Genomic DNA, 72,089 nt, shown 5'->3' with positions numbered 1-72,089 from the left:
TTCATTTTTCCCAGGATCTAACGCCATTGCTGCCCTGAACATAGAAGAGCGAACATAGAAATCTGCAGCACATTACAGGCCCTTCGGCCAATAATGTTGTGCCGACCATGTAACCTACTCTAGAAACTGCCTGGAATTTCTCTGTTGCATAACCCTCTATTTTTCAATACTCCATGTACAGATTCTAAAACGATCCTGCAGAATCCGCCTCTACCACCGTCGCTGGCAGTACAACGCTCTATATGAAAAACCTACCTCTGACATCCCCCTTGTACCGATTTCCAAGCACCTTAAAACTACGCCCCCTTCCTGTTAACTATTTCGGCCCTGTGAAAAACCCTCTGGCTATCAACACGATCAATCCCTCTCATCATTGTATACACCTTTATCAGACGGGTCTCATCCTCCGTCACTCCAAGGAGAAAAGGCCAAATTCACTCAACCAATTCTCATAAGGCGCTCCCTCCAATCTACGCAACATCCTTGCAAATCTCGTCTACACTCTATCAATAATATGCACGTCCTTCAGTTGTGAGGTGACCAGAAATGAATGCAATACTCCAAGTGGGGTCTAAACCAAGGACTTATACAGCCGTAATATTCTAATGGAAGTACCACCATTTTGGTCTCTGTGCATCGATCTTCCAATGTTGCCCACTTCATTACCCTCTCCAAGCTCCCATCAGCTCGTGAGACTGGCACACCCATGGTTCAACATGTGCTCAAGCTGCACGCTATTCCTCAAGACATCTTGTCTGATCGTGGACTACGGTTCAATTCCCGCCTTTGGAGGGCTTTCTGCTTTCTTGCAGGAGCCAGGGCCAGCCCCTCGTTTGCTTTCCACGCCACTCCAGTGGCCAGACTGGGAGAGAGAACCAGGAGTTGGAGACAACCCTGCACTGCCTTGTCTCTTTCAACCCCACGTCCCGGAGCCCCGAATTGATTTGGGCAGAGATCCCGCACAATAACCTCCAGTCGTCCGCCACGGGTATATCTCCCTTTGAATGTCAGAAGGGATTCCAGCCCCCCCGCCCTTTCCTGATCAGGAGATTGATGTAGCAGTTCCTGGTGCTGAACAACTGATCCGGCGCTACAAGTACACCTGGAGATGAGCCAGGGCTTCTCTGCTGCGCACCCAGAAACAACAAGACCAGCAGGCCGATCGGTTCCGCCGATAGGTAAGGCCATTCAAGCCAGGAGAGGAGGTTTGGTTTGCAGCGAGGAATCTTTCCCTGAAAGTCGAGAAGCGAAAACTGGCACCGCACTACTTGGGGCAGTGTGTAGGGAAAACGTCTGTAAACAAGGTGTCGTATAGATTGCGTCTACAAGCATCACTAAAGATCCACTCAGTAGTTCCACGTTTCCCATCGCAAGCCGGTTACTACCTCTCCCCTGTCCACGGTCACCCCACCTCCGCCTCCTTCCCGCTTGGTAGATGTTTCCTGCTCTATATGGTGCGGCACCTCCTGGCATCTCGCCGGGTGCGTGGTAAAGTCCAGTACCTTGTGGACTGGGAAGAGTATGGCCCAGAAAACGTTCTTGGATCCCAGCGAAGGACATCTTGACTCGGTCGCTCATCCGGTATTTCCAGCGGACACAGGTCTGTTGCGCCCCAGGGGCTGTGCCAAGTGTAGGGACCCAGTTAAAACGACGAATACGACAGCATAGCAGATACGGAAAATGTGCTTGTGAATATGCAGGTGTCAGTTAATTATTATTTCATTGTAATTGTAGTTAACTCCATTCTTTTCATCGTAGCGCTTGTCGACACTTGAGTAAAGCACAGTAACGTTTCGCTGCCTCCTTGCATTCGGCCTTGCCTGAGAAATTGGACTGTCGAGTCAACTGACACTGAAGTCTATCGGTATTCATTTTAGATTTAGTTATTCCACTCAGCCGCAGGGTTGGCTTCGTTTTCCATTTGATAGTTTTAGATAACTACCCGGTTTGGCCTAGAGATTGCTGTATTCTTTTCCCTCTAACTCTCTTCGTCTGTGAACTGTCGACCCGCTTTAGTGTCTCTCGCTCCACACTTGGTCCATATCCGAATGCAGTGACACCATTCCTACCCTGAGACATACAAGTCTCCGGAACAATAGTCACAGCGTCATAGTTCCACATACTGATCCACCTCTAAGTTCATCCGCCTTGCTTATGATACTCCTTGCCTTAGAATAGATACATCTCAAACCATTATCTGAGTACATCTTTGCTCTATCATCTGCGTATCCTTCCTCCCAAACTGCCTTCAAGTTGTCTCGAGTTTAACCCTCCTCAATACCATTAACAAACATTCCCCCCAGGATATTGGTTCCGTTCCAGTTCAGGTGCAACTCATCCTATTTGTACAGGTCACCCGTTCCCCTGAAAAGGTTCCAATGATCCAAGAACTTGACCTGCTACAAGCACAATCTCTTCAGCCACTGGTTCATATGCGCTATCTTCCTGTTCTGACCCTCTCTAGCTCGTTCCACCGGGAGCAATTCGGAGATTACCACCTTGGAGGTCCTGCTCTTCAACCTCCTTCCTTCGCATAAAGTAGAGACGCTGTTGGGCTTTCTTGGCTATGGAGGTGGTATTGATGGACTAGGTGAGATTCTCCGGCAAGTGAACGCCAAGAAACTTGGTGCTCTTAACGATCTGAACGGAGGAGCCGTCAATGTTCAGCGCAGAGTGGTCGCTCCGTGCTCTCTTCAAGTCAACAACCATCTCTTTTGTTTTGTTCACATTCAGAGACAGGTTGTTGGCTCTGCACCAGTCCGTTAGACGCTGCACCTCCTCTCTGTATGCTGACTCGTCGTTCTTGCTGATGAGACCCACTTCAGAATGTTTATATGGCAGTGCAGTGACAGGGTAATAGAGGGAGCCTGGGAGCTGACTGTAATGGTTGATCAGATTGATTGCCTGGGGAAAGAAACCTTTTAAGTTGCGTTAAGTTTTTTGCTTTAATAGTCTATAGCGCTTTCCAGAAGGGAACTTTTGGAAAAGACAGTATGCTGAATGGGTAAAGTCAACAATGATTTTTCCTGCCTGCTTTATTGTCCTGGACACATTCAAGTCATACAGTGATGGTAGACTGCAACTTCTGACCTTTTCGGTTGAACGGGCAGTCTGTTGTGATTTTCGTATTTATGAGGGGATGCACCGCCAAACCAGAGAGTAATGGTTACCAGACAGTAATGGCTTATGTGAAGGTTCTCTTCTCTGGGGAAGATGTAATTTTACCAACTGACGTAAGCACCTCTATTTCCGAGCCGTAAAACCATCAGTCACCGGAGAGAAGTGGGCCGTTAAGCCCATCGAAGCTACCCCGACATTCAATTATTACTTACTTATTATCCCTCCTAAATCCATCCTTCCACCTTCTCCCGGTAACCCTTAACGCACTTATTTATCAATAATCTATATACCTTCATAGTCATACTTTATTGATCCCGAGGGAAATTGGGTTTCGTTACAGTTGCACCAACCAAGAATGGAGTATCAATATAGCAATATAAAACCATTAATAATTAAATAATAATTTTTAAATATTAGACTTCGCTTTAAATATACCCAATGACTTGGTCTCTACAGCCACCTATGGCAAGGAACTCCATCGATTCGCTACCATCTGGCTAATGCAATTCCTCTGCATCTCTGTTCGAAAGCTAACTTCCTCTATTCTGAGGCTGTGCCAACTGATCCTGGATTTGTCTACTGCAGGAAACATCCTCTCTGTGTCCACTCTCTCTAGATCATTCAATTTTCCTCGGTATTCACTAAGGAGAAGGATATTGAATTGTGTAAGATAAGGGAAACAGGTAGGGAAGTTATTGAGGGAAGTTAGTGTGGAAATACCAGGGGCACTGACAGAAATATTTCAAATGTCATTAGAAACGGGGATGGTGCCGGAGGATTGCCATATGGCTCATGTTGTTCCATTGTTTAAAAAGCGTTCTAAGAGTAAACCTAGCAATTATCGGCCTGTGAGTTTGACATCAGTGGTGGGTAAATTGATGGAATGTATTCTTGGAGATGCTATATATAATTATCTGGATAGACAGGGTCTGATTAGGAACAGTCAACATGTATTTGTGTGTGGAAGGTCATGCTTGACAAACCTTATTGAACTTTTTGAAGAGGTTACTGGGAAAGTTGACGAGGGTAAAGCGGTGGATGTTGTCTATATGGACTTCAGTAAGGCCTTTGACAATGTTCCACACGGAAGATTAGTTAGGAAGGTTCAATCGTTAGGTATTAATATTGAAGTAGTGAAATGGATTCAGCAGTGTCTGGATGGGAGACGCCAGAGAGTAGTGGTGGATAACTGTTTGTCAGATTGGAGGCCGCTGACTAGTGGTCTGCCTCAGGGATCTGTACTGGGTCCAACGTTGTTTGTCATATACATTAATGATCTGGATAATGGGGTGTTAAATTGGATGAGTAAATATGCAGATGATACTAAGATAGGTGGAGTTGTGGATAATGATATAGGTTTTCAAAGTTTGCAGAGACATTTAGGCCAGTTAGAAGAGTGGGCTGAAAGATGGCAGATGGAGATTATTGCTGATAAATGTGAGGTGCTACATTTTGGTATAACTAATCAAAATAGGACATGGATGGTAAATGGTAGGGCATTGAAGAATGCAGTAGAACAGAGGGATCTAAGAATAATGTTGCATAGTTCCTTGAAGATGGAATCTCATGTGGATAGGATGGTGAAGAAAGCTTTTGGTATGCTGGCCTATATAAATCAGAGCATTGAGTATAGGAGTTGGAATGTAATGTTGAAATTGCACAAGACAATGGTGAGGCCAAATTTGGAGTATTGTGTACAGTTTTGGTCACCAAATTATAGGAAAGGTGTCAACAAAATAGAGAGAGTACAGAGAAGATTTACTGGAATGTTACCTGGGTTTCATCACCTAAGTTACAGAGAAATGTTGAACAAGTTGGACCTTTATTCTTTGGAATGTAGAATGTTGAGGGGGGACTTGATAGAGGTATTTAAAATTATGAGGGGATAGATGGAGTTGACGTGGATAGGCTTTTTCCGTCTAGAGTGGGGGAGATTGAAACAAGAGGACATGAGTTGAGAGTTAAAGGGCCAAAGTTTAGGGGTAACATGAAGGGGAACTTCTTTACTCAGAGAGTGGTAGCTGTGTGGAACGAGCTCCCAGCAGAAGTGGTTGAGGCAGGTTCGATGTTGTCGTTTAAAGTTAAATTGGACTGCTATATGGACAGGAAAGGAATAGAGGGTTATGGGCTGAGTGCAGGTCGGTGGGACTAGGTGAGAGTTAGAGCTCGGCACGGACCAGAAGGGCCGAGATGGCCTGTTTCCGTGCTGTAATTGTTATATGGTTATTTGGTTATAATATTTGATATACTTCAGTAAGATCGCCCCGTCCTTCATTCTTCTAAACTTCAGCGAGCGTGGGTACTGAGCCATTAAAATCTCCTCAAATACTAGCACGTTCATTCTCGGATCATTCTCCTGAGCCTTTTCTAGACACTCATCAATAGATAAGGGGTGCAGACACTCCTTAAATGTTATCAGCGACCTTGCTTTAACTACTTTATCAGGCAGTGCATTCTAGTTATTCCTCACACTCTGGGGGGCGAAAGTCCGCTTTACAGATCACTTGCCTCGGTTTTCAGCATGGGACTTCCATGGGGACAATTGCTGCAATATAATTGTTGAACACCCTTCCAAAACCCATATGCACTCATTTACTGCTCTATCGTCACCAGTTAATTTTATCATTTCATCAAAGACTTCAATCAGGCTAGTGAGACATGACCTGGCCATCACAAAGCCATGCTGACTATTTCTATTCAAACTATGCTCTCCATATGCTTGTAAATTGTGTTCCTAATAATCCTCTCCAATAATTTTCCACCACTGAAGTAGGAGTCGCTTCTCTGATTCCCAGGATTAACCCTATTACCTTTCGTGAACTAAGGAATAAAGTTTACCATCGTCCAATCGCCTAGTACTTCTCCTAGATCATCACTATACGACACAAAGATCATCACCACAGCGGCCGAAATCTCATCGACACTTACAGCAGTAACACGGGGTATGTCTCGTCCAGCCCTGGAACATCTATCGTTTTTTTTTTACAGAAGTTCCAACACTTCCTCTTTCTTCATCCAGACATGTCCCAGCATATCAGCGATTTTACGATGTCTTCATAATCGCGAAGATCCAACTCGCTGCTGAATAATGAAGCAAGATTTTCACCAAATACCTCCCCTACCTCTTCCGACTCCAGGCACTTGTTTCCTCTTTCACCCTTGATAGGTCAAACCTTTACTCTAGTCACACTTCTGTTCTTCACATATGTGTAGAATAATTTTGAGTTTACCTTAATCTAACAGGTCAAGGACTGCTCATGCACCTCCCCCCCCCCACCCCCACCTCCAGCTCTCCCAAGTCCCTTCGAAAGCTCTATTCTGTCTACCTTGTAGCTCTTACGAGCCCTGAAAAAATCTTTGCTTCTTAAACCTTAAGTATACTCCCTTGTTCTTCTTGACTGAATGTCTTGCTGGATCTTTTATCAACCGTGGCTCTTTCACCGTACCAATCTTTCTCTGCCTCAATGGAAAAACATTTCCAAGCCCTCATTCAACTACTCACTGCTCTAAACTACCTGCACTTCACTGCAATGCATTTCGCTGGAACATCCATTCGAATTCCGATCCCAATTTCCTTTTCAATTGCATCACCAATTCTCCCTCCCCAATTAAATACTTTCTCATATCGTTTGTTCCAATCCCTTGTCCAAGACTGTAGTAAAGGTCAAGGTCAAGGAAACGGTAGAAACCATAGAAACTACAGCACAGAAACAGGCCTTTTGGCCCTTCTTGGCTGTGCCGAACCATTTTCTGCCTAGTCCCACTGACCTGCACACGGGTCATAGCCCTCCATACACCTCCCATCCATGTATCTGTCCAATTTATTCTTAAATGTTAAAAAAGAACCCGCATTTACCACCTCGTCTGGCAGCTCATTCCACACTCCCATCACTCTCTCTGTGAAGAAGCCCCCCTCCCCACCAAATGTTCCCTTTAAACTTTTCCCCCCTCACCCTTAACCCATGACCTCTGGTTCTTTTTTCTCCCCTTGCCTCAGTGGGAAAAGCCTGCTTGCATTCACTCTATCTATACCCATCATAACTTTATATACCTCTATCAAATCTCCCCTCATTCTTATACGCTCCAGGGAATAAAGTCCCAACCTATTCAACCTTTCTCTGTAACTGAGTTTCTCAAGTCCCGGCAACATCCTTGTAAACTTTCTCTGCACTCTTTCAACCATATTAAGATCCTTCCTGTAATTTGGTGACCAAAACTGAACACACTACTCCAGATTCGGCCTCACCAATGCCTTGTACAAGGAGTTTGTCATTGTCTCTGAAATGCTCACCCACCGAGAGATCTGTCATCTGATCGGGTTCTTTGCCAAGTATCAGATCCACTGTAGCCTCTTCTGTGGTCGGTCAGTCCACATATTGTGTAGAAAATCCTTCTGGGCCACTGACCAAGTCCTGCCCCGACCGAACTTTGAGCTACGGACAGCTTATGCATTCATACTAGTCACACCTTTTCTGTTTCAGGAAGGCGAATCCGCCTGGGGCCATTCTTTCATTTTCTGACACATCTTCTATCAACTTTGTTGACTCTAGGTGAAGTTGTTGTCCTTATAAGAACAATGAGAGCGAATTTCCATACAATACTTCTAGCAGACCTACTCCCAGTGTAGCCAGCGCTAGCTGCAAGAAATCTGGACTCAATCCAGATTTGATTCTTTTTAAACCAACCCAGCAGTTGGCTGTGGAAGTCTGGTGGAAATCTGTATAAGACGAAGAACTATTATTGATCGCTGAAAAATAAGAACAATGAGGAAGCGGTAAATTGTTTCGGATTAAAGGAGTATGTGGCAGGTCGGGTTGTTCCGTTGAGATGCGATAGGCACGTGAAATTCAGTTTCGAATTTAGTAATAAAAATCTCCCTGTAGGATCGGAGGAGTCACTGTGCTATTTTCCGTGGCTCGTACTCGGGTTAGCTTGAGCCAATTAAAAGATCATGAAGATTTTGATGATGTTGACGGTGAAATGTTCAAAACAGACAGAGAGTCATTGGCCAGAGTACTCGAAATTACGGGCATTTAATGTAAAACTAGAAGCAGGGACACTGAGTTTTGGACACGAATCTTCTGCCAGTCAGCGGTTAGGGAATGAATTCGGAATAATTGCAAAATGATAGCAGAGCAAAACTGAGAAATTGAATCTTTACAGAGCGATGGTAGCGATCGAAGAAACGGGGCTGACACAGGAAGAGCAGCTGATTAGACATCTGCCCTGTGTAGTCTGTATGGTGCGTGACCATATGTACTGTTGTGCATGCTGGCCCCAGAGGAAAGTTGTTTCGTTTAGCAGTATAAATTTGTGTGGTTTCTTGACAATTAAACAAACTTAAGGTTGAAACTTAAACTTAAGTGTATTTTTGGATTTCCCGATATCTGTGTTTCGCTACAAGGAGAGGGTTTAATCCCCCGCACCTCATTGCTCATGTGAATGTGACAGTCGTCCGCTATCGCTGAAGTCCACCTGCTGAAAAGAACCTCACAATAATTTTCGGGAAGAGCATCTTCATTATGAAAAGCCTTCCAGGTCTTCAATTCTGTCAAGTTCCTTTCCTCCCTGCTTGCCCCATGGGCAAAAAGCTAATTCTTGTATTAAACTCCGCAACTGAAATCCTTCTGAAAAACCTCCATCAAATTTCTGGGACCTTCGCATCCTTCTGTGCGCATGGCGACCGAGACGGATAATGCTTCTCGACGTGAGATAAATTTGAGAAAAGAGACAAGAAACTGCAGATGCTGTAACCTGCAGCTCCAAACAATCTACGTGGGACCTCATTCTCTCTCGCTCTCTCTCTCGCGCTCTCGCTTTCTGTCTCTCTGTCTCTCCGTCTCTCTCTCTGTCTCGCTGACGCGCTCTCGCTTGCTGTCTCTCTCTCCTCTACTCCCCCCCCCCCACCCCCGTGGGGTCACATTTCAATGTATATACCGCAGAGCCTCTACTTTCCTCCGTAGTTTCGGCGTTCCTCGGCGTTCCATCTAAAATTTTAACGAGCTTCTACAGATGAGTGGTGGAGTGTGTATTAAATCATAGTATCACGTTTTTGTACGTAAAAGCCTACTAGCAGTTGTGGTTACAGCCCAGTATATCACGGGTACAGCCGTCCCTTCCACCGAGCATATCTACACGGAACGCCGTCGCAGGAAAACAGCATCCAGCAAAAAAGAACCGCATCATCCAAATCATGGTCTCCTCGCTGCTTCCACCAGGTTCAGGAAAAGTTATTACCCCTCAAGCATCAGAGCCTTGAACCAGGGGGGATAATTTCACTCAGCTTCATTCCCCCATCACTGAGCTGTTTCCATTGAACTAAGCTCGCTTTTATGGACTCTTCATCTCACATCCTCGATATTTATTGTTTACTAATTTATTCATTATTATAATTAATTATTTTTCTCTTTGCTTTTGTATTTGCAGTTTTTATTTTACATTGTTGTTACCCGCCCTGCTGGGTGCAGTCTTGCATTGATTCTATTCTGCTTCTTGTATTTATTGTGATTGTCCGCAAGAAAAGGAATCTCGGGATTGAAAACGGTGACGGTTGTGTACTTTGATAATGACTTTTCCACATCCAGGTCCCTGACCACTCTATTTTATACCGTTTCTACTGATGAAATGCTGAAGAATGTGGGCCATCTCAAACCATCGAATCGAACCAGTCACCATTTGCCATCACTCTTCACGACTCCCACTTTTGTGTTCACCACGTTCGCACGGAATGGCATTCCCATGGTGTAGTCCCACAGTACTAATCAAAGCTCCTACAGCCATTTCTGTTACGTTCAAGGCTACTGTCGTGATAAGACATACGATAAGCAAAAACATTAACCCTTTACAATACAGAAACCATTTAATAGTCTTATCACAGTGGGATAGAAGCTGCTCCTAGGCCCAGTCGTACGTGCTTTCCGGCTTTTATAATTTCTGCCCGATGGAAGGGGGAAAACAGACAAAGTCCGGAGTAGGTGGGAACTTCGATTATGCTGGTCGCTTTATTGAATCGGCGGGAAGTATAGGCAGGGTCCATGGAGATGAGTCTTGTATCCGTGATGAGTTGAGCTGTGCCTACAACTCTCTGCAGTTTCTTGCGGCAAGTGTATTGGCTTGTTTCAAATTGTCCACTCAAAAGTAATAGAAAGTCTTGTGGTAAACGTATGAACGTTCTTTGATATATCTGCAGCAACATTTCCACAATGTTATTTCTTCCGGCACAGGATTGCTCTGATTTACCTGCTGGGACTGACGTGCCTGTCTGGAATATTGCCCGTTTTTCATGCTGCAAGTGAGTTCACCATCTCGTCAGCCCTCTGTAACGCCCGCGTTCACAACTTCCGCCAGCGAGTGGTAGGTACTGATACAGCCCCAGGAATCTCTCTCACAAGCAATGAAGGAGCGCGAAACTAACACTGCGCGGCAAAAAAAAACAAATCAGGTAACGATCTGAACGTCGGGTAGGGGTAACTAGAGTCATAGAGACATAGGACAATACAGCGCAGAAGCAGGCCCTTCAGCCCATTTATTGCTTGCCCAGTTTTTATTCTGCCTTGAGCCATGGACACGCACCTGAAGCATAGCTCTCCATACCTCTCCCAGCCATGAACTTATTCAACTAATCATGTGTTGAAATCGAACTGTAATCCACCCGTGTCACACTCTCACCACCCTCTGAGTGAAGACGCTTCTCCTTATGGTCTCCTAAATATTTCAACTTTCTCCCTGAATCATGAACTCTGGGCTTACCCAACCTCTGTGGGGAAAAAAACTTCTTGCATTTACACTCTCTATACACCTATCATTTTGTATTCCTATATCAAATAATCTCTAATTCTCCTACAATCTATGGAATGAAGTCCTAGACTATTCAACCATCCCTTATAACTCAGTTCCCCAAGTTGAAGCAGCACCCTTGTAATTTTCTCTGCATTCAGTCAATCTTATTCACTGTTTTCCCTTTAGGTGCTGTAGATTTCCAGAACTGCACACAATACTTCCCATTACGATTCGTCAATGTCTTATACAACTTCAACATAACATCCGAACTCCTTTACTCAATACCTTTGGTCGATGTGGAGAAAACTTTATTGATAACCAACTCCATCTGTGATGAAACTCTCAAAAATTATGGATCTGTATCCCACGATCCATACTCCTCTGTTCTACCGTACATCTCCGTCTCTTGCCAAAGTGCAACAGCTCACACTTGCCTGGATTAATTTCCATTTGCGATTTTTCAGTCCCCAGTCCAGAATCTGGTGCATGCATTGATACCCCAAATATTGGCATCATCCATAAATTTGGTGATCCAGTTTACTACATTATCATCGAGATCATTAATATAAATAAAACACAACAATGAGCCCAGCACCAATCCATGCAGCACACCATTATTTGCAAGCGTCCAGTCAGAGAGATAATCATCTTGTATCATTCTCCAGATTCTCCCTTGAAACGAATGTCAAATTCAATTTAAGAACTCATGATGTTTCTTGCAAATATTTACTATGTCTCTAAATATTTGCTCCTCTAAACCCCGCAAACTATTGGGCTGTCTATAATATTATACCAGAAACGTACTCATCCATTTCTTATAGGTTCCACACCTATGGCCGCAGTAGATCAGCCCACCAGTCTGTCCTGTCCGAGAACTGCCGTGACATTTTCCTTGACCAGCAATGCCACCCCTCCCCTTTAACCCTTCTCGATCTACCAGACTCAGAATTAGAACCAGTTTTAATATCACGGGTACATGTCGCAAAGCTTATTCTCATGTCTAAAACGTGGAACCATGGAAAATTCAGCTGCCAGTCTTGCCCCTCCTGCAAACAAGTCTCTCTAATGTCTACAGTGTCATAATTCCATGTACACAACCCAGTACACTTAATCCCACCCTGCTCATCCATTCGATTCCTGACTTTGTATCTAAGCTCAATAACAGTTTTCCCCACCATCACTCCATTATCTGCTCAGGCGCACTGGTTCCCATACCCGTTTGAAGGATTTTGCTTCTTGATTTTCAATCAGATGGTAGCTGGAACTCATTCCCTCAATCTCATAATATTTAGTGTCCAGTTACAAACAGGAGAAAATCTGCTTAGGCTGGAAATCCAAGCACCTTACACAAAAATACTGGAGGAACTCCGCAAGTCGGCAGTATACACGGAAAAGAGTAAACGTTGACGCTTCAGGCTGAGTGCCTTCATCCATCCTGATGAAGGGGTTCGGCCCAAAGCGTTAACTGTTAGCTTTTTTCCAGAGCTATCGAAGAGGTGTTCATATAACAACTTTACTAGCCAAGGGGCGAGTAAATAGTTCCGGATCATGTGGAGGTTAAATAAATTATTACAAATGTGTACTTATAGAGCTATAGATTAATGCATTCACAAGCTGGTCCTTGCAAACCAAGATCACCACTTCTCCTAATCGCATTTATTTTATATTTATTTGGATATACAGCGCGGAACAGTCCCTTCTGTCCCAACGAGTTGTACCACTCAGCAACGCCCAGTGGAGGGAGGGAGAGAGGCTGGACAACGGTAGTACCTTGTGGGTGAAAGACATGGAAACACGTGCGGGAAGAGAAAGAAACTGGCAAATATGAGCAAGTGTTGAGAAGTATGGGGTGTTGGAGAGCATTCAGATGGCTCAGAAGGAACCAAAAATATACCAAAAACGGGATGATATGTGCTTGTAATTGCATTATACAAGAGAATACAATCGTTATGTTAGTTAATGGGATCTACATAATCCCCACCCACTCGAGGACCATAAGACCAGAGGAGTAGAAGTAGGCCATTCGGCCCATCGAGCCTTCTCGGCCATTCAATCATTGGCTGATTCAGTTCTTCCAGTCATCCCCACTGCCCTGCCTTCTTCCCACACCGTTTGATGCCCTGGCTAATCAGAACGTATCAATTTTGCCGTAAATGCACCCAATGACTTGGCCCAATGACAACCTCTCGTGGCAACAAATTCCACAGATTTACCATTCTCCGACTAAAGCAATTTCTCTGTATCTCTGTTCTAGATGGACGTCCTTCAATCCTGAAGTCGTGCCCTCTTATCCTAGAATCTCCTACCATGGCAAATAACTTTGCCATTTCTGATCTGTTCAGGTCTTTTAACATTTGGAATGTTTCTATGAGATTCCCCCTCATTCTCCTGAACTCCAGGGAATACAGCCCAAGAGCTGCCAGACGTTCCTCATATGGTAACCCTTTCATTCTTGGAATCATTCTTGTGAATCTTCTCTGAACCCTCTCCAATATCAGTATATCCTTTCTAAAATAAGGAGCCTAACACTGTAAACAATACTCTAAGTGTAGTCTCACGAGTGCCTTATAGAGCCTCGACATCACATCTCTGCTCTTATATTCTATACATCTAGAAATGAATGCCAACATTGGATTAGCCTTCTTCACCACCGACTCAATCCGGAGGTTAACCTTTAGCGCATCCCACACAAGGACTCCCAAGTCCCTTTGCACGTCTGCGTTTTGAATTCTCTCTACATCTAAATAATAGTCTGCCCGTTTATATCTTCCGCCAAAGTGCATGACCATACACTTTTCAACAGTGTATTTCACTTGCCACTTCCTTGCCCATTCCCCTAAACTATCTAAGTTTCTTTGCAGGCTCTGTTTCCTAATCACTACCTGCTCCTCCATCTATCTTTGTATCATCGGCGAATTTAGCCACAAATCCATTAATGCCATGATCCTATCATTGACATATATCATAAAAAGCAGCGGTCCCAAGAACGACCTCTGTGGAACTCCACTGGTAAACCACAGCCCGCCAACACAGTATCGTATTAAAAAAAATGGCGGAGTAACGTTTGCAACGTTATTATACTGCAGATGTCTTCCACTGTGACGACTGATGCAAAATACGCATCCAGTTCCTCTGCCATCTCTGCGTCTCTTATTACAATATCTCCAGCGTCATTTTCTTTTGGTCCGACATCTACCCTCAACTCTCTTTTACCCTTTATATACTTAAAAAGGCTTTTAGTATTTTATTTGATATTAGTCGCCAGCTTCCTTTCATAATTCATCTTTTCCTTCCAAATGACCTTAGCTTCCTTCTGCAAGATTTAGAACCATAGAAACTACAGCACAGAAACAGGCCTTTTGGCCCTTCTTGGCTGTGCTGAACCATTTTCTGCCTAGTCCCACTGACCTGCACACGGACCATATCCCTCCATACACCTCCCATCCATGTATCCGTCCAATTTATTCTTAAATGTTAAAAAAGAACCCGCATTTACCACCTCGTCTGGCAGCTTATTCGACACTCGCACCACTCTGTGTGAAGAAGCCCCCCCACCCAAAGTTCCCTTTAAACTTTTCCCCCTTCACCCTGAACCCACGTCCTCTGGTTTTTTTCTCCCCTTGCCTCAGTGGAAAAAGCCTGTTTGCATTCACTCTATCTATACCCATCATAATTTTATATACCTCTATCAAATCTCCCCTCATTCTTCTACGCTCCAGGGAATAAAGTCCTAACCTATTCAACCTTTCTCTGTAACTGAGTTTCTCAAGTCCCGGCAACATCCTTGTAAACCTTCTCTGCACTCTTTCAACCTTATTTATATCCTTCCTGTAATTTGGTGACCAAAACTGAACACAATACTCCAGATTCGGCCTCACCAATGCCTTATACAACCTCATCATAACATCCCAGCTCTTATACTCAATACTTTTGATTAATAAAGGCCAATGTACCAAAAGCTCTCTTTACGACGCTATCTACCTGTGACGCCACTTTTAGGAAATTTTGTATCTGTATTCCCAGATCCCTCTGTTCCACTGCACTCCTCAGTGCCTTACCATTAACCCTGTATGTTCTACGTTGGTTTGTCCTTCCAACGTGCAATACCTCACACTTGTCAGTATTAAACTCCATCTGCCATTTTTCAGCCCATTTTTCCAGCTGGTCCAAGTCCCTCTGCAGGCTCTGAAAACCTTCCTCACTGTCTACTACACTTCCAATCTTTGTATCATCAGCAAACTTGCTGATCCAATTTACCACATTATCATCCAGATCATTGATATAGACGACAAATAACAATGGACCCAGCACTGATCCCTGTGGCATAGCACTAGTCACAGGCCTCCACTCAGAGAAGCAATTCTCTACCACCATTCTCTGGCTTCTTCCATCGAGCCAATGTCTAATCCAATTTACCACCTCTCCATGTATACCTAGCAACTGAATTTTCCTAACTAACCTCCCATGCGGAACCTTGTCAAAGGCCTTACTGAAGTCCATGTAGACAACATCCACTGCCTTCCCTTCATCCACTTTCCTGGTAACCTCCTCGAAAAACTCCAACAGATTGGTCAAACATGACCTACCACGCACAAAGCCATGTTCACTCTCCCTAATAAGCCCCTGTCTATCGAAATGCTTGTAGATTCTGTCTCTTGGTACTCCCTCCAATAACTTACCTACTACTGACGTTAACCTCACCGGCCTATAATTTCCCGGATTACTTTTCGATGCTTTCTTAAACAACGGACCAACATGAGCCACTCTCCAATCCTCCGGCACTTCACCTGTAGACAGCGACATTTTAAATATTTCTGCCAGGGCCCCCGCAATTTCAACACTAGTCTCCTTCAAGGTCCGAGGGAACACTCTGTCAGGTCCCGGGGAATTATCCACTTTAATTTTCCTCAAGACAGCAAGCACCTCCCCCTTTTCAATCTGTACAGTTTCCATGGTCTCACTACTTGATTCCCTCAATTCCATAGATTTCATGCCAGCTTCCTTAGTAAATACAGACGCAAAAAAACCTATTTAAGATCTCCCCCATTTCCTTTGGTTCCGCACAAAGCCGACCACTCTGATCTTCAAGAGGACCAATTCTATCCCTTACAATCCCTTTGCTCTTAATATACTTGTAAAAGCTCTTTGGATTATCCTTCACTTTGACTGCCAAGGCAACCTCATGTCTTCTTTTAGCCCTCCTGATTTCTTTCTTAAGTATTTTCTTGCACTTCTTATACTCTTCAAGCACCTGATTTATCCCCTGTTTCCTATACATTTCATACAACTCCCTCTTCTTCTTTATCAAAGTTGCAATATCCCTTGAGAACCAAGGTTCCTTAATCCTATTCAATTTGCCTTTAATCCTGACAGGAACATACAAACACTGCACTCTCAAAATTTCCCCTTTGAAGGCTTCCCACCTATCAATCACATCTTTGCCAGAGAACAATCTGTCCCAATCCACGCTTTTTAGATCCTTTCTCATTTCTTCAAATTTGGCCTTCTTCCAGTTCAGAACCTCAACCCCAGGACCAGATCTATCCTTGTCCATGATCAAATTGAAACTAATGGTGTTATGATCACTGGAACCAAAGTGCTCCCCTACACAGACTTCTGTCACTTGCCCTAATTCGTTACCTAACAGGAGATCCAATATTGCATCCCCTCTAGTTGGTCCCTCTATATATCGATGTAGAAAACTTCCCTGAACACATTTTACAAACTCTAAACCATCTTGACCCCTAACAGTATGGGAGTCCCAATCAATGCATGGAAAATTAAAATCCCCTACCACCACAACTTTATGTTTCCTGCAGTTGCCTGCTATCTCTCTGCAGATTTGCTCTTCCAAGTCTCGTTGACTATTGGGTGGTCTGTAATACAATCCCATTAATGTGGCCATACCTTTCCTGTTTCTCAGCTCCACCCATAAGGACTCAGTAGACAAGCCCTCTAATCTGTCCTGCCTGAGCACTGCTGTAATATTTTCCCTAACAAGCAATGCTACTCCCCCACCTTTTAAAAGCTTCCCAATCCTCTATCCTCCCCCTAGCTTTAGCTTCCTTGTATGCCCTCTCTTTTGCTTTTACTTTGGCTTTCACTTCACTTGTCAGCCACCGTAGTGTTCTTCTTCCATTTGAAAATGTCTTCTTATTTGGAATATATCTGTCTTTCACTTCTCTCATTTTTCTCAGAAACTCCAGCAAATGCTGCTCTGCTGTCCTTCCTGCTAATGCCCCATTCCAGTCAACCTTTCATGCCATTGTAATTTCCTTTATTCCACTCAAATACCGACACATTGGAATTTTGTTTCTCCTTCTCGAATTTCAAAGTGCACTCGATCATATTGTGATCACTGTTCCCTAAGCTGTCATATCACCTCCGGATCATTGCACAACACCCAATCCAGCACAGCCGATCCACTAGTGGGCTCAACAAAAAGCTGCTCTAAAAAGCCATCCCTTAGACATACTACGAATTGTTTCTCTTGAGGTCCAGTACTGGACTGGATTTCACAATGCACTTTCACGTTAAAATTCCCAGAGATTATCATGACATTCCCTTTCTGTCATGCCTTTTCTATCTCCTGCTGTAATTTGTAATCCACATCCCGACTGCTGTTTGTAGGCCTGTATACAACTGCCATTAGGGTCCTTTTACCCTTGTCACTTCTTAACTCAACCCATTGAGACGCTGCACCTTCCAGTCCTATGCCATTCCTTTCTAATGGTTTAATATTATTTCTTATACACAGGACCACAGCACCCCCTCTGCCTACTAACCTATCTTTCTGATACACCGTATATCCTTAGAGAGTCAACTCTCAATGGCAGCCATCCTTTAGCCACGTTTCAGAGACGGCCACAACGTCATACTTGGCAATCTGTAGCTGAATTTCAAGATCGTCCATTATATTTCTTATGCTTCAAATATAATACTTTCAGTCCAGTATTTGTTGCCTTCCGTTTTAACTTCACCATGCCTCTATTGCCCTGTAACTCATCCCACTGGCTGTGATTATGCCTCGTCCCCTGCCTGTCCTTTCTATCATCTCCGTTGCGCGCTATCGTTGATTTATTTCTGTTTTCCCCTTCCTGAGCCCCAATACTCCGCTTCCCATCCCCCCGTCAAATTAGTTTAAACCCTCCCCAACAGCCCTATTAAAACTGCCTGTTAGGATATTGGACCCCTCTAGGTTCAGATGTAACCTGACTTTTTGTACAGGTTGTACCTCCTCCAGAAGATGTTCCAGTGATCCAGGACAGAAGCCCTGCCCCCTACACCAGTGTCTCAGCTACCCATTAATATGCCTGAACCTGCTATTCTTGCGCTCGTTAGCACGTGGCAGAGGCAGTAATCCCGAGATCACTAGCCTGGAGCTTCTGCTTTACAGCTTCCCTCCCAACTCCCTGAAGTCTCTCTTCAGGACCTCCTCCCTTTTTCTACTTATGTCATTGGGAGCAACGTGTGCCAAGACTTCTGGCTTTTCACCCTCTCTCTTCAGAATACTCTGCACCCGATCCGAGACATCCCATATCCTGGCACCTGGGAGGCAACACACCATGCGGGTATCTCTATCAGGCTGACAGACCACCTCTCTGTTTCTCTCACTATGGAATCCCCTATGAGTACCGCATTCCTCATTTCTCCTCTCCCTTCTGCGCCACGGAACCAGGCTCAGTGCCAGAGACTCGATCACCGTGGTCGTCCTTTGTCAGATCACCCCTTCAATAGCATCCAAAACGAGATAACGATTACTGAGGAGGATGGCCACAGGGGTGCTCTCGACTATCTGAGCTTATCCCATCCCTTCCCGGATAGTCAGCCACTTGAGTAACTCCTGCAGCTTCGGGTGACTAACTCCTTTTAGCTCCTATCTATTTCCCGCTCACTTTCCATAATAACCTGTAGGTCATCAAGCTGCAGCTCCAGATCATTAACACGATCTCTCAGGAGCTGCATCTCGGTGCTCCTGGCGCAGATGTGGCCATCTGGGAGACAGGAAGATTCCCAGGATTCCCACATCTGACACCATAAGACAGGAACAGAATTAGGTCCTTTCGGCATTGAGTCTACTGCGCCATTCCTTCATGGCCGATAGTTTTATCCTTCCCAACCCCATTCTCCCGACTTCTCTCCAGAAGCTTTGACCCCCTGACTAATAAACGACCTATCAGCCTCCACGTTGAACATATCCAACAATCTGGCCTCCGCAGCCGTCTGTGGCAATGAGCTACATAGATTCTCTTCCCTCTGGCTAAAGAAATTCCCGTCACTGCTCTTCCTTTCTGAGGCTATGTCCTCGGGTCCCTGTCTCTCCCCACTATGATGAGCATCCTCTCCACATACACACTATTTGAATGCTCAGAATAACTTGAAAAGTAACCCTTATCTCCCTCCTCTTCCCAACCTAACCACCAACAGCAAATCTGGCTACTCGGGGACGGGCAATGCAGTCCAGCACCGAATCCTCAGCAGACGCCAACCGAGCCATTGACGGTAACAAAGACGTAGACGCCAGACATAATTCTTGTTCTCAAACAAAAGAGTCCAGCTTCCCCTGGTGGGTATTGGATCTTGAAGGAAGCTATACCGTATCAGCAATCTCAATCACCGTAAGAAGAGACTGCTGCACCGATAGGTTCTTAGGTGCTGAGGTCTATACAGCAAGCTCGGTGGAAAGTGAAAACAATCATAATAGCCTGTAAGTATTCACCGGCGGACCCTGGTTTATTTTCAGATGTACCTAGCAAAAGTGTTTTTTGTGTCGTAATCCTTTTTTAATGTTATATATTATAAAATATATCCCCTGAATATATAGGGCTACTGCAGCGCAGCATCTCCGTTCGTGTGCTGGAAGCTGAAATGGACACGACCTGGGGAACTGTCACACTGGTGGGGCATTGGGAGCAAGGGTGGACCCAAATGCAAGACACATCTTGTGAGGTTACCTAGATTTAGTTTATTGTTCGATACCAGGAGAGCAAGGCAGGAGCAGGAATAGCGAACGGGACAAGGATTCAGGACTACGACTAGGCTGGGACAAGGGTCTGGGCTTGGACTCGGAATCGGCTCCCAGAACTAGAGGAGACATGAAGAGGCTAGGGTATGGACTCTTGCCTCTGGCTCAGACCCCAGAACCAGGCAAGGACATGACATGGGCTAGGGAGAGGAGGAACATGGGAACATAGACCCTTCGTCTCGAGAGAGCAGGTACAAGTAACCATGGACACATACACGGAACACCAGGCCTGGACCCTTCCTTGGGAGCAGGACATAGCGCCGGGGCTCACACACAGAACAGAGAACCAGGACCCCTCCTTGGGTACAGGTCACAGGGCCGGGACTCACGACCCCCTGCGGGGCAACGGCAAGACAGCCAGACTTACTCCACGGAGGCGAGGACAACACAAGACAAGACCAACACGAAAGAACACCAGACAGTACCTATCTAGCTCCGGCGATAGAACTAGACCGAAGTGTAGGCGAGGGCTGTAGACGAGGGCTAGAGAAGGGATTCAGACAAGGGGGTAGGACAGGAATCACAGACCGCCAGGGCCAGGACTCGACTTGGTACTCGGATGCCGCCAGGGCCAGGACTCGACTTGGTACTCGGATGCCGCCAGGGCCAGGACCTGGACGTGGCACATGGATGCCGCCGGAGCCAGGACCTGGACGTGGCACATGGATGCCGCCGGAGCCAGGACCTGGACGTGGCACATGGATGCCGCCGGAGCCAGGACCTGGACGTGGCACATGGATGCCGCCGGAGCCAGGACCTGGACGTGGCACATGGATGCCGCCGGAGCCAGGACCTGGCCGTGGCACATGGATGCCGCCGGGGAAAGGACCTGGACCTGGTACTTGCATGCCGCCGGAGCCAAGACCTGGACGTGGTACTTGGAACCTCCGGGTAGTGGCGAGCTCTAGACTCGGCCCAGGAACAGTAGACAGAGGCTCCTGATTCTCTCCGGTGGGTTAACTGACTGACCCACCTCAGTGAGGAAAGTTTGCAGGCTCGCTTCGGCGAGGTAACTGGACAGGGTTGCTCCAGTGAGGAAGGGCGAATTACCGGCACTCGCTTCGGCAGACTAGGCTTGCTCCGGCCAGATGACATCGGCACACCGTACCTTTGATGGCTTTGCAGACGCTCCCGCGCCGAACAGCTGAAAGCCGGAAACTATAAACTACCGGTTCAGCCAAGCGTTAATTGCCTCTAAATACCAAAGCCGAGGGACACGGGAATAGAGGGAATAAACGGTCCGGATCGTAACATAAACAAGCGAAATTTAAAGGGACCCCGATCCGGACCATGACAAGACCATGGCACCCTAGACATGGGCAACCAATTCTGAGGTCTCGGCGACTGAACAGAAGGACGAGGCCAAATTTGAATCCATTTGAGCGAGAGTGCAAATAGAATGAGTTTAATGAATTACCTCTTATCAACACACTCTAGGATTCTAGGCAGCTTCTAGAATAGGTTACATGGTCGGCACAACGTTGTGGCTGAACGGCCTGTAATACGTTGTAGATTTTCTTGGTTATGTTTTCTAACCCAAGTTCTCTAAGGAACAAAAGCAAACAAATCATTTGTTCCATTTGTGCTACGATCATTTTCATAATGGATATTGTAGCCTAGACCTATCCGTAGCAACACACACAAAATACTGGAGATCAGCAGGTCAGGCAGCATCTACGGAAATGAATAAACAGCCGCCATTTCAGACCGCGCTCCTTCTTCGGGATTCCATCCATAAAATCATAAAAAGCCACTTTGCCACACAGGACCGAAGCTGTCTCCATCCACGCTAACTCTCATAGTTAGCCTATGTTACTGAAATGTTCATGTGTTGGTAATTGCCAAAGTACAAAGTTCAAAGCAAAGGTACTATCAAGGTATATACAACCCGTCTAAATACCGGTTAAGCATTCGGGATTACAGCTGTCTCTGTCATCGCCTTTCTCAGTTGTGATCATATAACTTTACAGGTACACATCCGATAGATGGGATAGATTGAAGTGCGTATATTTCAATGCTAGGAGTATTATGGGTAAGGATGATGAACTGAGAGTATGGGTCAGTACATGGAACTACGATGTTGTCGCCTTTACTGAAACTTGGTTGAGAAATGGGCCGGACTGTATGTTTACCGTCCCGGGTTTTCGAAGTTTTGGAAAAGATAGCGGAGGAGATTAAAGAGGGGGAAGTTGCACTGTTAACCAGGGACAGCATCACAGCTGGACTGAGGGTAGACATAATGGACGGGTCGGACACATAGTCCATTTGTGTAGAACTCAGGAATAGGAAGAGTGCAATCACATTGCTGAGATTATACTACGGACCCCCTAATAGCCACCGGGACATTGAGAAACAAATATGTGATCAGATTAAGGAAATATTTAAAAAATAAAAGGGTTGTTGTCCAGGGGGATTTCAACTTCACTAATACATACTGGGACCATCTTAGAGTAAAGGGTTTAGATGGGGCAGAATTTGTTAAGTGTATGCAGGAAAATTTCTTCAATTATTATGTGGACCGTCCAACTAGACAATGGGGGGTAGTGGACCTCGTATTGGCCAGTAGACTGACTTTTCAGTGGATGAACAATTTAGGAACAGTAACCACAACTCCTTAACTTTCAGGTTAGTTATAGACAAGGATAGGTATGGTCGTTGAGGGAGAGGTTAAAACTGGAGTAGGGCAAATTACGATGGTATTAGGCAGGAGCTAAGAAGTTTTAATTGGGAACACCTTTTTCTGTGGCAAGTCCACATCAGACATGTAGAGGCTGTTAAAACATTAATTGCACAGAGTACAGGAAAGTAATGTTCCTGTTAGAAGGAAGGACGAGGATGGGAACATAAAAGAGGGAGGTAGTGAATTTAGTCAAGAGGAAAAAGAAAAAAAAGTACGTACAGCTTTGGAAGTCCTTGGCAAGTAAGATTAAGGTGAATTCCAAGGCGTTATACACATACAACAAGAGCAAGAGGGTAGCGATGGAGAGGGCGGGACCTCTCAAGAATGAAGGGGGATCATTTGTTTGGGTGCAGAGAATGCGAGTGAGGTACTTAATGAGTATTTTGCTTCAGTGATTACCAAGGAAAAGGATATGGAGGACCAGGAGTTCAGTGCCGAGTATTTAAATACGTTAGGGCGTTTAGAGTTCAGAGAGAGGAATTGTTGGTCTTCCTAATGAGTATTAGGTGGATAAGTCCCCAGAGCCTGACGGGATTTACCCCAGGTTATTGAAGGTGGCAAGAGCGACATTACTGGGCAACTGACCATTTTCTTCACATCCTCTCTAGCCACAAGCCTTGTTCCGGAGGACTGACGATTGGCTAATATTGTACTTTTATTTAAGAAGGGAACAAGGGAAATTTCTGGGAAATATAGACCGGTAAATCTCACGTTAGTTGTAGGGAAACTGCTGGAAAAATTATTAGGATTAGGATATATTAGTATTTTGAACCCATGGCCTAACTGGGGAGAGCCAGCATGTTTTTTTTTCTCGCAGCAGGTCGTGCTTTACCAATTTGATTCAGTTCTTTTCAGGTGATGAGAGAGATTTATCAGGGGTAAGGCAGTGGACATTGTCTACATGGATTTTAGTAAGGCGGTTGACAAAGTCCCTCATGGGAGTCCAGAAGATTCAGATGCATGGGGTACGTGGCGAATTGTCTGTTTGGATTCAGAACTGGCTTGTGTGTAGAAAATAGAGTTAGTGGTTGAAGGGAATTATTCATGCTGGAAGACTGTAATTAGTGGAGTTCCGCAGGGATCTGTGCTGGAGTCTCGACTGTTTGTGGTGTATATAAATGACCTGGATGAATATGCAGATGCAGGAGTTAGTATATTTGCGGATGATTGATGGAATTATGGATAGTGTAGAAGGCTGGCAAAGAATACAGGACGATATAGATCAGTTGCAGACATGGGCTGAGAAATGCAGAGGGAGATTAACCCAGATAACTGTGAGGTGTTGCAGGTCGGTGTGACAAATGCAAGGACACAGTTCACTGTTGAGGGAAAGTGTTGCTGAGCAGTGGGATCTTAGTATCCAGCTTCATAGCCCCTTGAAAGTGGCTACATAGGTCGATAAAGTTGTTAATAAAGCTTACAGAATGCCTGCTTTTATTAGTTGAGGTATTGATTTTTTTAAAAAAAATCAGGAAATTATGTTGCAACTTTCTGCAACTCTGGTTAGACCACATCAGGAGTATTGCATACAGTTCTGGTCACCCCAATATAGGAAAGATGTTAAGGCTTTGGAAAGGGTGCAAAAGAGGTTTACTAAGACACTTCCTTGGTCAAGAGGATATTTGCTGAATAAACTTCGGTTGTTTTCTCTGGAGCGCCGGAGGCTGCGTGGAGATCTGATAGAGGTTTACAAGACTGTAAGAGGCACAGATAGAGTGGACAGAGAGCATCTGTCTCCCATGGTTGAAATGTCTAATACCAGAGAGCACGCAATTAAAATGGGAGGGTTAAGTGTTTTCTCAGACAGTCCAGGGTACTTGGAATGCGCTGCCTCGGATGGAGGTAGAAGCAAATACAACAGAGGCTTTTAAGAGACGGTTGAGTAAGTACTTGGATGTAAGGAAGATGGGGGGGGGGTCGGGTTATATACATTGTATCAGTCGGAGAGGTTAGTGTTCAGGGGTTTCTATATTGCGTCTTAGTTGGTTCGGCACAGCATTGTGGACCGAATGGCTATTCCCGGCCTGAACGGTCTTATTTTATGTTCTATGTTCGACAGGTAGGTATGGTCCTAAAGAAAGCTTTTTGCACATTGTCCTTCATAAATCAAAGTACTGAATACAGGGATTGGGATGTTATGTTGAAGAAATATAAGACGCTGCTGGGACCTAATTTGGAGTACGATGTTCATTCCTTTCCACCAATCTACAGGAATGATATCAATTAGATTGAAAGTGCACAGAGAAGGCTTTTACCAGTGCTGGAGGACTTGAGTTAAAGAGGAAATTTGAGCAGGTTAGGTTTATTCTCCGGAGCATGGACAAATTTGGTGACATTTGTTAAATGCGTGTCAAATTATGCGCGGTATAGATAGGGTAAATGGAAGCAAGCTTTTTCACCTAGGTTGGTTGACACTGGAATTAGAGGTGTTACGTACCCCGTAACTGGGTTGCCAAACCAGTAGAAATGGATCACTCAGTTGGAGTCTGGAGTACTAGAACTAAGAAAGTTTTATTAAAGAAATAAGCAACACAGTAATCGAAAGGATAATAAATGCAACAGTTCAGCAATGATAAACACACATGTGCACAGAATGAAGATAACAGCATCAATCAAGCTCTATCGTTGTCCAAATTTCAAAGTGACTCAAAGTTCAGTCCAGTTTAGTAGTTCAGTTCGCAGTAATCGTTGCCATGGCGATGGACAACGTGGGGAGAGAGAGAGAACAGGAACAACTGATCATTCAGACACGGCTTCACTCACAGACCGGCGAGATGGCTCACAAGCAACTTTTGGGCGGGTCCTTGGTGATGTCACCTGAAGTCACCGACTGTGACCCCTCCTCCAGATGCGGTCGATCCTCTGCAGTGAACCCGGCACCCAGGCAAGGGCGGACACACACCGGGTTCCCGCTGATCGTACCTTTCCACCCTGGTCGTTGTCTGATACTTCTCACCGACTCGTGAGAGGCGCACCGCTTCCAGGGTCTCGTTACCTCGGGTGGCGTGTGTCCTGCCTTAGCGAACCTATCCCTTTTTATCCCCCTGCTGGGGTATCGCCTGTCCATCACTTCAAACAGTTCAGGGTTCAAAGCGGGGAGCCGCTCCAGACAGCTCTCTCTCTCCCACGTCCCTTCATTACACATCTCCAGACGCTGCTCCATTGTTCCTTATCTCTCCTTCCCCTGAGGGCAGGTGGCAGACCACTTGCTGATGTCACTGATGCTAACCTAGGCCAGCAAACATCTTAATTTTATGTGTATTCTCGTTACAGAGGTCATGAGTTAAGGATGAAAAGTTAAATATTTAAGGCGAACCTAAGGGTGAACTTCTTCATGCAGAGGCGGGTGAGAGTGCCAGCGGAAATGGTGGATTCGGATTCGATTTGAACATTTATGATACATGTGGATAGGTACATGGATGGTCCGGGTACAGATCGATAGGACTAGGCAGATTAATAGTTGTACACGGGGGTAAGGGGTGGTTTCTATGATGTAGTGTTCTACAACAATGTGACCCTGCCTGTGAATTTATTACAAAGTTCAAACCTAATTCAGCAGTGAGTTGAATTAGTTTCAATGTCCTGTATAAACCTTTTTCATTGTTCCTGAACTGATAAGTCTATTTGCTGCGCCTGCCGCATTTCATGTATCTACTATATTTTGTCTGGCTGTGTCCATGATGCTTTTGTTAAGTTGATCGTATCTTGTGCGAATCTTACATTTCCTTAGTATTTCCCTCAGCATTTTACTTGTCTTTCTTACTCTGTTATAGATTTTATACACCATTAGGCGGTCTATTTCTGCTCTTACCGTTCCAATTTTGTTTGGTGATCTCTTCTGCCTTTTGGTATTTCATCTCATTGCTCGCTTTTGAGTTTCTATTATTGAGTGCCTCCATTGTGTAGCCTTTACAGCACGCTGCTGTTACTGCTGCACCGTGTGCAACTGGGCGCAATTCTCCAAATGCTTCAAGTTTGCCTAAATGCTGTGGTAATGAGCATTCTTACGTAGGAGGGTGATCAGCCAGAGGTCGTGGTCCATGCAGATCCCAATGGCAAGGGTCGGAAAAGTGACAAGACTCTACAAAAAGGAGTTCAGGGAGTTCGGTGCTAAATTAAAGGGCGGGACCTCCAGGGTTGTGATCTCAGATTTCTATATGCGCTACATGCTATTCTGTCCAAAAAAAATCATAAAATTTAACACGTGGCTATAGAGTTGGTGCAGGAGAGAGTGCATCGTATGTTTAGATCAATCGGCCCACTTCCAAATAAGAGGGACCTATACTAAAGTTTTATCTCACTGTTATATAATTTTTTATGTTTATCTGTTACTCCTCTCCCTCCTTCTGTCCTAGGTCGTGTTATTCTAAGCGCGCTGGAGGGTACATACTGCTTTCTAAAATTTTTCATTTCAGCTTTTTTTTTTGTAACTTTTTTTCAGATCGGTTTCCGACCAAGATTCTATTAAAAAATGCGTTTTCCATTGGTGTTGATATCCAAGATATTTATGTTTCATATTTATCCGTCAGTTGTATTGTACCCTGCTGCTCTGTTGTTCTGTATTCTATTGCACCTTTCTTTATGTTTAATGCTCAGCATTTATCTCGTCCAAAGTTCATGTTTATATCTTTGGAAAATAGCTCTACCATTTGAATTAATTGCTTTAGCTTTACTGATGAAGTAGCATATAATTTTGAACCGTCCATGTAAAGGTATATAATTTGTTTCGTTGTTAATGATATGATGCCCAATTTTCGTCTGATTCAGTAGAGGGCGGGTTAAAGCTAAACAGAACCATAATAGGCTTAGATTGTTTCCCGGGAAAATGCCTGTTTTTTTTTAAATTTCGGTGGGGTTCTTTTTCGGTTGTTAATAGATAAGATGGTTATATTACGCCAATGTTTCCACAGATATTGAAAGATTTTCACCTATTGGGTGTAGTTTATAAATGGTAAGAACTTCTATTAACCGTGAGTGCGGGACAGAATCAAATGCTTTTTGGTAATCAATATAACAACTTGAAAGATTTCTGCTTTTCCGCCGGACTTGACTGAGACTTACAGGTCTATTACCAGTTGTTCTGTACATCCTTTCATATCCTTAAGGCATCCTGTCTGCTCTTCTGCAAGTATATTGTGGTTATCTAAGTGAGTGGTGATAGATGTAATTGCATGATGTTACAATTTTATATCTAGTTTGTAAACAAATAATAGGACGATATTTTGATGGATCATTTATGAATTCTCCTTTAAGTAAGGGATATATTTTACGTTCTGTCAGGACTTTTAAGGAAATTATTGTTATGTATTAATAGGTATAGATGAAGGCAAGTAAATTTTTTGCCTATAGTTAAGAATATTATCACAGCCAGTATTTTTCCATTTATATTTATAACCTCTTTTAACACATCCATTGTAACTTCAGGTATTAGCATTTCATCAATAGTATCTGTGCATTCTATTTGGTCACTAATCCAGCTTGCTTCCTGAGTGTGCGTCACCGTGTTTGACCAGATATTGGACCAAAAGTGTATTATCTCTGTTTTTGTTGGTGACATTTTGGCGCATCTAATTTAGTTTCAGTGTCCTATATGAACCGTTTTCATTGTTTCTGGATTGATAATTCTGCTTTCTTCGTCTGGTGCTCTTCATGTATCTATTTTTATGCACCGAGCTTTTGTTTTCTGCATTATTATCATTTTTAAATATTTTTCTCAGCTTAAGCTGATACTATTATTTAATTTTTTCACGCGCTGTTGTCTTTTTTCACATTGGTTTTGTGCCCGTCTCTGCTCTCTGCCCTATAATTGACTATTTTGTGTTTGTTTATATTTACTGTGAATGCCCGCAAAGTGAATCTCAGAGTAGTGAACGGTGACATATATGCACTTTGATTACACACTTACTTGGACTTTGAATGGTTACGGTAGTGAATCTGTGGCGGCCACGTCATTGAGTATTTTCAAGTCGAAGTTTCAGAAGTCACGCTGCATTTTCGGACCCAAGAGCATAGGGTCACACAGGGACTTGGAAGAGTTAAGCAAAACTAAGAATTTTATTTCTGAAAGATACAAATCTAAACAGAAGAATTGCAAGGTCTCAGGTAACTCGAAATAACTCGGCCAGAACTTCGTAAGGCAAAGATCAAGATGAACGAACAAACGACGGGTTAGCACTACCCCTTTAAATACACTCCAAGACACGAAAGAATCTGTGCCCAATTGATAAAACCCCAGACTAATTACAAGCTAATAACTCTTATTAAAGATTAAAGTCCAGGGGTACTTGCATGGACACCTGCAAAGTCTCGCAGAATTGATTGGAAGTACCCAAGGACAATAGCAACTTAAAAGAAAACTAGAGAAGACTATAGCTCTAACATATAAAATGCCCGAAGCGCAATAATACAGCTAGTTATAATTAATAAAATGCAGAAAATATAAAACAGAAATCAAACAGCAAAAAATCTCTGAGCCCTCAGTATACTCTAGCAACGACCGGAAGTCGTGACATGATAAGTAGTAAAGACGTCAAAGGTTATGGGGAAAACAGGAGACTGGAGTTGGGAGGGCTACTATATCGGGCATGATGGAAAGGCGGAGCAGATTCCATTGATCGAATGATCTAATACTGCTCCTACGTCTTATGTTCGTATCCCTTGCGGATCTATTGCTGCCTTCGTCTCTTGGCAAAACCCTGTCAGAAGCCTTACAAACATCCAAAGACATCACGCCTGCTCCCTGCCTTCCTGAGAATACTGTACTTAGGTACTTGAGACGCCGTTGCTCCCGCATAAATCCACTATCTCGCCTGTAGCTACTGGTTTTTCAATTGAAGATATATCTGGTCACATAGATTTGTTTTCCATTAACTGTTTTACCACTGATATAAGACTAACTGGTCTCGACTTTTCTGGATGATCTCTACTGACATTTTTTTTTAAAGAAGGGACCGGCAATTGTTGTCCTAACTACATTGGGGCGGCATAGTAACCTAGTGGTTCGCGAAACGCTATTACGGAGTATGCGACCCGGTATCAGTTCTACCTGTATCTGTAAGAAGTTTGGACGTTCTCCTTGTGACCACGTGTATTTTCTCTGGGCGCTCTGGTTTTCTTGCACGTTCCAAAGACGTACGGGTTAGGAGGTTAATTGCGCACTTTGCTGTAATTGGGCGGTGCTTGTTAGTCAGACCGTGCTGCATCTCTAAATAAAATAAAATAAAAACAAGTAAAATTCGCTAGGGAGGGACCTAACGATCACCGATCTTCCTTAACTTCATTCGCGGATAAGTCCTGCCATGGTCATTGTGTTTCAAGGACGTGGCTGGGGACGAACCCAAGAGCAGGACGCAGGCACAGAGACAGGGTCGTGAGGCGATAGCGCATCCGCGAACGTGGAACAGGTATTCAGGAGAATCTTTACACGGACACAAGGTCTAAGTAGATTATCCAGGGAATGGTGCGGAGCTTATAACTGACAGTCCTAAGGAATCAAGAAACGAGGTTTGCACACACTAGAATAGACCAACGAACTGGCGAAATGTGACAGTGACGCCAGGATTCTTATCCTCAGTTACCTGATGGAAGGCAGGTGTGCTGTAATTAATGAAAACTGAGAACAATCAGACGAGGGGATTAAGACCTAATCAAGGAGATAATAGCAAGATGGGGCATTGCCGGACGGGACCATGACACATTGTATGCATTACGTTTCGTGTCATTGTTCCTTTCCTTTGGTTATGGGTCTTCCTGGGCACTATTACTGTGCTTGAAACTTGGAAATGGATGTGCCAGCCGTTCATCAGGAGATGCTGGCGGTGACATGTAGTGGGCAGAAAAGTCCATCGCGGCGTACTGATACTTCAGAACCAGCACTGGGAGTACAGCAGAGACTCAGGCGGCGTCTTCTCACCACTCGATTTCCATCTCTTTCAGCTGTGGTACCGTCTATTCAATTACTGGAAAGACAGTGACCTTCCACTGCCCTCCCACTCCAATTCGATATGTCTATATCACCATCCCAGGGCATCGGAGAATCCTCGCCCTGTGTGAGGTTGAGGTCTTTGGTGTTCGAGTCCCTTCATTATCGCATCCAGGTATGTTTGAATCTCCGCTCAGTCTCCAATTGCACACACTTTTACATCTCCAATCTGATGGCGATCCTAAGAACATAGAACATAGAATAGTACAGCACAGTACAGGCCCTTGGGCCCACAATGTTGTGCCGACCCTCAAATCCTCCCTCCCTTATAAGCCCCCACCTTAAATTCCTCCATATACCTGTCTAGTAGTCTCTTAAACTTCACTAGTGTATCGGCCTCCACCACTGACTCAGGCAGTGTATTCCACGCACCAACCACTCTCTGAGTACAAAACCTTCGTCTAATATCCCCCTTGAACTTTCCACCCCTTACCTTAAAGCCATGTCCTCTTGTATTGAGCAGTGGTGCCCTGGGAAAGAGGCGCTGGCTATTCACTCTATCTATTCCTCTTATTATCTTGTACACCTCTATCATGTCTCCTCTCATCCTCCTTCTCTCCAAACAGTAAAGCCCTAGCTCCCTTAATCGCTGATCATAATGCATACTTTCTAAACCAAGCAGCATCCTGGTAAATCTCCTCTGTACCCTTTCCAATGCTTCCACATCCTTCCTATAGTGAGGTGGACAGAACTGGACACAGTACTCCAAATGTGGCCTAACCAGAGTTTTATAGAGCTGCATCATTACATCGCGACTCTTAAACACTATCCCTCGACTTATGAACGCTAACACACCATAAGCTTTCTTAACTATCCTTTCTTGTCCACCTGTGAGACAACTTTCAGGGATCTGTGGACATGTACCCCCAGATCCCTCTGCTCCTCCACACTACCAAGTATCCTGCCATTTACTTTGTACTCTGCCTTGGAGTTTGCCCTTCCAAAGTGTACCACCTCACACTTCTCCGGGTTGAACTCCATATGCCACTTCTCAGCCCACTTCTGCATCCTATCAATGTCTCTCTGCAACCTTTGACAATCCTCCACACTATCTACAACACCACCAACCTTTGTGCGTCTGCAAACTTGCCAACCCACCCTTCTATCCCCACATCCAGGTTGTTAATAAAAATCACGAAAAATAGAGGTCCCAGAGCAGATCCTTGTGGGACACCACTAGTCACGATCCTCCAATCTGAATGTACTCCCTCCACCACCACCCTCTGCCTTCTGCAGGCAAGCCAATTCTGATTCCACCTGGCCAAACTTCCCTGGATCCCATGCTTCTAAATTTCTGAATAAGCCTACCGTGTGGAACCTTGTCAAGTGCCTTACTAAAATCCATATAGATCACATCCACTGCACTACCCTCATCTATATGCCTGGTCACCTCCTCAAAGAACTCTATCAGGCTTGTTAGACACGATCTGCCCTTCACAAAGCCATGCTGACTGTCCCTGATCAGACCATGATTCTCTAAATGCCTATAGATCCTATCTCTAAGTACCTTTTCCAATAGCTTTCCCACCACAGACGTAAGGCTCACTGGTCTATAATTACCCGGACTATCCCTACTACCTTTTTTGAACAAAGGAACAACACTCGCCTCCCTCCGATCCTCCGATCCTCCGGTACCATTCCCGTGGACAACGAGGACATAAAGATCCTAGCCAGAGGCTCACCAATCTCTTCCCTCGCCTCGTGGAGCAGCCTAGGGAATATTCCGTCAGTCCTAATGTATTTTAACAACTCCAACACCTCCTCTCCCTTAATATCAACATGCTCCAGAACATCAACCTCACTCATATTGTCCTCACCATCATCAAGTTCCCTCTCATTGGTGAATACCGAAGAGAAGTATTCATTGAGGACCTCTCTCACTTCCACAGCCTCCAGGCACATCTTCCCATCTTTATCTCTAATCGGTCCTACCTTCACTCCTGTCATCCTTTTTTTCTTCACATAATTGAAGAATGCCTTAGGGTTTTCATTTACCCTACTCGCCAAGGCCTTCTCATGCCCCCTTCTTACTCTTCTCAGCCCCTTCTTAAGCTCCTTTCTTGCTTCCCTATATTCCTCAATAGACCCATCTGATCCTTGGTTCCTAAACCTCATGTATGCTGCCTTCTTCCACCTGACTAGATTTTCCACCTCAGTTGTCACCAATGGTTCCTTCACCCTACCATTCTTTATCTTCCTCACCGGGACAAAATTATCCCTAACATCCTGCAGGGCATCCCTAAACATCGACCACAAGTCCATAGTATATTTCCCTGCAAAAACTTCATCCCAATTCACACCCGCAAGTTCTAGCCTTATAGCCTCATAATTTGCCCTTCATCAATTAAAAATTTTCGTGTCCTCTCTGATTCTATCCTTTTCCATGATAATGCTAAAGGCCAGGGAGCAGTGATCACTGTCCCCCAGATGCTCACCCACTGAGAGATCTGTGACCTGACCTGGTTCATTACGTAGTACTAGATCTAGTATGGCATTCCCCCTGGTCGGCCTGTCCACATACTGTGACAGGAATCCATCCTGGACACACTTAACAAATTCTGCCCCATCTAAGCCCTTGGAACTAATCAGGTGCCAATCAATATTAGAAAAGTTAAAGTCACCCATGATAACAACCCTGTTATTTTTGCACCTTTCCAAAATCTGCCTCCCAATCTGCTCCTCTGTATCTCTGCTGCTACCAGGGGGCCTATAGAATACCCCCAGTAGAGTAACTGCTCCCTTCCTGTTCCTGACTGCCACCCATACTGACTCAAAAGAGGAACCTGCTACATTACCCACCCTTTCTGTAGCTGTAATAGTATCCCTGACCAGTAATGCCACCCCTCCTCCCCTTCTACCGCCCTCTCTATCCCTTTCAAAGCACTGAAATCCAGGAATTTCCTGTTGCAGTCTCCGATGCAAAATGCATTTAAAAAACGCTATTTCACTTATGCAATGCACCCCTTCCCTCCGCTGGCCTACAGGACACCCTTGGGCAAGGTGCTGCACCTCTTTAGCCTCCCGATCAGAGTTATTTGACGCCATAGGAGCAAACGGTGAGTATGAGCGGCTGGTGCGTATCACAAGCCCTGGTTATACGACGACTGAAGCCAGACAGGCAATCTCTGAAGAATGTCGACAATGGATTGTGTCACCCGTCTTGTGAAGGTACTGCCCAGTAGAAGGTAAAGGCAAACTACTTCTGCAGAAAAAAAATGCCGAAAACAATCATGGTCAACTACAATGCAGTTCAGGTCATATGACACAGCACATAATGATGATGATGACGAATATACTGTTGATCAGCATTAACTGTTGCCGTGCAGAAGAATCTGTGTCAAATATCTCAGCAGAAATATGATTTTACAATACGAACACTGTCGTGAAATTTGATGTTTTTCCGACAGACGAAGGCAGTCCAGCATGGCATCACACATATAATATATAGAACATGCTTACATATATACACTGTAGGTGTAAAGACAACGGTCTGTCCTTAGTGTGATATGAGGAACTGCTGCGTGGGCTTGCTTGCAGCAACTTGGCTCCAGGAATGGATCCCATTCACGAGCATTCTTAAGGCCATGCCACTGATGTACTTGTGCAAATATTACTTTGTCAGTCTATGTGATATTGGAACTATGTGTGCTGTGTGTTTCACACTTTAGTCCCGGAGAAACGCTGTATCATTCAGCTCTAAGCCTGTAGACGATTGACTGACAGGTAAACTTGGACTAATCTTGAACTTGAACTGTGTGTGTGTGTGTGTGTACAGAGAGAGAGATTCACACGAGCCGTGTACATTTCTCGCTCTTTATCTTTCTTTTTGCAACACACACACACACACACACTCATACACACCCAAAACACACACACATACACACACACGCGCATACACAGGCACACACAGACAGCCTCATACACACACCCACACACACACATACACAAACAGGCACACAAAAACACACACGCACGCACACACAAAGACACACACGCACGCACACACAAAGACACACGTGCGCGCGCACACACAAACACACGCGCGCGCGCACACACACACACACACACACACACACACACACACACACACACACACACACACACACACACAAATATGCAAAGGAAATCCAGTCTCCAAATTGGAACAAAATGATGGGAATCGTCAATATTCCGCCTTACCAAGAGCCATGACCTCCGACAATGGGAACATGCACAACATGAGGTGCATTAACGGAAACTCCATACTAACCTGGAAATGTATAGTGACAGCTTCTTTATCACTGACGTCAGCTGCTGTTTTACGCAGTTGCTGACTTGGCCGATGAGGAGTGATTGAGCGATGAACAGTGAAATGAAACTTCTTCGTAAATGATTTTATTTTTTTTTCTGTCCAGCAATAAATATCGCGATCAAGGGAACCGCGGTTCAATCCAGTGTGGAATACAAGGCAATCGCATCCCGAGCTCTTGACGGCAACAAAAACGGAGTCTTTTGTACGCAAACAAAGCTAAGCCAAGACCCCTGGTGGAGACTCGATTTGAAGAAAACCTACGCCGTGTCAACGGTGAAAATCACCAACAGAGTGGACTGCTGCTCGGATCGGATCAAAGACGCCAGAATCCTCATCGGGTCCTCACTGAATAACAACGGCAATTCCAATAATCTGTAAGTATTCAGCGGTAAAAGCTATGAACGTTCATGCAAGGCCGATGCTCCGGAATATCCATTCTTCACGAAGTACTGAAAGTATCAATTGAGAATTCAAAACCAAATCTCAAAGGTAGGAAATCTTTCAATCAAGGGACTTCACTCGGAGGAGGAGAAAAGAATGAAATAGGTCAGAAGGACGAGAAAAACAGAGCTTAAATGAGGATTTGAAGCTTTTGATTGACTGAACATTTTCAAGTGCAAGGCAGTGGCTATGTTAGGGCGTCTAGCACATAATTCTCCGTAATTTCACCATCGTCAACAGGATACCACCACCAATTACATCTCCCCCTTCCCCTCCCCCCGACCCCCACTTTCTGCTTTCCACTCGGATCGCTCCCTACGCTGCTCCTTTTCCCATTTGTCTCTACTCACTGATCTCCACCTGGCACTTATTCTTACATCTGGAACAAATGCTACACCTTCCTCTACATCTCATCCCTCACTGCCATCCAGGGCTCCAAACAATCCTTCCAGGTAAGGTGACCTTTCACCTGTGAGTCTGCTGGTGACATTTGCTGTATCCGGAGCTTCCGGCGTAGCCTCCTGTATGTCGGTGCGACCTGATATTGATTGGGAGGCCGTTCAACCGAACATCTACGCTCCATCCACCGGACAAAGCGGCATCTCCCAGTGGCCACTCATTTCAATTCTACTCCCCATTATCGTTCCGACATGCTAGTCTACTGCCGTGATGAGATCACAGTCCGGTTGGAGGAGCACGACTTTATCTTCGATCTGGGTCACCTCCAACCTGATGGCATGAACATCAATTTCTCGACCTCCTGATAATGCCCCGCCCCCCATTTCACTATTCTGCATTCCCATTTTCCTCTCTCACCTCACTTACCCATCACCTCCCTCTGGTGCTCCTGCCCCTTCCCTTTCCTCCGTGGCCTCCTGTCCTCTCCTATCAGATTCCTCCTTCTCCATTTCTTTATCTCTTTCAACAATCGACTTCCCGGCTCTTTACCACTCCCCACCCCCTCCGGTTTCACCTACCACCCACTACCTTGTATTCCTTCCTGCACTTCCCCCAACATCTTACTCTGACCTCATCTATTCTCTCCTGTCGTGATGAGGGGTTTCGGTCCGAAACCGCGACTGCTTCCTCTTTTCCGCAGATGGTGCCTGGCCTGCTGAGTTTCTCCAGCATTTTGTCTGTATCGACTGTGTTTGGGCGCAAAGTTGATAGATGAGGAAACATATCTGAAAGCACAGAGATCTTGGGGAAAAAATGGGAAACTTTGAAAGAGATTAGCATAGGTTAGGCATTGCCGTAAAGAATAGGTGCAGCAGGGTAGCTTTACGTCAGCGTGGAAAAAGCCAGAGGTGAGGACTTCGGCTGCCAAGTTCTGTTTCTCACATTCCGTGGTACCGGTCACTGCTCCATAAATATGAGTTTCAACCCTAGTTTAGCAAAGGGTATGATTAAAGTCAGAGAATTAACCACATCTGCTTAATACCAATTAAATTAGGCTCAGTAACGATATAAACCAAAGATCCTAACTGTGGTCATAACAGATCCTAGCTCCGAGGTTCTGCAGGGAAGAAACTAACATTGCCCGTCGGATTTAATTCATAGAGTCATACACCACTGATGTAGGCCCAGTCTGCGTCTTTGACGCCCGGCAAAAAAAAAGGAAGTGTATATATATACCAGCCAGGCAATATTTCACAGGCCTAGATAGAAGTGATGTGGGGAGGATATTTCCTATAGTGGGGGAGTCTAAAACCAGAGGGCACAGTCCTTTTAGAACTGAGATCAGGAGGAATTTCATTAGCCAAGGGAAGGAGAATTTGTGGAATTCATTGCCACAGACAGCTGTGGAAGCTAAGTCATTGGGTATATTTAAACTGGAGGTAGATAAACTCTTGATTAGTAAGGGCATCAAAGGTTTTGGGGAGACGGCAGGAAAATAAGGTTGAGAGGGATTATAGATTGGCCAGAATTGAATGACGGAGCACACTCGATTGGCCGGATGGCCTGATACCGCTCCGAGGTCTTATAGTCTTCCGGTCAATATTAGAATTCCTCCTGTACCTCAGGCAGGGCGTGATAACATGGTTTTTTTGAGGCACATAAATCCTACTAGCAACTACCGGCGATACAGCAACACCTGTTCATGGTGAGCAGAGACGTGAGAGGAGCAGCGACCGTAGCCGCGCTTCGAGTGTGAAACGCGTTTGAGAGCATTGTCGAATTCCGCGTAAACCCGGAGCGCTGTTGACGACCTCCGGCAACCGTCCCACCCTTGACCCCCCAGCGTCAGGAAGGAGACACAGGGGCATGTTATGTCTGCCAGACTTTCTTCCCCTTCAGGCTGTGAAACAAATGAATATCCGTGTCACCACCGAGGTCTCGTTACCCAGATAGCGAGCCGTTTACTGTTCTGTGTCCTGTTTACCTTTGCTGCATACGACGTGCATTTTGAAATATATTTTATGAACTTACTAATTATAATATTTTATTTGATATACTGTCTGTAATGCATTATTTGCAGTTGAACCGTGGCCCGGTGTACGTTGTTTCATTTGGCTGTAAACTTGAACATGAATTCATCTCTTTCAGGTGTGCCACTGTTCAAACAGTAAAGCAAAGTTACACCTATATTTGTGAAGGATTTATCGGTCGATATGTGAACATCATGGTCCCGGGACCTAACAGAATTCTCACTCTGTGCGAGGTTGAGGTATTTGGTACGAGGCTTATGACGGTAGAAGACACAGGTAGGCTCAAATCCGCACTCTAGCCCTCGCTGTACCTACCATAACGGCTTCGCTCCGGAAGTACTGGCTGAGAAGCCGACTCTTATCCCTCTCCCCCACCCCCACCCCACCCCTCACGATTAAACTGGTTGCATTTCTCATCTCTTTAGTTATTTAACCCAGTGAAGAGCAGGCCTGTGACCTAACTCTTATTGATCAGTGTGTCTCTGGATTGTGTGCTGGTTTGGGGGCTTGGCCTCTTTTGTCGGTCGTGTTCGTTCTGTAGATCGCGTTCGTCTGCGGCTCCACTGCGCGATATGAGAAAATGCTACAGACTGTTATCGCAGAAACATGACTCCAGGGCAACATCCATGTACCATCAATGCACGGGCTACGACACTCAGGAACTCAGACTGTATTGTTAATTTTATACCCGCATGTTTCTCTGCTATGATAATTAATTGTGCTGTGCAGTGTTCTGTGCCTGTTGGTTCATTCGCCCCAGAGGAAAGCTGTTGTCTTTGGCGTTATTCCTTTGTAGGGCTGAATGACAATTAAACCTGAACTTGAATTTGAATTCATTTGTCGCCCAACAGTAAACCTGGCGTCTCTGGGAAAAGCCATCCAATCCAGCACGGACGAGAATGGAGAAGCTGCTCGCGCCATTGACGGGAGGAAAAGCGCGGACGCGAATGAGAGGTCGTGCACGCGCGCAGGGCCGTCCATAAACCCCTGGTGGATGCTCAATTTGGGTGATACCTACATCGTGGCAACGGTGAGAATCACCAACAGGCAAGACTGCTGTTCGGAACGACTCGTGGGATCCGAAGTCCGTATCAAGACGGTCAAAAAGCTCAATCCAAACTCCGACAAGCTGTAGGTATTCAGCAGCACTGGCTGCATATCTTAGACCGTAAGACCATAACTCATAGGACTAGAATTAAGCCTTTCCGTCCATTAAGTCTGCTCCGCCATTCCATGATGACTCATCGCCATTCTCCTGCTTTGACTCCGTAACCTTTGATGCCTTTAGTAAGGTATCAAGCTTCGTGCTTAATATACCCAATGTCTTGGCCTCCACAGCCGTCTGCGGCAGTGAGTTCCACAGCCGGAGGCGGTTGCTCTACAAATTCCATTTTTCTTGATGCTTCGAAGAATTCGCTGAAAATGGAATTGGCTGCGGTGACGCATTGTTTACATTACTGGACTGAACCCTCATGCTCGAAGTTCTGGCCCACAGGAGAACATCACTGATCCTGACTGCACATGATAAACCAGTAGAGTAAACCCCTTATGAGAGACATGCGCCCAACATCGGTTCGGCTGGGGGAGCTAATTAAGTTCAAGGAATTTAAAAAAAATCCCGCTTTGCAATGATAAAGTACTCCCAGCAATGACCTGGATGATATCAGCAGAATCCACCATGCGCTTTAAATTGAAGAAGATAACATCAGATGTATCAATAATACAGTGCAGGACAGTAAATGAAATTCCAGAGCCACGAGACAGAAGCTGGCCAACATTAATTGGAAGGGAACACTAGCAGGGTTAACAGCAGAACAGCAATAGCTGGAGTTTCGGAAAGCGATTCGGAAGGCGGGAGATTTATACATTCCAAAGATAACGAAATATTCTGGAGGGAGGATGAGGCTTTCGTGGCTGACTGGAGAAGTAAAAGTCAGCATATAGCGAATACAAATAATGTAGTAGAAAGTAGCGGGGAGTTAGAGGATGGGACAGCTTCCAAAAAAAACAGCTAGTCCTCTTCCTGCACGCTCACTCAGTTTCCTTAGGAAGGTCTACTCTATGCTGATTCACAGCAGTGCCATTGTCTTCTCATTTCTTGATGATCCATTTCTTGATCCGGGTGCTCCGGTTTCCTGCCACATTCCAATCACGGGCGGGTTAGAGTTAGGGAGTTGTGAGCATGCTATGCTCGTGCCAGAAGCATGGCGAAACTTGAGGACTGCCCTCGGCATATTCTCGGATAATTCTGGCGTTGACTGAAATAACACATTTCACCGCATATTTCCATATATCGATATCCTTGTGAAAAATAAAACTAATCATAAGAAATCATAATCTTAAATACTGCGTAGATAATGCAGGAATGTTATTAACAACAGTATGTGTTTTGTTTTCTTTTGTTCGTGAAGCGTGTTTTATAGAGGCATTGATCATGTGGATAGTCCGAGGCTTTTTCCCAGGGTTGAAATAGCTAACACGAGAGGGCATAGTTTTAATGTGCTTCGAAGAAGGTACAGTGGGAACGTCAGGGGTAATGTTTTTACGCAGAGAGTGGTGATTGTGTGGAATGGGCTGCCGGTGACGGTGGTGGAGGCGGATATACTCGGGTCTTTTACGAGACCCCTGGATAGGTACACGGACCTCAGAAAAATAGAGAGCAATGGGTAACCCTAGGTAATTTCTGAAGTAAGTACATGTTCTGCACAGCATTGTGGGCCGAAAGGCCTGCATTGTGTTGGAGGTTTACTATGTTTCTATGTTTCACTTAAGAGTGGTCCAAGGGATATTCACTGACATGGAAATTTACGTGTATCCATCTTCCGACTTGTGTTCTTGAGCAACACACATAAAAGTTGCCGGTGAACGCAGCAGGCCAGGCGGCATCTCCAGGAAGAGGTACAGTCGACGTTTCGGGCCGAGGCCCTTTGTCAGGACTAACTGAAGGAAGAGCTAGTAAGAGATTTGAAAGTGGGAGGGGGAGCGGGAGATCCAAAATAATAGGAGAAGACAGGAGGGGGAGGGATGGAGCCAAGAGCTGGACAGGTGATTGGCAAAGGGGATATGAGAGGATCATGGGACAGGAGGCCTAGGGAGAAAGAAAAGGGGGAGGGGGGAAGCCCAGAGGATGGGCAAGGGTATAGTGAGAGGGACAGAGGGAAAAAAGGGAGAGAGAGAAAAAGAATGTGTGTATATAAATAAATAATGGATGGGATACGAGGGGGAAGTGGGGCATTAGCGGAAGTTAGAGAAGTCGATGTTCATGCCATCAGGTTGGAGGCTACCCAGACGGAATATAAGGTGTTGTTCCTCCAACCTGAGTGTGGCTTCATCTTTACAGTAGAGGAGGCCGTGGATAGACATATCAGAATGGAAATGGGACGTGGAATTAAAATGTGTGGCCACTAGGAGATCCTACTTTCTCTGGCGGACAGAGCGTAGGTGTTCAGCAAAGCGATCTCCCAGTCTGCGTCGGGTCTCGCCAATATATAGAAGGCCACATCGGGAGCACCGGACGCAGTATATCACCCCAGCCGACTCACAGGTGAAGTGTCGCCTCACCTGGAAGGACTGTCTGGGGCCATGAATGGTAGTGAGGGAGGAAGTGTAAGGGTATGTGTAGCACTTGTTCCGTTTACAAGAAGAAGTGCCAGGAGGGAGATCGGTGGGGACAGATGGGGGGGACGAATGGACAAGGGAGTCGCGTAGGGAGCGATCGCTGCGGGAAGGAGAATGGGGAGGAGGGAAAGATATGCTTAGTGGTGGGATCCCGTTGGCGGTGGCGGAAGTTACGGAGAATAATATGTTGGACCTGGAGGCTGGTGGGGTGGTAGGTGAGGACCAGGGAACCCTATTCCTAATGGGGTGGCGGGAGGATGGAGTGAGAGCAGATGTACGTGAAATGGGGGAGATGCGTTTGAGAGCAGAGTTGATGGTGGAGGAAGGGAAGCCCCTTTCTTTAAAAAAGGAGGACATCTCCCTCGTCCTGGAATGAAAAGCCTCATCTTGAGAGCAGATGCGGTGGAGATGGAGGAATTGCGAGAAGGGGATGGCATTTTTGCAAGAGACAGGGTCAGAAGAGGAATAGTCCTGATAGCTGTGAGAGTCAGTAGGCTTATAGTAGACATCAGTGGATAAGCTGTCTCCAGAGACAGAGACAGAAAGATCTTGAAGGAGGAGGGAGGTGTCGGAAATGAACCAGGTAAACTTGAGTGCAGGGTGAAAGTTGGAGGCAAAGTTAATAAAGTCAACGAGTTCTGCATGCGTGCAGGAAACAGCACCAATGCAGTCGTCGATGTAGCGAAGGAAAAGTCGGGGACAGATATCAGAACAGGCACGGAACATAGATTGTTCCACAAACCCAACAAAAAGGCAGGCATAGCTAGGACCCATACGGGTGCCCATGGCTACACATTTAGTTTGGAGGAAGTGGGAGGAGCCAAAGGAGAAATTATTAAGAGTAAAGACTAATTCTTCTAGACGGAGCAGAGCGGTGGTAGAGGGGAACTGATTAGGTCTGGAATCCAAAAAGAAGAGGACAGCTTTGAGATCTTCCTGATGGGGGATGGATATATATAGGGACTGGACATCTATGGTGAAAATAAAGCGGTGGGGGCCAGGGAACTTAAAATCATCGAAAAGTTTAAGAGCGTGAGAAGTGTCACGAACATAGGTCGGAAGGGATTGAACAAGGGGTGATAAAACAGTGTCGAGGTATGCAGAAACGAGTTCGGTGGGGCAGGAGCAAGCTGAGACAATAGGTCGGCCAGGACAGGCAGGTTTGTGGATCTTGGGTAGGAAGTAGAAACGGGAAGTGCGGGGTGTGGGAACTATAAGGTTGGTAGCAGTGGATGGGAGATCCCCTGAGCGGATAAAGTCGGTGATGGTGTGGGAGACAATGGTCTGGTGCTCCTTAGTGGGGTCACGATCGAGGGGTAAATAAGAGGAGGTATCCGCGAGTTGTCGCTGTGCCTCGGCAAGGTAGAGGTCAGTGCACCAGACTACAACAGCACCCTGCCTATTGACGGGTTTTATAGTAAGGTTAGGATTAGTGCGGAGGGAGTGGAGAGCAGAGCGTTCGGAAGGAGTGAGGTTGGAATGGGAACAAGGTGCGGTGAAGTCGAGACGGTTGATGTCCCGTCGGCAGTTAGCAATAAAGAGATCCAGAGCAGGCAGAAAACCAGAGCAGGGTGTCCACGAACAGCAGGAGGGTTGAAGACGGGAGAAGGGGTCATCGGTGGGGGTGGGAGAGTCCTTCCCGAAGAAGTAGGCTCGAAGACGGAGCCGGAGGAAGAAGAGTTCCGCGTCATGGCGAACGCGGAACTCGCTGAGGTGTGGGCGAAGGGGGACAAAGGTGAGGCCCTTACTGAGGACAGAGCGTTCTGGCTCAGACAGTTGAAGGTTGGAGGGGATGGTAAAGACCCGGCACGGATGAGAAGTGGGATCAGTCAGGGGAGGGGGAGGGAGGCTGTTGGTGTCAGTGGAGAGGGGAAGATTGGGGTGAGAGGAAGATGGAGCCGCTGAGTGCCCAGGAGTAGCTGATGGAATGTGAGGGAGACGGGGTTGTGGAGTGGTGGTGGGGGAAGGGGAGACGGGAGTCACAATAGCAGCACGTAAAGACCCGGCCTAGAGTTCAAGGCTGGAGTCGCATTTGGTGGTTGCGCAATCGCTTTGAAGGTGTCCATGGTCGTTGCTGGAGTCCGGGTTTTGAATATGGCCTGGGGTGCTGCAGCCAGCGAGATCAATGTCAGGGGCTGCAATCTGAAGTTCATGTTGAATCCCTGGGGTGCTGTGTTTCTCGAGACCGTTTTTCTGGAGGCTTGGAGTGTTTTTTGCCTTCATGGTGTAGCTTTTGCGAGGATACTGTCTCATCAGCAGTTGGACCTTCCAGAAGCAGGTTTATTTTTTGCTACAATCAATTGAAATACGTTGACTGCACACAGGTCTCTAAAAACAGATCTCCATCCAACTAATTATGTGACTTATCCAACCAGTTGACTGCACCAGTGATGATTTGGTGCGTCATATTAAAGGGAGTGGGGAATGAATACTTATGCAACAAATAATTTTGTGTTTATATTTGTAATTAATTTAAGTCACTGCGTTAAGATCTGTTTTTATTTTGACACAAAAGAGTATTTTTCTGTTGATCGGTGTCAAAAAAAGCCGAATTAAAAACATTGTGATTCAATGTTGTAAAACAATCAAACATGAAAACTTCCAGCGGGGGAGGGTGGGTGAATAATTTTTATAGGCCATGTGTTTGCATTAATAAACGGCTGTACAGTCGTGTGTTATAAACTGACCAACAGTGTATATCTCAATAGATATAACAAACAGACCGTTATTTCTCTTGTGGCTATAACCCATTTTTATCAAATTTTCCTTGTGGGAAAGACGTCAGTCTCATTTCTATGTAACCTCAGACGCTTTCCTCTGGTAATTTTGCGCTAAGCAGGACCCTTCCCTATATGGTCACTCCTTGAAAGTGACTCAGTACCGTATGGTCATTCACGACAACTAAGTCTGCCTTCCAGCGCTCGACATCAAGGAGTTAAGTTTCAGATGAACGTATTATCTCAGATTCTGGCTTCTCACGATGGGGTTTCTATCTCTTTCAGCTGTGGAATTGTACGAACCATTTCTTCAACGTTTACCTTCAGCTGTCACAATTTTATGGGCCAATACGTATTGATCAGCATCCCGGGATTTAACAGGATCCTCACTCTGTGCGAGGTTGAGGTCTTTGGCTGGAAGGACAACAGGTCGGTCAGTAATAAAGTGAAACATTGGTCATTGGGTCACTGCTTGCGAGATGAATGATGCTGGGAAGGAAATTTGCGAATATATTGGGTAGTGTAACGATTAGCCTAACGATTTACAATGCTAACTACGCGGGTTTAACTTCCTTCGCGGTCTGTAAGTAGTTTATACGTTCTCCCCGTGACCACCTGCGTTTCCTCCAGCTGTTTTGGTTTCCTTCCACATCCCAGCTTTCGGGTTAATCATTGGTGTTCTTTCCAAAGACCTGTACGGGTTAGTGGGTTAATTGGCCATGAGTGCAATTAGGAGGTGCGGGCTTGTTGGGCCAGTAGGACCTGTTACCTTGCTGTATCTCTGAATAAACCACACTATCGGCAGTATCACAATGACACTGAGAAAGGAAAACATGAGCGGGACAGCCTATAGGTCCTTATGAAGTGGCCTCTTAACAGTGCAAAACACAGAGGAGAAAATACTGGCATGCACTGAAGAAACTGTCGCTGCTGATTTTAATTTGTGTGCTATACTGGAGTCATCAGATCAGCAGGATTACCAAAGAACATAATTGTCTGGAATGCAGCAGAAATTGTTCCATCGAGCATATAGAAACATAGAAACATAGAAAATAGGTGCAGGAGTAGGCCATTCGGCCCTTCGAGCCTGCACCGCCATTTATTATGATCGTGGCTGATCATCCAACTCAGAACCCCGCCCCAGCCTTCCCTCCATACCCCCTGACCCCTGTAGCCACAAGGGCCATATCTAACTCCCTCTTAAACATAGCCAATGAACTGGCCTCAACAGTTTGCTGTGGCAGAGAATTCCACAGATTCACCACTCTCTGTGTGAAGAAGTTTTTCCTAATGTCGGTCCTAAAAGGCTTCCCCTCTATCCTCAAACTTTGACCCCTCGTTCTGGACCTCCCCAACATCGGGAACAATCTTCCCGCATCTAGCCTGTCCAATCCCTTTAGGATCTTATACGTTTCAATCAGATCCCCCCTCAATCTTCTAAATTCCAACGAGTACAAGCCCAATTCATCCAGTCTTTCTTCATATGAAAGACCTGCCATCCCAGGAATCAATCTGGTGAACCTTCTTTGTACTCCCTCTATGGCAAAGATGTCTTTCCTCAGATTAGGGGACCAAAACTGCACACAATACTCCAGGTGTGGTCTCACCAAGGCCTTGTACAACTGCAGTAGTACCTCCCTGCTCCTGTACTCGAATCCTCTCGCTATAAATGCCAGCATACCGTTCGCCTTTTTCACCGCCTGCTGTACCTGCATGCCCACTTTCAATGACTGGTGTATAATGACACCCAGGTCTCGTTGCACCTCCCCTTTTCCAAACTGGCCACCATTCAGATAATAATCTGTTTTCCTATTTTTGCCACCAAAGTGGATAACTTCACATTTATCCACATTAAATTGCATCTGCCATGAGTTTGCCCACTCACCCAACCTATCCAAGTCACCCTGCATCCTCTTAGCATCCTCCTCACTGCTAACACTGCCACCCAGCTTCGTGTCATCCGCAAACTTGGAGATGCTGCATTTAATTCCCTCATCCAAGTCATTAATATATATTGTAAACAACTGGGGTCCCAGCACTGAGCCTTGCGGTACCCCACTAGTCACCGCCTGCCATTCTGAAAAGGTCCCGTTTATTCCCACTCTTTGCTTCCTGTCTGCTAACCAATTCTCCACCCACACCAATACCTTACCCCCAATACTGTGTGCTTTAAGTTTGCACACTAATCTCCTGTGTGGGACCTTGTCAAAAGCCTTTTGAAAATCTAAATATACCACATCCACTGGTTCTCCCCTATCCACTCTACTAGTTACATCCTCAAAAAATTCTATGAGATTCGTCAGACATGATTTTCCTTTCACAAATCCATGCTGACTTTGTCCGATCATTTCACCGCTTTCCAAATGTGCTGTTATCACATCCTTGATAACTGACTCCAGCAGTTTCCCCACCACCGACGTTAGGCTAACCGGCCTATAATTCCCCGGTTTCTCTCTCCCTCCTTTTTTAAAAAGTGGGGTTACATTAGCCACCCTCCAATCCTCAGGAACTAGTCCAGAATCTAACGAGTTTTGAAAAATTATCACTAATGCATCCACTATTTCTTGGGCTACCTCCTTAAGCACTCTAGGATGCATCTGGCCCTGGGGATTTATCTGCCTTCAATCCCTTCAATTTACCTAACACCACTTCCCTACTAACATGTATTTCACTCATTCCTCCATCTCACTGGACCCTCTGTCCCTTACTATTTCTGGAAGATTATTTATGTCCTCCTTAGTGAAGACAGAACCAAAGTAATTATTCAATTGGTCTGCCATGTCCTTGCTCCCCATAATCAATTCACCTGTTTCTGTCTGTAGGGGACCTACATTTGTCTTTACCAGTCTTTTCCTTTTTACATATCTATAAAAGCTTTTACAGTCCGTTTTTATGTTCTCTGCCAGTTTTCTCTCATAATCTTTTTTCCCCTTCCTAATTAAGCCCTTTGTCCTCCTCTGCTGAACTCTGAATTTTTCCCAGTCCTCAGGTGAGCCACTTTCTCTGGCTAATTTGTATGCTACTTCTTTGGAATTGATACTATCCCTAATTTATCTTGTCAGCCACGGGTGCACTACCTTCCTTGATTTATTCTTTTGCCAAACTGGGATGAACAATTGTTGTAGTTCATCCATGCAACCTTTAAATGCTTGCCATTGCATATCCACCGTCAATCCTTTAAGTGTCATTTGCCAGTCTATCTTAGCTAATTCACGTCTCATACCTTCAAAGTTACCCCTCTTAAAGTTCAGAACCTTTGTTTCTGAATTAACTACGTCACTCTCCATGTTAATGAAGAATTCCACCATATTATGGTCACTCTTCCCAAGGGGCCTCTCACGACAAGATTGCTAATTAACCCTTCCTCATTGCTCAAAACCCAGTCCAGAATAGCCTGCTCTCCAGTTGGTTCCTCGACATGTTGGTTCAAAAAACCATCCCGCATACATTCCAAGAAATCCTCTTCCTCAGCACCTTTACCAATTTGGTTCACCCAGTCTACATGTAGATTGAAGTCACCCATTATAACTGCTGTTCCTTTATTGCACACATTTCTAATTTCCTGTTTAATACCATCTCCGACCTCACTACTACTGTTAGGTGGCCTGTACACAACTCCCACCAGCGTCTTCTGCCCCTTAGTGTTACGCAGCTCTACCCATATCGATTCCACATCTTCCCGGCTTATGTCCTTCCTTTCTATTGCGTTAATCTCTTTTTTAACCAGCAACGCCACCCCACCTCCCCTTCCTTCATGTCTATCCCTCCTGAATATTGAATATCCCTGAACGTTGAGCTCCCATCCCTGGTCACCCTGGAGCCATGTCTCTGTGATGCCAACTATATCATAATCATTAATAACAATCTGCACTTTCAATTCATCCACCTTATTACGAATGCTCCTTGCACTGACACATAAAGCCTTCAGGCGCTCTTTTACAACTCTCTTAGCCCTTGTACAATTATGTTGAAAAGTGGCCCTTTTTAATGCTTGCCCTGGATTTGTCGGCCTGCCACTTTTACTTTTCTCCTTTGTACTTTTTGCTTCTACGCTCACCTTACACCCCTCTGTCTCTCTGCACTGGTTCCCATCCCTCTGTTGTGAACTAACCTCCTCACGCCTAGCCTCTTTAATTTGATTCTCACCCCCCAACCATTCTAGTTTAAAGTCACCTCAGTAGCCCCCGCTAATCTCCCTGCCAGGATATTGGTCCCCCTAGGATTCAAGTGTAACCCGTCCTTTTTGTACAGGTCACGCCTGCACCAAAAGAGGTCCCAATGATCCAAAAACTTGAATCCCTGCCCCCTGCTCCAATCCCTCAGCCACGCATTTATCCTCCACCTCATCGCATTCCTACTCTCACTGTCGCGTGGCACAGGCAGTAATCCCGAGATTACTACCTTTGCGGTCCTTTTTCTCAACTCTCTTCCTAGCTCCCTATATTCTCCTTTCAGGACCTCATCCCTTTTCCTACCTATGTCATTGGTACCTATATGTACTACGACCTCTGGCTCCTCACCCTCCCACTTCAGGATATCTTGGACACGATCAGAAATATCCCGGACCCTGGCACCAGGGAGGCAAACTACCATATGAAACAGAACATCCCAGGGAAAGGCTGTGTCGTTTTGTTCAGGCTCTATGAGGTAGAATTAATGCGAGATATAGTTGGACATGCCGGTTAGTCACTTCTAAATTGCAGGAAGCAGGAAGCTGCGTGACTGTCAGCAGAGATAAAAGAAATAGGCAGCCAGTGCAAAGCACCCCTATGCGTTTCCTCTCAAAAATAACCGTATAGCTTGATATACTGTTGTGCAGGACGATGTAACAGAGGCTAGCCAGAGCGACCTGGTCTCCATCAGAGTCTGGCTTCGTGGTTCAGAAGGTAAGTGGGGAGGAGGAGAGTGCCATAGTGATAGGAGACTCAATAACCAGAGGAGAAGACACGAAGGAGACACCAGGATGATATGTGGCCTCCCAGGTGCCAGGGTCAGAGAGCTCACGGCAGAAAATCAGACGTCCTGATGCATATTGGTATCAACGACCTGCTGCAGTGATAAAGGAGCTGAGGACCTGAAGAGAGTTAGGTAAAAAGCTGAAAAGCAGTATCTCGGGGTCATCCGTTATTGGCAGACTCCGCCTCATAGAGTCTGCTCCGCCAGTCGCCCCTGGCTAATTTATTATCCCTCTCAATCCCATTCTCCATAACCTTTGACGCCTTGGCTAATCAAAAGCCTGTCAGCCTCCATTTTAAATTACATGGTCTCCACTGCCGTCTGTGGTACGGAATTAAACTCAATAACCCCCCGCTGGTCAAACAAAACCTCCTCCTCTCTGTTCTAAAGGGTCGTCACCTTATTGTGTCGGTGTCCGCTAGCGCTAGACTCCACCACTGTAGGAAAAAGTCATCCCACATCCACCTATGCAGGCCTTTCAATATTCGACACGTTTGAGTGAGATCCCCACTCATTCTTCAAAACTCCGAAGAGTTAATTCCGAGGATCATTGTACGAAACAGCCACTGGACCCTCTCCAGTGCCGGCACATCTGTTCTTAGATGAGGGGCCCAAAGCTACTCACAATACTCCAAATGAAATCTGAATGACTCCTCGACATTACACCTTTGCTTTTACTCTCTGCTCCTTTCGATATGAATACTAACAATGCATTTGCTTTCCTTACCCTGGTGTCAAGCTGCGAGTTCTCCTTTAGGAAACCCTACACGAGCGCTTCCATGTCCCCTGCACCTCCGGTTTCTGAGTCTTCTCCCCGCATGGAATCACCTGTCTCTGTGTCATACCCCATTGTTGTAAGTGTGGAAACAGATTCGGTAGGTCTCAAAGGCGAGGACTCTGCACACGGTCTTGGTAGTAAAGGATTTTATTTACAAAAGGCAAACGTGGGGAAATGACAACAGGAGCAACACGCACACGCGCACAATTCACAGTAGTCGGATCAGCAATAAAACACACGCGGACAATTCACAAAATCGCGTGGGAACAAAGTACACGCGCGCGCACACACATAGAACATAGAATAGTACAGCACAGTACAGGCCCTTCGGTCCACAATGTTGTGCCGACCCTCAAACCCTGCATCACATATAAGCCCCAAACTTGAATTCCTCCATATACCTGTCTAGTAGTCTCTTAAACTTCACTAGTGTATCTGCCTCCACCACTGACTCAGGCAGTGCATTCCACGCACCAACCACTCTCTGAGTAAAAAACCTTCCTCTAATATCCCCCTTGAACTTCCCACCTCTTGCCTTAAAGCCATGTCCTCTTGTATTGAGCAGTGGTGCCCTGGGGAAGAGGCGCTGGCTATCCACTCTATCTATTCCTCTTATTATCTTGTACACTTCTATCATGTCTCCTCTCATCCTCCTTCTCTCCAAAGAGAAAAGCCCTAGCTCCCTTAATCTCTGATCAGAATGCATACCCTCTAAACGAGGCAGCATCCTGGTAAATCTCCTCTGTACCCTTTCCAATGCTTCCACATCCTTCCTATAGTGAGGCGACCAGAACTGGACACAATACTCCAAGTGTAGCCTAACCAGAGTTTTATAGAGCTGCATCATTACATCGCGACTCTTAAACTCTATCCCTCGACTTATGAAAGCTAACACCCCATAAGCTTTCTTAACTACCCTATCTACCTGTGAGGCAACTTTCAGGGATCTGTGGACATGTACCCCCAGATCCCTCTGCTCCTCCACACTACCAAGTATCCTGTCATTTACTTTGTACTCTGCCTTGGAGTTTGTCCTTCCAAAGTGTACCACCTCATACTTCTCCAGGTTGAACTCAGCCCACTTCTGCATCCTATCAATGTCTCTCTGCAATCTTCGACAATCCTCTACACTATCTACAACACCACCAACCTTTGTGTCGTCTGCAAACTTGCAAACCCACCCTTCTACCCCCACATCCAGGTCGTTAATAAAACATACACAAACAGACAGACAGACAGACACACACACACACACACACACACACACAACCAAGAGAAAAGTCAGTGCGTTACCCGACACCCTTGACTCTGTGCAGGCACGGCTCTTATGATATTAGGGACGATACCCACACCGCTAACCCTATTCAATGCACAACTCGCTAACGGCAGGTTGGTCCCTCGGAGGTAGCAAAGAAGAGAAAGAGTCAAGCACACGTGGCTTCCTTTATAGTGCAGTAGGGCTGATGAGTCCATCCCAGGTGATTCATAGGGAAGCCAGTGGCTTGGTGCCAGCAGGGTAAAGCTGATTTATTACAAAAGGCCAATTGCCCAAGGTCAAGTACAAGGGTAATTAAAGGGAACAATGGTTAGGTGTGCTTTGATGGGCGAGGAGGGGTCAAAACTTGATTGGCAGGTGGCGTGTCTTTCGACCAGGTAAATGGGCAGTGTTATCACGTGACAGTCACGACCCCTCCAATACACCCATGTCACCAACTTGCAGTACAAGAAAACGGAAGCTGATACACCGCTACCCTCTGCCTCTTGTGAGCCAGAAAATGTTTGATTCAATCCACAGTTCAAAGGTGCATTTATTTTCAAAGAACATATACGTATGTCACTGTACTACCGAGGTATTCATTTCCTTGCGGGGATTCAATGTAAATACTAAGAAACACAATAGAAGCAACGACAAAGTGAACACAAAGACGGACAAAGCCAATGTGCAGAAAACAACAAATAGTGAAAATTTTTTAAAAAAACAAATAATAAATAACCTGGATAAACAATTAATTGATTAATTCAGAACATGAATAAACAATTCATTAATTAATAGTATATATTGAGAACATCATTTGTAGAGTCCTTGAAAGTGAGTACACAGACTGTTCGGTGACGGTGTGAGTGACGTTTGCCCGCAGAATGGGGATTCTTTGTACTGTAACCTACTTAACATGCAGAATTTATCCAGTTCTTAATACAATCCATGCAAGTTATGTCGAACACCATATTTCTATCGTTTATTAGCTGTCATCTTAAAACACATTGAAACTCAAAACACAATCTGCAGTGTATAAAGTCCTGCCTTTAGAAATGAACACAATAACGTGTCTCAGAATCTTCTCCAACAACTTTCTTTCCGCCGGTATAAACTCAGTGGACTCTGTCTTCCATGAAAACTCTCACTCCCGTTTTAGAACAAGGGGGAACCGGGAGGCTGGTTCCAGCCAAAGGCTGGTATCAGTCCAATATTGCTTCGTGGTCCTATATTGCATTTCGAATTTCTTCCTACTCTCCAAAATCCACGAAAAATCTCAAAAGGTCCCTCCTTAAGAGATCCTTATACATGACCTTCTTCTCCCTGTTCAAATTTTGAATATCATTCGTTTCCCAGCTTTTGCCTTTCACTTAGCATTTAACAGTCTCTTTTGCACACGATGCATACAGATTAACCCTGCCAGTCCATTAATATTCCTCCCAGAGCTCGGATAATAAACAAAAATTGTCACAACATCACAAGATCACAAGATCACAAGACAAAGGAGCTGAAGTGGGCCATTCGGCCCATCGAATCTGCTCCGCCACACCACCATGAGCTAAATTATTCTCCCATCTAGTTCCAATTTCCGGCTTTTTCCCTATATCCCTTGATACCCTGACTAATTAGATACCTGTCAATCTCCTCCTTAAACACCCTCAATGATCGGGCCTACACAGCTGTATGTTGCAACGAATTCCATAAATCCACCGTCCTCTGGCTAAAAAAAAAAATCTCCTCATCTCTGTTTTAAATTGCTACCCTCTAAGTCTAAGACTGTGGCATCTTGTCCTGGACTCACCCACCAAGGGAAACAGCCTTTCCACATCTACTCTGTCCAACCCATTCAACATTCGAAATGTTTCTATGAGATCCACTCTCATTCTTTTATACTCTAATGAATACAATCCAAGAGCCGACAGACGCTCCTCATATGTTAGCCCCTGCATTCCAGGAATCATCCTCGTAAATCTTCTCTGAACTCTCTCCAGCATCAGTACATCCTTTCTAAGATAGGGGGCCCAAAACTGCATACATGATTCCAAATGAGGTCTCACTAATGCCCCATATAGCCTCATCAACACCTCCTTACTCTTATACACTATTCCTCTTGAAATGAATGCCAACATAGCATTCGCTTTCCTTACTGCCGATCCAACTTGGTGGTTAACCTTTAGGGTATCCTGCACGAGGACCCCCAGGTCCCTTTGCACTTCCAATTTTTGAATTTTCTCCCCATCTAAATAATAATCTTCCCGATTATTTCTTCTGCCAAAATGTACAACCGTACATTTCTCAACATTGTATCTCATCTGCCATTTCTTTGCCCACTCTCCTAAATTGACCAAGTCTCTCTACAACCTTTCCGTTTCTTCAACACTTCCTGCTCCTCCACCTATCTTGGTGTCATCCGCAAACTTATCCACAAAACCATTCAATCTATAATTTAAATCATCGATATACATCGTAAAAAGAAGTGGCCCCAACACCGACCCCTGCGGAACACCACTAGTAACCGGCAACCAATCAGAATAGGATCCCTTTATTCCCACCCTTTGCCTTCTGCCTATCAGCCAATGCTCCACCAATTTCAATATCTTTCCTGTAATTCCATGGGCTCTCGTCTTGTTAAGCAGCCTCTTATGCGGCACCTTATTGAAGGCCTTTTGAAAATCCAAATACACAACATCCACAGCCTCTCCCTTGTCAATCTTATTTGAGATTACCTCAAAAAATTCCAATAAATTGGTAAGGCAGGATCTTCCCTTCATGAAACCATGCTGGCTTCGGCCTATCTTGTCATGCACCTCGAGGTATTTCATAACCTCGTCCTTGAGGATTGACTCCAATAACATTCCAACTACCGATGTCAGACTAATCGGTCTGTAATTTTCTTTTTGCTGCCTTCCTCTTTTCTTAAACAGCGGAACTACATTTGCGACCTTCCAGTCCTCGAAAACCATGCCAGAGTCTATTGATTCCTGGAAGATCATTTCCAATGCTTCCACAATCTCCAAAGCCACCTCCCTCAGAACCCGTAGGTGTACCTCATCCGCTCTGGGAGACTTATCTATTCTTAGTCCATTTAGCTTCCCAAGCACTTTCTCTCTAGTTATCTTGACTGTACCTAATTCTATTCCCTGAGACCTCTGGCTATCAGGTATGTTGCCAATGTCTTCCACTGTGAAGACCGATGCAAAATACTCATTTAGTTTCTCTGCCATCTCTTTGGTATCCATTATAATTTCTCCAGCATCATTTTCAATCGGTCCTATATCTACTCGTGTCACTCTTTTACTTTTCATATATTTAAAAAATGTTCCGGTCTGGTTCGTGAACTCCGTATTCCGGTTCACAGTCCGGTTCATTGATCCTTATTCCGGGTTTTCCTGTTTTCCCTTGTTTCATTGAGTGCCTTATTTAAGGCATCTGATTCTTGTTTTGGGTTGGCACATTTATACCTCTGCAAACCAAGGATTCCCGGGCTGGACTGTTCCCTTCCCTTTCCTTCTGAAGACTCGCCTGCATCCCCGTCAATTTCAACCGCCAGAGTGAGACCGGAGCCTTGCCACGCCAAGATGAGGAACTATCTATTGCTGAGTTTGGAACTGTCTCCTTGTGTCCCTATGTTTAGTGTCCGTGTCAAAGAAGAGTCCCGGCACTAGGTCCTGTTCCCAAGGAGGGGTCCTGACTCTGTGTAGAGCCCTGGACCTAATTTCTGATCGCAAGGAGGGGTCTTGCCTCTGTGTTCCGTGTTCCTGTGCTCACGTCCAAGGCTCCGTGTTCCTGTGTTCCAAGATCAAGTCCAGGTGCCGTGCCCTGTCCAAGTCTGAGCTTCATGTCCTCATCCAGTTCTGGTGCCTCGCCCAGCCCGGTGCTAAAGATTCCCCGTCCTGTGATGGATCGTCCCCCTCCGAATCCTCGGCAGTTTACTTCGGCAGTTCCCTCGGCAAGCATCCCGACTGTGCGTCCAAGAAAGGGTCCCGGCCCTGCGTCCAAGAAAGGGTCTCAGCCCTGCAAAAGCATTCCGGCCCTGCGTCCTTGAAAGGTCCCGGTCCTGCGCTCCAAGAAGGAGTCCCGGCTCCGTACCCAAGGGCCTAAGCTACCCGAATCTAAGAGCCTATCCTAGCCTAGTCCAAGGACCACGTCCTGGCCTGGAGATCCCTCGCCCGGCCCTGGAGATCCCTCGCCCGGCCCTGGAGTCTGTCGTCTAGTCCAAGCCACGTCCTAGAACCTCGTCCAGTCCAAGCCACGTCCTAGAACTTCGTCCAGTCCAAGTCAAGGTTTGTGTTCTCGTCCTGTCCATGTGCCTCGTCCTGTGCAGGAGTTCCACATCCAGTCCTGTAGCCACGTCTTGTCCTCGCCTAGATATGGGGTCCGACCCCGTGTCAAGACCCAGGTTCCGGGTCTCTGTCCAGCCTCTGGCTCAGAGTCCTAGCCCAGGCTCCTAGTTCCAAGTTCCTTGTCCTGGTCCCGCTTTCCTAGTCTTAGTCCTAGCCCAGGCCCGGTGTCCTCGTCTCGTCCAGGGCCTGTGTCCATGTCCAGCGTCGTTTCTTCCTGACTCCCCTTGCTTTCTTGATAAACCCAGTCCTGTTCCTGGTAATTCAGTGTCTGTGTCTTGCATTCGGATCCGCTTCCAGCGCCCCCCTTATAACAAAAATAGAACACAGAACATTACAGCTCTGTACAAGTTCTTCCTTCTGCTGCTTGCCCTACACTACGATCAATCTTCTCACATAGCCCTCCATTTTGTACGATCCGTGTGCCTATCTAAGACTATCTTAAATGTCCCTGCCTCTGCCACAACTCCTGGCAGGGCGTTCCACGCACCCTCCGCTCTCAGGTGTCTATATCTGACACACCCGCCCCACAATATTCCAACGATCGGAGTTACAGTTATCTGCAGCCTACCTGAAATTATTTCCCATAGACACACATACTCACACCCATGGTATGAATGCCAGGAAAATCAATTTCTTGCAGTAGCATCTTAGAGCATAGAGCAAACTCGGCTAGGGCGGCATGGTACCCCGTTGGTTAGCACAACGTTTTGCAAATACTGGCGACATGGGTTCACTTCCCAACACCTCCTTTAGGGATTTTGAATGTGCTCCCCGTGACTGCGTGTGTTTCCTCCTGGTGCCTCGGCTTCCTCCCACAATTCAAAGGTGTGTTATTTGGTAGGTTAACTGGTCATTGTAAATTATCAATGATTAGACAAGGATTAAATAAGGGGATCGCTGGGCGTCGTGGCTCAAAGTTCGGAAGTGCCTATTCGAAGCTAAATCTCAATAAATAAATATAAAACCTAGAACATTGCAGCACAGTACAGGCCCCTAGACCCACAGTGCTATGCGAGCCTTATAACCAAAGAGTCCGAAGATTCTTTCCCACGAATAGCAGTGGAAACTTTGTTGGCATTATCTCATTTTCCACGACAGAACCCCACTTCGGAGGGCTGGTATCACACAATCTGAGTTGTTACTCAGATAGTCCTATCTAATGCATATTTTAAATTTAGAAAATAGGAAGAAGAGCAAATTTTGCAGCTACTTTTCTACAGCGGGTAGATAACCGGATAAACTCGGGCTGAAAACAGGAACCTCTGTGTTTCAAAGCGCTCCCATAAGAGCAGATAGAGAGACCGAATGTGACGATGATGTGACATCTCTGCTGGGATGAAGTGACTTTTTTCTATTTGTTTTGCACAGGACGGGTCTACATAAACTACTCGGATTGTCGTATCTGCCTCCGATATCCTCGGGTGGACGTGTTCGAGGTGGGTCTCTTTCCCGTACAGTGGTTTCCGGTACACAGTCTCGCACCCTCGGTCGGTGAGTCCTGTGCAGGTGGAGCCTCTGAACGTGCAAAGCACTTCAGAAACAGTGAACACGATTCCTTCCAGGTGAGGCGACACTTCACCTGTGAGTCGGCTGGGGTGATATACTGCGTCCGGTGCTCCCGATGCGGCCTTCTATATATTGGCGAGACCCGACGCAGACTGGGAGATCGTTTTGCTGAACACCTACGCTCTGTCCGCCAGAGAAAGCAGGATCTCCCAGTGGCCACACATTTCAATTCTACATCCCATTCCCATTCTGACATGTCTATCCACGGCCTCCTCTACTGTAAAGATGAAGCCACACTCAGGTTGGAGGAACAACAACTTATATTCCGTCTGGGTAGCCTCCAACCTGATGGCATGAACATTGATTTCTCAAACATCCGCTAATGCCCCTCCTCCCTCTAGTACCCCATCCGTGATTTATTTATTGTATAGAAATATATATACACAGAAACGAATGGTATATATATAAATTCTTTCTCTCTCTCTCTCTCTCCTTTTTCTCCCTCTGTCCCTCTGACTATACCCCTTGCCCATCCTCTGGGTTTCCCCCCCTCCCCCTTTCCTTTCTCCCCGGACCTCCTGTCCCATGATCCTCTCGTATCCCTTTTGCCTATCACCTGTCCAGCTCTTGGCTTCATCCCTCCCCCTCCTGTCTTCTCCTATCATTTTGAATCTCCCCCTCCCCCTCCCACTTTCAAATCTCTTACTCACTCTTCCTTCAGTTGGTCCTGACGAAGGGTCTCGGCCCGAAATATCGACTGTACCTCTTCCTAGAGATGCTGCCTGGCCTGCTGCGTTCACCAGCAACTTTTATGTGTGTTGTCAGAAACAGTGAGAAGTTTTTGACTAGTAGTTACTGCTGACGCGGAAAAACGTTGCATCGACGTTGTGCATAGAAAGGTCTCAGAAAACTACAGTCTGAGTCGTGTGTTAATGGAACTGAGCCTGGAAACGCAATAGATTATTCTGTCGCCGCCATCAGCAGTATCCCATCGCGCGTGCGGCCCAGGAATGAAGGAATTATCCGTGTAGACGTTGACAAATATTTCTGAACCAAATCGCGTGCCGGGAGTAGGAACTATAAGCGTAAAATTAGCTTTATTTGTTACATCTACATCGATACATCGAAAGATACAGTGAAATGTATTGTTTGCGTCAACGGCCAGCACAGTCCAACGGCAAACAAGAGAAAATCTGCAGATGCTGGAAATCCGAGCAACAAACACAAAATGATGGAGGAACTCAGCAGGCCGGGCAACGTCTATGGAAAGCGATTCGGCCCGAAACGTGGAGTGTATTTTTTCACCATAGATGCTGCCTGGTCTGCTGAGTTTCTCCAGCATTCTGTGTGTGTTTCACAGTCCAACGGTGTGCTTCGGCTCCAATATAGCATAGCCACTTCTTACTAACTATAACCTGCACGTAAAGTGGGGAACGTGCAAATTCCTGGCAACAGCGGTGGGAACAGAACTCCAATTATTGGCGCTACAAAGCGTTGGGCTAAGCATTACGCCAATAGGCTAACAGAGTGACTCCACATATGGCAATGAAGAAGAGTATTGTCGCAGCACAGAAGGATCGACGTGCAGAAGTCTTTGAATAGCAACCGAACAGAAACAGGCGGCGCGGAAAGAAGATTATGGCATATTCCTGGAAACGAGCTCCATGAACCTTCTAGGCTTCATCAAGATGCCTTTGTGAGTATCTTATTTCATCCCTCAATCATCCAAAAACCAATCAACATTGTCCAGAGGAGGTTCACGAGAATCCCGGGATTAACAGTGTTGATTTATGAGGCATGTTTGATGCCGCTGATCCTGTACACTCGCTGGAGTTTAGCGGAATGGCATGAGGTGGTTCTTGTTGAACACTGTCTAATATTGGAAGGCCTGGGTGGAGTGAACGTGGAGAGAACGTTACCTATACTGACAGAATCCAGCACCAAAGGCAACAACCTCAGAATAGAAAGACGTTCCTTCAGAACGTCAGTGTAGAGGAAATAGAACGTGCGCTTTACTGTTTGAGGACGTGAGTTTAAACTGAACAATGCTCATCACAATTGCACAGTGCAGTTATTGAAATCACCGCTCCAGTACTCCGTACACTTTGGGTTCTCTTACTTCAGGGTCGTAGAGTCACAGAGCAGTACAGTAGATAAAAATTACCTTCGTCCCATCTAGCCCATGCCGAAGTTTATTCTTCATAACCTCATCGACTCGTACATGGACCATTGTCCTCTATATACCTCTCATCCATGTCTCAATCTAAACCTCTCAAACATCTCAACCTCGATGCTTTCAGTCCCGTGAGGATGTCGGAAAGACCACCATCATTCCTCTAACTTTCAAAGGAAACTTACCTGGGACAAGCTGCAGTAGCCGGATCTCTGGCACTGAGTCTGACTCTGCAGTGCAGAAGGGAGGGTGGAAAAAGAAGAGAGCGGTAGTAATAGGGGACTCGATAGTTAGAGGTGCAGATTGGAGGTTCTGTGGTCGTGACAGAGAATCCAGGATGGTTTGTTGCCTCCCGGGTGCCAGGGTCAAGGATGTCTCTGATCGATTGCATGACATTCTGAAGTGGGAGGGTGATCAGCCAGATGTCGTGGTGCACATCGGTACCAATGACATATCAAGGAAGAGTGAGGAGGTCCTGGACAGTGAGTATAGAGAGCTTGGTAGGAAGTTGAAAAGCAGGACCTTGAGGGTGGTAATCTCAGGATTGCTACCTGTGCTACATGCCAGTGAGGGTAGGAATAGGATGCTCTGGAGGATGAACAAGTGGCTGAGGAACTGGTGTAGGGGGCAGGGTTTCAGATTTCAGGATCATTGGGACCTCTTCTGGGGCAGGTGGGACCCGTACAAGAGTGACGGGTTACACTTGAACTACAGGGGGACCAATATCCTTTCAGGGAGGTTTGTTACTGCTGTTGGGGAGGCTTTAAACTATATTTGCAGGGGAATGGGAACCAGAGTGCCAGAGCTGACAGTGTGGCTGGGGTGAAAATAAATGATGTTAAAAGTTCAAGCAAATCCGCTAATAGAAAGGTTGTGAGTGGTGGTAAAGATCTTCTGAGGTGTATATATTTCAATGCTAGGAGTATTGCGGGGAAGGCGGATGAGTTGAGGGCGTGGATTGACACGTGGAATTATGAAGTTATAGCAATTAGTGAAACTTGGCTACAGAAGGGGCAGGACTAGCAGCTTAATATTCCAGGGTTCTGATGTTTCAGATGTGATCGAGGCAGAGGAATGAAAGGTGGGGGAGTGGCATTGCTTGTTAGGGAAAATGTTACAGCAGTGCTCAGGCAGGACAGATTAGAGGGCTTGTCTACTGAGTCCTTATGGGTGGAGCTGAGAAACAGGAAAGGTATGGCCACATTAGTGGGATTGTATTACAGCCACCCAATAGTCAAAGAGAATTGGAAGAGCAAATCTGCAGAGAGATAGCAGGCAACTGCAGGAAACATAAAGTTGTGGTGGTAGGGGATTTTTAATTTTCCATATATTGATTGGGACTCCCATACCGTTAGGGCTCTAGATGGTTTAGAGTTTGTAAAATGTGTTCAGGAAAGTTTTCTAAATCAATATATAGAGGGACCAACTAGAGGTGATGCAATATTGGATCTCCTGTTAGGAAACGAGTTAGGACAAGTGACAGAAGTCTGTGTTGGGGAGCACTTTGGTTCCAGTGATCATAACACCATTAGTTTCAACTTGATCATGGACAAGGATAGATCTGGTCCTAGGGTTGAGGTTCTGAACTGGAAGAAGGCTAAATCTGAAGAAATGAGAAAGGATCTGAAAAGCGTGGATTGGGACAGGTTGTTCTCTGGCAAAGATGTGATTGGTAGGTTGGAAGCCTTCAAAGCAGAAATTTTGAGAGTGCAGAATTTGTATGTTCTTGTCAGGATTAAAGGCAAATTGATGAGGAATAAGGAACCTTGGTTCTCAAGGGATATTGCAACTCTGATAAAGAAGAAGAGGGAGTTGTATAACATGTATAGGAAGCAGGGAGTAAATCAGGTGCTTGAGGAGTATAAGAAGTGCAAGAAAATACTTAGGAAAGAAATCAGGAGGGCTAAAAGAAGACATGAGGTTGCCTTGGCAGTCAAAGTGAAGGATAATCCAAAGAGCTTTTACAGGTATATTAAGAGCAAAAGGATTGTAAGGGATAAAATTGGTCCTCTTGAAGATCAGAGTGGTTGGCCTTGTGTGGAACCAAAGGAAATGGGGGAGATCTTAAATAGGTTTTTTGCGTCTGTATTTACTAAGGAAACTGGCATGAAGTCTATGCAATTAAGGGTAACAAGTAGTGAGATCATGGAAACTGTACAGATCGAAAAGGAGGAAGTCCTTGCTGTCTTGAGGAAAATTAAAGTGGATAAATCCCCAGGACCTGACAGGGTATTCCCTCGGACCTTGAAGGAGACTAGTGTTGAAATTGCAGGGGCCCTGGCAGAAATATTTAAAATGTCGCTGTCTACAGGTGAGGTGCCGGAGGATTGGAGAGTGGCTCATGTTGTTCTGTTGTTTAAAAAAGGATCAAAAAGTAATCCAGGAAATTATAGGCCGGTAAGTTTAACGTCGGTAGTAGGTAAGTCATTGGAGGGAGTACTAAGAGACAGAATCTACAAGCATTTGGATAGACAGGGACTTATTAGGGAGAGTCAACATGGCTTTGTGCTTGGTAGGTCATGTTTGACCAGTCTATTGGAGTTTTTTGAGGAGGTTACCAGGAAAGTGGATGAAGGGAAGGCAGTGGATACTGTCTACATGGACTTCAGTAAGGCCTTTGACAAGGTTCCGCATGGGAGGTTAGTTAGGAAAATTCAGTCGCTAGGTATACATGGAGAGGTGGTAAATTGGATTAGACATTGGCTCAATGGAAGAAGCCAAAGAGTGGTAGTAGAGAATTGCTTCTCCGAGTGGAGACCTGTGACTAGTGGTGTGCCACAGGGATCAATGCTGGGTCCATTGTTATTTGTCATCTATATCAATGATCTGGATGATAATGTGGTAAATTGGATCAGCAAATTTGTTGATGATACCAAGATTGGAGGTGTCGTAGACGGTGAGGGAGGTTTTCAAAGCCTGCAGAGGGACTTGGACCAGCTGGAAAAATGGGCTGAAAAATGGCAGATGGAGTTTAATACAGACAAGTGTCAGGTATTGCATGTTGGAAGGACAAACCAAGGTAGAATATACAGGGTTAATGGTAAGGCACTGAGGAGTGCAGTGGAACAAAGGGATCTGGGAATACAGATACAAAATTCCCTAAAAGTTGCGTCACAGGTAGATAGGGTCGTAAAGAGAGCTTTTGGTACATTGGCCTTTATTAATCGAAGTATTGAGTATAAGAGCTGGAATGTTATGATGAGTTTGCATAAGGCATTGGTAAGGCCGAATCTGGAGTATTGTGTTCAGTTTTGGTCACCAAATTACAGGAAGGATATAAATAAGGTTGAAAGAGTGCAGAGAAGGTTTACAAGGATGTTGCCGGGACTTGAGAAACTCAGTTACAGAGAAAGGTTGAATAAGTTAGGACTTTATTCCCTGAAGCGTAGAAGATTGAGGGGAGATTTGATAGAGGTATATAAAATTATGATGGGTATAGATAGAGTGAATGCAAGCAGGCTTTTTCCACTGAGGCAGGGGAGAAAAAAACTAGAGGACATGGGTTAAGGGTGAGGGGGGAGAAGTTTTAAGGGAACATTAGGGGGGGCTTCTTCACACAGAGAGTGGTGGGAGTATGGAATGAGCTGCCAGACGAGGTGGTAAATGCGGGTTCTTTTTTAACATTTAAGAATAAATTGGACAGATACATGGATGGGAGGTGTATGGAGGGATATGGTCCGTGTGCAGGTCAGTGGGACTAGGCAGAAAATGGTTTGGCACAGCCAAGAAGGGCCAAAAGGCCTGTTTCTGTGCTGTAGTTTCTGTGGTTTCTATGGTTTCTATGGAAACGGGTCTCAGCCTGTAAATTAACCTGCACAAGGACTCACAAACTCCTTTGAACCTCAGTTTTTTGTACTTTCTATGCATTTAGAAAATCGTCAAACCTTTCATCTCTTCTACCAATGTGCATGGCGATACGTTTTCTGACATCTGCCACTTCTTCACCCATTTTCTTATCTGTCTAGGTCCTTCTGTGGACTATTAAAACTACCTGCCCATCCACCTAATTTTGTGTTGTTTGCAAACTTTACAAAAAAGTAATCAATTCCATCATCCAAATCATTGAAATATAACGTTAAAAAAAATTCGTTCCAACTCAGACCCCTGTTGAACACTACTAGTTACCAGCAGTAAACAGAAAAGGTTCCCTTTATTCCCATTCTTTGCATCTCACCGTCAGCCACTGTTTTTCCAGTTTAGAATCTTTCTTGCTTGTCAGGTAGCCTCATGTTCAGCACCTTTTCAAAGGCCTTCTTAAAATCCAAGTACACAACATAACCGATTCTCACTCCTTTGTCTATCCTGCTTGATATTTCTTCAAATAATTCCAACATATTTGTCAGGCAAGATTTTCCCTCTAGGAAGCCATGCTGACTACGGTATATTTTATGCCGAAACCACAACTTTAGCAATCGATTCTAACATCTTCTCAACCAATCAGTTTAGAATAATTGGCTTATAATTTCCTTTCTTCTGTCTCTCTCCCTTCTTGAAAAGTAGAGTGACATTTTCAATTTTTCACCTTTTCAGAATCATTCCATATTCCTGAATGATCACTACTAATGCCTTCACAATCTCCTCAACTACTTCTTTCAGGAACCTGGGGTATCTGGCCCAGGAGAAATAACTATCTTCGAAGCTTTTGGTTTCCCAAGAGCCTTCACCGTATTAATAGAAATTGCACACGCTGTATGACCTCTGACTCCTGAAATGTCCTTCATATGGTTAGTGACAACCACCGTGAAGTCTGATGCAAAACAATTATTCAGTTCCTGCACGATTTCTCTGTCTTCCCTTACTACCTCTCCAGTATCGTTTTTCAGCGTCCATCATCCACTCTAGCCCTCTTTTACATGTTATGTATCTGAAGAGAATTTAGGTATCCTCTTAATTCTATTAGCAAGCTTAATGTTCAATTTCGTCTTTACCTTCTTAATGACTTTTCTGTTGCCTTATATTGGTTTTTAGAAGCTTCCCAATCCTCTAGCTTCTGACTACTTTTTGCTCCATTATAGGTCCTCTCTTTGGCTTTTATGTTGGCCTTGACTTCCTTTGTCAGCTGCTGTTATGTTATGTTGCCCTTAGAATAGTTGTTCCTTTTTGGGATGTATATATCCTGTGCTACCGAATTGCTTCAAGAAATTCCAGCCATTGCTGTTCCGCCGTCATCCATGCCTGTGTTCTTTTCCAATCATTTCTGAACAACTCCTCTCTTATTCCTCTGTAATTTCCTTTACTCCACTGTAATACTGGTACGTCTGACTTCAGCTTCTCTTTCTCAAATTTCAGGGTGAATTCGATCACATTATGATCATTCTTTCCTAAAGATTCATTTGCCTTAAGCTCGCTCATCAATTAAGGTTCATAGCACAACACCCATCCTAAATTATTCATCCCCAGTGGACAAAACCACGAACTGCTCCAAAAAGCTGTCTCTTAGGCACTCTAGAAATGCTCCCTCTTGAAATCTGGCACCAACCTAGTTTTCCCAATCTACCTGCACATTGAAATCAATTTCGACAATTGTAACATTGATACTTTGGCATGCATTTTCTATCTCCCGTTGTAAATTGTAGACCACATTCTTACTCCTGTTTGGAGATCTGTATGTAACTCCCATCAGGGTCTTTTTGCCCTTGCTGTTCCTTAGATTTATCCACAGCAAATGACCCTATGTCACCTCTTTCTAATGATTTAATTTCAGAACAGGGACAAAATAGGAACATTGACCACCTATATGACTCAACACTCTGGCTCCAAACACGAACTCTACACCCCACCATGGCTCCCAGTGTATACTCCAGACTTCGTAGAATGCATTTACATATACTCAGTTCCCTCTGCTGCTTATTTCCCCTCGGATCCCACAATTCCTCATGTTCCAGGTCAAATCCCTGCTGAGATTTGTACTTGCTCGGTCATGGAAATCAATTGGAGAATGGCCGATGGAAAACTAGCATAATATTTCAAACTCGTTGCTGGATAACTTATTTTCTTACCCAACAGTAAACCTGGCTTTAAGAGGGACTGCATCACAGTCGAGCTTCAACTCGCTGGCAGATGCTGATCGAGCTATTGACGGCAGCAACAACTGGAACGCGAAAATGGGTTCCTGTATGGAAACCAAGCAAGGCCAAAACCCCTGGTGGAGGGTAGACTTACACAGAACGTATGCAATTTCCACAGTGAGAATCACCAACAGGATGGACTGCTGCTCGAACCGAATCCTAGGAGCCGAGGTCCGCATCGGGAACTCGTCCGAGCCTACCGGGAGTGCTAATCGGCTGTAAGTATTCAGCAGCAACTCTGGTTCCTTGCAGATCAGAGAGTAACATAATAAAATGGAAACATACTCCTCGGCCGAAATCTTCCATGCCCAGCTAAGTATTGAAAGGCTTGGAGTGGATGAAGAAAGAATGTTTCTTATAGTGGATGAGTCTAGGACCAAAGGGCACAGCCTCTGAATAGAGAGATGTTCATTCAGAACAGAGGTGAGGTTTTTTTTGTAGTCAGAGGGTAAGAATCTGTGGAATTCATTGCCATGGACGGATGCAGAAGCCACGTCGTTGAGTATATTTAAAGTGGAAGTTTATTGGTTCTTGAATAGTCAGGGCGAAAAAGGTTATGGGGAGAAGGCAGGAGATTGGGTTGAGAGGATAATATATCAGCCATAATGGAAGGGTAGAGCACTCGATATATCGAATGGTCTAATTCTGCTTCTATACCTTATAGTCTTACACACAGCTATGCTGGTCCCATGTGGCCGCATCTGACCGTCATCCTTCTAAATCTTTCCTGTCTGCGCACTGTTCAAATGTTTTTGAAGTGATGATGCGGGTACCTGCCTCACCTACTTCCTAAGGCATCTTGTTCCATGTACGTAACACACCCTCGATGAAAACTGTGCCCCTGCGACTCCTATTAAGTAATTTTTCTGTCACCTTAAAATTCTTGAATGCCTTCAAGTTCAAGCTTATTGTCATCTGGCTGTACATATACTGTATACAAACAAATGAAATAATGTTCCCCTGGTCTATCGTGCAACCACAAAACATAGTGTATAATATATGCAGTACATAAAACAAAATATTACTACAATTAAATTAATAATATTTAATATAATTCAAAGTACATGTGGTGTGCAGCACTGGTAAACAGTACACAGTGTGGCCAAATGTAAACAGTCCGTTGCCCTAATGACAAAAACTCGGTGGTGGCAGGGTATTCATGATTCTCACAGCCTGAGATAAAAACTGTTACCCAGTCTGGCAGGACTAATCTTGATACTCCTGAATCTCCTTCCTGACGGTAGTGGGTCAGAGAGATTGTGTGATGGGTGTTAAGGACCCTTCACAATGCTTCGGGCCCTTCGTCTGCAAAGCTCCCGGTAAATGTCACAGACGGGGGAAGGACACCCCGGTGATCCTCTCAGCAGTTCTCACTGTCCTCTGTAGAGTTTTGCGGTCCGATACCTTGCAGCTTCAGTACCTCACAATGATGCAACCAGATGGGACACATTGGATGGTGCTTCTGTAGAAGTAAGGAATGGAGGAGGGGAGCTGCGATGACAAGTCACTGCACTGAGTATGACCCTGTGGCTCAGAAGCGAAGTAAGGTGAAGTGGGCTGCAGCAGTGACAGGAGATTCTTTAGTTAGAGGAATAAAGACAAGATTCTGGGGACGCGATGAAGACACTGGATGGTATGTTGCCTCCCAAATGTCAGGATCAGGAATGAATTGAATCCAGTCCATGGCATTCTCAAGTGCGAGGGTGAACAGCCAGAAGGTCTGGTACATATTGGCACCAACAACATAAGTAGAAAAGATGAGGAGATCCTCAAGAGAGAGTTTAGGGAGATAGGTAGAAAGCTGAAAAACAGGACATCTAGCATGGAAATCTTAGGATTGCTGCCTGTGTCACGTCCCAGTAAGGGCAAGAAAGGGATGATTTGGCAGATGAAAGTGTGATGGAGGATCTGTTAGAGGGAGAAGGGGAATCAGACTTATGGATCATTGGGATCTCTTCTGGGGAAGGACGCCTAAGCAATGGGGGGGAAGGTGCAGATGGTCTGCTGGAGCTGTTCGGGGGTTGGGGTTTAAACTAATTTTGTAGATTTGATACTGGAGTGATAGTGCTGGGGATAGGATAGTCGGTTTACAAACAGGGGCAATGTGTAGTCAGGAGAGGCTGTTGATAGGGTAAAATTTCAGTCAGCGGAATGAATAACAATGTAAAAGTGGGACAAAATCAAAAAGGGTAATGAATGCAGGGCTGAAGTGTTGAATGCACACAGTATAGTCATAGTCATAGTCATACTTTATTGATCCCGGGGGAAATTGGTTTTCGTTACAGTTGCACCATAAGTAATTAAATAGTAGTAAAACCATAAATAATTAAATAGTAATATGTAAATTATGCCAGGAAATAAGTCCAGGACCAGCCTATTGGCTCAGGGTGTCTGACCCTCCAAGGGAGGAGTTGTAAAGTTTGATGGCCACAGGCAGGAATGACTTCCTATGACGCTCTGTGTTGCATCTCGGTGGAATGAGTCTCTGGCTGAATGTACTCCTGTGCCCAATCAGTATATTATGTAGTGGATGGGAGACATTGTCCAAGATGGCATGCAACTTGGACAGCATCCTCTTTTCAGACACCACCGTGAGAGAGTCCAGTTCCATCCCCACAACATCACTGGCCTTACGAATGAGTTTGTTGATTCTGTTGGTATCTGCTACCCTCAGCCTGCTGCCCCAGCACACAAATGCAAACATGATCGCACTGACCACCACAGACTCGTAGAACATATAAGGAATAAGTTAGATGAACTTGTAGCGCCGTTACAGCATTGTTGATAAAAGAAAATTGCTGAGAGCTTAACGTCCAGTGATACACATTGCATCAAAAGGACAGGCAGGTAGGCAGAGGGGAGTGTGGCTTTGTTGGAAAAAATAAGTGAAATCAAATCCTTAGAAAGAGGTGACATAATATCGGAAGGGGGAGAGACGTTGTGGGCGGAGCTAAGGAAATGTAAGGGTAAAAAGACCCCGATGGAATTTATATAATGACCTACGAACAGTAGCAAATTAGAACGGGGGATGGTAAATGCATCTCAAAGGGGCAACGTTACGATAGTCATGGGGGACGATATGCAGGTTGATTGGGAAAATCAGATTGGTGATGGATCCCAACAGGGAGAATTTCGAGAATGCTTACGAGATGCTATTTTTCAGATCCACTCGGGGATCAGCTATACTCGATTGGGTGTTTTGCAATGTACTGGAATTGATTAGAGAGCTTACGGTGAGAGAACCCTTGGGGAAGTGATTATAATATGATTGAATTCACCCTGCGGTTTAGATGTATTCGTATTACAATGGAGTGAAGGGAATTGCAGAGGCATGAGAGAGGAACTGGCCTAAACTGATTGGAAGGGAACAGTAGTGACGATGATGACAGAGCAGCAGTGGCTGGAGTTTCTGTCAACAATTCAGAAGACACAGGATAGATAAGTCCCAATGAAGAAGAATTCTGAAAGCAGTATGTTGCAACCGTGGCTAACAATGGAATTCAAATCCAACCTAAAAGCCAAAGGGAGGACATATAACAGAGCAGAAATTAGTCTCAATTTTCTAAAACCCAACAAATGGCAACTAAATAAGTCATAAAGAAAGAAAATATGGAATACGAAGGTAAGTTAGCCAATAATATTAAACAGGATACCAAAAATTTCAGATATATAAAGTGCAAAAGAGAGGCAAGAGTAGCCCATCCACTTCAAGGTTCAACGTGTTGTGCGTTTGCAGATGCCCTTCGGCACACCGTTGTTTTAACGCTTGCTTATCTGATGTACTGTCGCCCTCCTGTCAGCTTGAACCAGCCTGACCATTTTCCTATGACCGTTCTCATTCACAAAGTGTTTATGACCACAGAACTGCCACTCACTGAATGTTCTGTGGTTTTCGCACCCAACTCCAGAGACTGTTGTGCGGGAAAATCCTGGGGCCTCAACACTTTCTCAGATAATCGAATCACTCTGTCTGGCACTAACTATCGTTCCAGAGCCAGTGTCAATTAGATCACACTTCTTCCTAATTCTGATACCTGGACTGAACAATGACTGAACCTCTTGACCATGTCTCCATGCGCGCAAGCATTGAGTTGCTGCCACTGATTGGATGATGAGATGTTGTGATTAATGAGCAGGTGTACACGTTCCCATTGTGAGTATATCTGACTCCTTCCTAAGAGGGCACTCTACTCTTTATACTGCTATCAAATGCTGTAAGCTCTTCTCCAACACAGGCTGGCGGAGAACAATGGCTGACAGGAAGGCCCAGCCTCCACGGGAACAAATCCTTCAAACCAAGTATAACATATTACACTGTATAGCAAATTTCCATGTGAAGATGCTCATCTGGATAATTCCATGTTTTTTTTTTCAGCTGTGGAATTGTCAAAAGTGTGTCGGAAAGCTATACGTTCGACTGTCCTGGATTCACAGGTCAATATGTGAATATCATGGTCCCGGGACCTAATAACGTCCTGGCCCTGTGTGAGGTTGAAGTTTTTGGCACAGAAACTCCACTGAACTGAAGGTAGGATGAAATCCATGATGAACCTTATGAGGATAGGTTAGAGAGCTGGGGTTTTTCTCGTTGCAGAGGATGAGAGGCTGACTTGAAGGGGATTTGCAAAATGATAAGAGGCATGGATAGAGAGAACAGCCAGATACTTTTTCCCAAGGTGGAAATGGCTAATACATAGCAGGGGGTGACAAAGGTAAGTTCTTTACAAGTGGAGTGTGCTGTGTGGGACGCCCTACCAGGGCTCGTGGTAGAGACAGATATGTATATTAGGGAAATATAGAAAATACATGGACCATTAGATACAGGAGCAGAATTAGGCCATTCAGTCACGGCTGATTTATTATCCCTCTCAACCTTATTCTCCTGCACGCTCCTTGAAGCCTTTGACGCCCTGACTAATAAAGAACCTATCAACGATCTCTTTCAATATAATGACTTGGCCTCCACAGCCATCTGTGGCAATGACATTCCTCCCCATCTCTGTTTTTAGTGGACGTGTCTCTACTCTGAGGCTACGGTCCTTGACTCCTACGATAGGAAATATCATCTCCACATTCGCTTCATGCAGGTCTTCCAGAATTCCATAGTTTTCAATGAGATCCTCCTCCATTCTTCTAAACTGCAGTGAGTACAAGCCCAGAAACATCGATCGCTCCTCTTACGTTGACCATTTCATTCACGAAATCATCCTCGTGAAACTCCTCCGGACCTTCTCCAATGTCAGCACATCTTTTCTTGGATACTTGACCCAAAACTGCTCACAATACTCTAAGTGTGGTCTGACCAACACCTTATAAAGCCTTGGCATTATATCTTTGCTTTTTTACTCTGGTCCTCTGGAAATTAGTGCTAACATGGCATTTGCCTTCCTTTGCTCAACCTGAAAGTTAACTTTCAGGGAATACCGCACGAAGACCCCCAAGTCACTTTCATCTCTACGTTTTGAATTTTCTCCCCGTTTTGGAAAATAGTCTACGCCTTTACACGTTTCCCAAAATGAATGACCAAAATGTATACATGGGCACGTGGATGACAAAAAAAATTGGAGAACTATGTAGGAGGGAAGAGTTGGATGGATCTTACAGTAGACTAAAAGCTCGGTAGAACATCGTGGAGCGAATTACCTGTACTATGCTGTCATTTCCATGTAACTTAGATTTGCACACACGTCCAGTCCGAAGTAAAAGTGACCTCTGTTGAAACAACCTCTGAACGGATAATTTGATTCGTAGTGAACCACATTGGAAGAACAATAATGATTGTAACCGAAGCAATGCTCTAAACAAGTTGTATCATCCCATATGATTCAAGAATTAAGATTGTTTATTGTCATTCTTTAATGCTCATATGAACGGAGTGATTGTTACTCGGGATCCGAAGCAGCATAATGGACACATAAAGTGCAAAGAGCACAATAAATCAGAACTTTAACATATACATTGACGGATTTATGTATATAAAGTATAGGGCATGCCCAAGGTGTGCATAATGTGACTCTGACAGGAAATGTTGAAGTAGTGGTGGTGACAGTGTTAGGATGGATGAATAGGTGGATGAATTGATCAGCCTGACAGGTTGGAAAAAGTAGCATTTTTGAGCTTGGGGGGGTCCTGGCGTCAACATAACAAAACAAAGTAAAACCCCGCCCTGGCGCAATGTGTGCATGCAGCCCCGGAAGTCATTCTGGGGAAGCCAACTGCGATAACACATTGTTTACTACCTTGAGGTCGTCACAAACTACCATGTGTACAAAATTCGGTATCAAATTCCATCCTAGCGCAGCTTAAGGTAGAGGACGAAATCGAGGAAGGAGCCAGACCACAATGAAAATCTCCCGTCAAATTCTTGAGTGTGACACTCAAGAGGGAAATTGGGGCAAAGGACTGGAAATTACCCGCCGGTCAGTCTGAGCTCAGGATGAGCAAGATTTTCATAATGAAGGCTGAAATGATGGGTTACTTGGAAGTGCCTGATCAAATGGGGTGAAGTCTGTATGCTTTCCGGAAGGGGTCCTATTGCCCGATACATCTGTCAGCATTCTTTGCGGAGGTAACAAGCTGGTTAGAAAAAGGGGTGTCAGTGTATGTTATTTAATCGGATTGACGAACTGCTGCACATGAAGCTACTAAACAAAATAAGAGCCCATGGAATTGTAACCAAGGTACTAGTATGAAAAGAAGACTGGCTAACTAGCAAACATCGAGAAGCAGGAATAAAAGGATCGTTCTTAGGATGGCTTTAGGATCGCAAAAAACTAACAATAATAATAATAAATAAATAAGCAATAAGCATCGAGGCCATGCGATGAATCGTACTTGGAAGATGAATAGTCCATAGATTGTGGAAATGGTTCAGTTTTGGGATGAGTAAAGTTGAGTGAACTTTTCCCCTCTGGTTCAAGAGCCTGATG

At 45.1% G+C, this 72,089-nt stretch overlaps 1 protein-coding gene across 1 annotated transcript; it reads left to right on the top strand.

The window, feature by feature from the left end:
• The first annotated feature begins 19,352 nt into the window (after nucleotides 1-19,352).
• Nucleotides 19,353-69,686, top strand: LOC134343790 (uncharacterized). The gene is made up of 12 exons (XM_063042523.1): nucleotides 19,353-19,559; nucleotides 20,529-20,798; nucleotides 29,922-30,007; nucleotides 30,540-30,700; nucleotides 34,980-35,250; nucleotides 37,865-38,022; nucleotides 38,598-38,877; nucleotides 44,367-44,514; nucleotides 48,901-48,967; nucleotides 56,782-56,904; nucleotides 65,099-65,378; nucleotides 69,536-69,686. Exons 1-12 carry the CDS (start codon nucleotides 19,353-19,355, stop codon nucleotides 69,684-69,686), a joined length of 2,202 nt encoding a protein of 733 aa, XP_062898593.1.
• The last annotated feature ends 2,403 nt before the right edge of the window (nucleotides 69,687-72,089 follow it).

Source organism: Mobula hypostoma, chromosome 3 (genome assembly GCF_963921235.1).
Source record: "Mobula hypostoma chromosome 3, sMobHyp1.1, whole genome shotgun sequence".
NCBI classification, from domain to species: Eukaryota; Metazoa; Chordata; class Chondrichthyes; order Myliobatiformes; family Myliobatidae; genus Mobula; species Mobula hypostoma.
The sequence above is the reverse complement of the archived record's forward strand: the minus strand, read 5'-3'. Positions and strand labels throughout refer to the sequence as shown.

Bases quoted from the DNA above. Each gene is read 5' to 3' on its own strand.
- LOC134343790 (XM_063042523.1), top strand. From the start codon at position 19,353: ATGCAGTCCAGCACCGAATCCTCAGCAGACGCCAACCGAGCCATTGAC. The intron at 56,905-65,098 runs GTGAGTCCTGTG...CTTACCCAACAG, and splicing joins CAGTCTCGCACCCTCGGTCG to TAAACCTGGCTTTAAGAGGG. The intron at 65,379-69,535 runs GTAAGTATTCAG...TTTTTTTTTCAG, and splicing joins ACCGGGAGTGCTAATCGGCT to CTGTGGAATTGTCAAAAGTG.